The sequence below is a fragment of the Sander vitreus genome, chromosome 6 (genome assembly GCF_031162955.1).
Source record: "Sander vitreus isolate 19-12246 chromosome 6, sanVit1, whole genome shotgun sequence".
NCBI lineage: Eukaryota > Metazoa > Chordata > Actinopteri > Perciformes > Percidae > Sander > Sander vitreus.
In genome coordinates this window covers 22,911,186-22,983,274 of record NC_135860.1, presented here as the reverse complement: position 1 = coordinate 22,983,274, position 72,089 = coordinate 22,911,186, and the positions used below count along the sequence as shown (strand labels likewise).

At 39.3% G+C, this 72,089-nt stretch overlaps 2 protein-coding genes across 5 annotated transcripts in view; one reads left to right on the top strand and one right to left on the bottom strand.

The window, feature by feature from the left end:
• ulk4 (unc-51 like kinase 4) overlaps positions 1-14,038 on the top strand; it is a 97,617-nt gene extending 83,579 nt beyond the window's left edge. For 3 of the 4 annotated variants that reach the window (XM_078253485.1, XM_078253484.1, XM_078253483.1), the window contains exons 36-37: positions 3,682-3,770; positions 12,975-14,037. In XM_078253485.1, coding sequence (XP_078109611.1) covers positions 3,682-3,770; positions 12,975-13,035 — 150 coding nt within the window. In that variant the 3' untranslated portion in view covers positions 13,036-14,037. Of the gene's footprint in view, positions 1-3,681; positions 3,771-12,974 lie in introns of all 4 variants that reach the window. The other variant, XM_078253482.1, reaches the window with a different exon arrangement.
• Positions 14,039-19,206: 5,168 nt separating this feature from the next.
• Positions 19,207-33,061, bottom strand: ctnnb1 (catenin (cadherin-associated protein), beta 1). Its single transcript, XM_078253481.1, has 17 exons — positions 32,897-33,061; positions 26,478-26,528; positions 25,646-25,870; positions 25,261-25,514; positions 24,928-25,166; positions 24,324-24,525; positions 24,098-24,242; positions 23,815-23,918; positions 23,464-23,598; positions 23,054-23,257; positions 22,376-22,534; positions 22,043-22,162; positions 21,556-21,706; positions 21,195-21,316; positions 20,943-21,003; positions 20,311-20,561; positions 19,207-19,982 (listed from the first exon to the last, which is right to left on the bottom strand). The coding sequence occupies exons 2-16, from the start codon at positions 26,488-26,490 to the stop codon at positions 20,347-20,349; spliced, it is 2,349 nt and encodes a 782-aa protein (XP_078109607.1). The 5' UTR covers positions 26,491-26,528; positions 32,897-33,061; the 3' UTR covers positions 19,207-19,982; positions 20,311-20,346.
• Between the last annotated feature and the right edge of the window lie 39,028 nt (positions 33,062-72,089).

Genomic DNA, 72,089 nt, shown 5'->3' with positions numbered 1-72,089 from the left:
CATTAGTTAATTTAAAAGATTCTAAAGTTCCCTCAGAATAGTCTTGCAATGCTCATCCCCCACCTTGTACTTTTTTCCCATTGGAGTCCAGTAGCTACGGTTTTAAAGTAAAACTGAAATCAACATCTTAAAACTGTTTGCTAAGTTGAGTTTTCTTGAATCTCATTATCAATCAGCTAATCAGTTGGCGAAGAGCAATGTGCACAGTGACTCACACATTCTCTCTCAAACACACGCACACTCCTACACACTCAGACAAGTGCCTGCCCTTCAACAAAGGCTTTTTAATTATCTTTCATTAATTTTAGGGCTCCGTTAATCTCAATCAAAGATCCCGCTAATAGCTTTGAAACTGCAAAGGAGGAGAGAGGGAGAATAAATCAAGTCTGAATTGGTGAAATTTTCAACTTGTCTTTCTCTTCAACACACACAACTTGGAAGGACTTAAAGGGAAATGCTAATTAAATGAAACAGGATACTGTATATAAAAAGTTGTGAGATAAAAAAACATTTATTATTTTGTTGAAACTGTTTTAGCAGTTTGATTTGTCATTTTTTTTCTAATTTAGTAGTCTGTCTCTGGCAACACAGAATTCGTGTTTAGTGATTAGTCCTTTAATATTTATGCACAATTCATGTCTTTTTCAAGCCACTTTCACACATAAAACTGTGATGTTAACATTTCAGGCAGAAATAATGTTTGTATTTAGTATATGTAGTATTTTTTGTTACATGTCAAACTTGGATCTGTGAGGCCAGGCGGGATGTTGATGTTGCCCTGTGTTTCTCTTTACACTGTTAATCTTGTGTTTAGAAGCGTCCTCCTCTCTCATCTCCGGAGGCCGAAATGTTTCAGCGCAGTCTCCAAAATGTCAAAGCATATTATGTCCAATTATTGTAACCTTTTAAATGTTAGAGCCGGAAACATGGAAATGTATTAATCCATCAATTCCTCAACTGGCCAGAGCCGTGTTTTTTATATATGTGTGTGTGTGTGTGTGTGTGTGTGTGTGTGTGTGTGTGTGTGTGTGTGTGTGTGTGTGTGTGTGTGTATATATATAATTTATTTTGGTAAATGTACAACTCTCTCCTTTTTCTACTTTCAGGTACACTGTCACTTGTTTGTATTTAATATCTATTATGACAGCTCTGTGCTGTCTTTCTGAGAGGCAACATATCTGAATTTATCTGCCTGTCGAAACAGGGTTCTCCACGTGTCTTCCAAGCAGTATGCAGCTGAATCATGTGCCTCTTAGTTCGAGGACAGCAAACTTCAAAGGAAGAAAAAAAAGGACAGGAGCACACTGAATGACTCACAGCTTTTAATTGTGCAAAATTGTGTTTGCACAAGTCAATCAGTGTGCTCCTGTCCATTTTTTCCCTTGGAAGTCTGTATGTCAAGGTCAGGGTGTTGGTCAGGTAGAGATGGGGAGAGAGGACTGTTAAGGGGGAGGAGAGGGCGAAGACGTGATGGAGAGCAGGGATGGAAAAGAGATAATAAGTAGGTGTGTGTGTGTGTGTGTGTGTGTGTGTGTGTGTGTGTGTGTGTGTGTGTTTAGTGGTTGGTTGGCAGTCACACATAAATGTTCCCTCACCCTGATGGAGAAAGTGAAGTGTGTGTTTGTGAGAAAAGTAAGCAAGTGAAGGGAGCGTCTTTGTCTCCTTCTAACCCCGTTGCCTAGCAACACCCATACTGTGTCGCCACAGAGATGGGGGTGATGATGTCACCAGAGATCAGAGAGAACACGCTCACCAAACACGCGGACACACATGCACACACACTCAAACACGCACACACACACACACACCCTCTTTCTCCAGGAACTTTGCATTGCAGTGCAAAAACACTTTAGGAAACATAGGCAACAGTTTTCATTACTTATTGGAATACATTTGAAACAAGCTGTCACCATATTGATAAACTTAACTTAACAGTTTAAACACTGTAAATGCCCCTTTTTTAAGTGATACACACGCATGCACGCACATGTGCAGTCTGTGGACCAGGTGTTCCTGGGTGGGTGTGGAGCCTAGACATCAAGGTGTGGTGAGACATGTCGGGACAGGAATAAAAACACAGGGATGACAAAGAGAAGGAACAAATGATGTAGGAAGGAAATTTGGTGAGGAAAGACTCTAGAGTCTTGAGGAATACTCTATAGCTGAATAGCTTTAGCCAGTCTAATCCAGAGTGGTGTACAAGTTTAGCAGTAGAATCATAAAGTAAACTGATGGAGCAACAACATTATGACCGCTAGTAAGGCAAACTCAGAAACAAAAGAAGAAACAAAATGACTTATGTGAAAAAGCCCTCATGTAACATGAGTGTGTGAGCGCATGCATGTGTGCGTGCATGCATATATTCAACCAGACTTTGGGCAAATTAGCTCTTTGATCAATTTACTTTAAAATGGCATTGACAAATGAGTGTGATGTCACTCAGCAGTTGGTCTTGGTAACTTGCAAATTGATTCTGTGATGATAACACAGACTATAATGTAGTTTTCTATGGATGGTTTTGAGTGTCACTGTGAAAAGATAACAATTAATGTGAAAATTACATTTCTTTTGTACAAATGTATCATTGGTTTCTTATTATTAGTGAAGCAATGGTTATAGCTGCTTGTCTTCCTCCTCTGATTAATCTCTCCAATAGCCTGAAAAAGAGGACAGAAAAAAAGCATGTTCGCAAAGCATCACGACTGGTTTTGCTTTGTTGAGATGACAATAATTAACACACTGATAGACAGTTATGTTATCATATATAAATCCTGTCTATAGGGCTTGGAAACGTGCACTAATCCATAAGTTCACTTTTGTTCAAGTTTGACTGAGAATTTGCACAGTTGGAGAGTTGCACAGAAATGGTGATGCATTGTGTCATTACTAACTGTGTCATCTCCATGTTTTAAAATAAAATATTACACTGCCAGACTACAAAGAGCAGCTATGCTCTTGTATGCTGCTCAGTGTTTTATTACCTATGTCAAACCCATATCATCACATCCTTTGTTGAATGTGGACGAGTGTGTGCCATTTGACTGAAGACTAATCTAACCGGCTGCACACTGTCCGTTTTTATTTCGGCTCCCACGTTAACAGGTTAGAGCTTGCACACTGCCTGCGTGACACGCACGTCTCAGGCGCGGCTCGGGCTGCTCCGAAAACGCGTGCATGCTAGAAATAGAACCAATGGCTATTTTTCACGCGACACGCAAGCGTGTTGGAAGCCTTTCCAGGCAAAATAGAATAGGAAAATATGTCATGTATTCGTGTCATTTTGACACGAATACATATTAATAAATGACATTTTCATGTTTGAAAGTCTCTAGGTTTTGACATAAATGCAGATATAAATGTAATTAAAAAAAAAAAAAAATTATCGATTTTCAAATATTTGCACCTGTCAATACAGAATGAAATATTCTGTAGCCTATTTTGCTGTCAATACTGCCGACGTTGTCTTTGTTGTAATCAAATCAGTATATATTTACTGTATGTTTAACATGAAGTATACTACTGCTTGAGTGCAGTAATCAATGGGAAACATACATGTGTACAGACAAGGCTAGCAGCAACTGACTCGCAACAGAAACGCCACGCTCACGCCATGCAGCCAGTGTGCAGCCAGCCTAAGTCTTTCTCACTCACTTTGTTCTTCCTCTCTCCCTCTTTATCCAGGTGCAGACTACAGAGCAATCTGATTGGTTAGAATGTCCTGAAGGGGCGGAGCTAATTGGTTTACTGCAGGACATAACTACATCCAACAGGTGCGTGTTTCTACTGCTTAAATGAGCTTGTGTGCGTCATGTAAAATATGAATCTTATGAAATATTCCTTCTATTATACCATTCTAATATAACAATTTGCATAAATCTAAGATTGACAAAATTATCATATTTTTCTTTAATAACTGTCCATATAAGGCGCTCATTTCTGTCAGTAGTGCATGTACATCAGTGTTGAAACCATAGCTCAGAGGGCACCAATAACAACTCATTCTGGATTTAGATACATCTCCTCCAGCCCTTTCCTTCATCTTATTATTTGTATATGTCTGAACATGCATTACAAGTGTCAAAACTGACCTTATCCCAGTTGTTAATTGAAATGATGCAAGCTTCTGGCAAGGCAGTGTCATCTTATTGGCTCACAAAGAGCTAAGAGATTAAATATACACATGTAATAAAAACAAAACTTGTTCTTTGTTTGGGAGTCTCTTGAGATCTCATATCAATGGCAGGAAACATGACCTGCACTACCTCACATACCTGACAAAGTAACAGCTTCCTTCTAAGATTTAGGAGTATGGGCACTGCAAGCTTTGTGTGGTGACGGTAAAGATAATGGAAACTCAGAACCAAGATCAATACAATCTGAACCACAAGAAATGTACACTGCTTCAACTGTGATTCTGTCTGATGTCTTACCGCATGTCATGCTCACTTTTAACCATACAGCAAATAACACAAGCTTAATAAAATGAGGAACAAATACACCTGCACATACTCAGACTGTAACTGCTGTATTTAATAGTTTTACTTTACATTGCAACTTTGTGAAAATTTGTTTTAAAAGGATTCTTTATTATGTAAACATAAAACGTCATATTTGGAAGAAGTAAATAGCTTTACATTTCTACATATATTTTAAATGAAAAAGCAAAATCAATCTTAAAGCTGAAAGATTGTACTCCCTCATTTGATGGCATGACTGTGTTGCCACTCTACACCTAAAACGTGAAGGTGAAGCGTGTTAGCTGCACACAATGTAAAACCGATGACGCTGGCACGGGAGCACCACGGTAATAAAAGAAAAATGTTGGAGCCATGGATGAAGAGGACACAACAGCAGGGTAAGTTACTACAAAATCTAAATTAAACAAGTTTAGACCCATGGCATGTGTTGTGTTTTGAAGTGAGGAAACGTTTGTCTCACAGCAGGTAGTTCTTGTTTATCTAATAGCTGATGTTTGCTTGCGTTCCAGCTTGGTCTATTAAGTCAAATTTCAATGTTGCATTACAACGTGGTAAGTGATAGAGCAGAGGCGGTATAGCTAACTAAGTCTAGCAAGCTAATTAACACTACCCGGTAGAGCTAATCACTTATTACAATTATGGAAAATTAATGATTTCAGCTATAGTGTGTAGTTTCTGTCACCCCCATGAGGAATTCTAAGTAATGACAACAAAACTGTCGGCACGTCCACGTGACACAAGCCTTACGTGATTGTAAACGCGCCCCAAAAAAAACATACTGGACTCTTCAGAAGAGGAAATTATTTTCACTTGAGCTTCTGTGTGGGAAAGTTACCAGACGACACAATCTTCTGAACATAGTCATACTGAGAAATACAGAGAGTTTTGTGGAGCTGATAGTCTTAATTAGCTTTGTATCAACTCATTTGGCAATGGCTTGAATGTAACAGACATTTATTAATATCCAAAAGTTACACACTAAAGCTTTAAGCTATTTCAGGTCAGAGTGAGACACTGCACTGTATGTAAGGAATAAGCTAGGACAAATTGCATTGTTTGGAGCATATCTGTTATTTATTTAAAAAATGGTATTGTCTTGTCTGTACTTGGCCTTTGGTTTACTTGCCTTTACATTAGCAATTATTGATTAAAACAACATGGCATGTATTGTTTTATGTAAATTGCGCTATTATGCATTGTGCATGTCTATCTCATTTCAGAAAAAAACAACTCACCATGAGTGGCTACTTGATGGGGAATAAAGCGCTGTGCACACCACAGCAAGCAGCTGTTTTGACAGTTAGTGTCCTAAACATGAGGCCGCTATCAGTGGTTGAAGATGATGGCTTCAGAGCATTGCTCAACGCTCTCTACCTGGTTACACTCTTCCTTCAAAGACCCATTTTACTACGCTGATGGAGAAGAAATATCAAGAGACATTCCAGGTAGTGAAGATTAATATAAAAGCCAACATCAACATTTCTCTCACGACTGATGGATGGATGTGTAGCTGCTGAAGCCTACCTTGGCATTACATGCCATTACATCAAAGATAATTGGGAAATGGAGTCAATTTGCCTTACCGCCATTCCTCCTAGCAAAATTATCGCCATTGCGCATGACAATGATGCCAATATTATGGCAGCGGCAATCATACTGGAGGAGAGACATGGTTGGTCCTGCAATGGCCATACCTTGCAACTCATGATCAATTCTGCATTAAAGCACTCAAGTATTGAAAAAGCTAAGCAACTTTTGTTTATCTTTTTTTTTTCTTTTTTTTTTTTTAAACGTGAGCTAGCCGCCCACAAGATAACACAAGATAAGAGAGAAACAGCAACAAATGGCCACATGTGAGCACAGGCTTGTTCATGACATAAGCACAAGGTGGAACAGCATGTTCCACATGAGAATGTTGTGTGACTCCTCTAAAGCTGTGCCGTTGTCTTCATGAGTAGGGAGAAATACATAAGAATCTCTGCAGTCCCTCAACTTGTGAAGGGGCTATTGAAGTTCACCCAGAGTGCTGCCTTCGAGTCAGCTCCGGTGCTGGCTTTCTAACTCAATGCTACGGAGCAGCTGGCAACAGCGACGGAAGAGGGAACCTTCTTTCTTAGGCACCAAACATGTGATCCTCTCCACAGCCGTTGACCCAACGTTCAAAAGACTTAGACCTGACAAAGTCCTGAATATGCAAACACTGGCTCTTGGAGTGAGAAGCGAGATGGATGAGCAGCAGAATGGCAGTCTCGTTGACCAAATCAGTGCCACCACCATTATCACTTCAGCTGCTGAACTGCTGTCTCTTTACTTGACTCACTCCACGATTCTGAAACCAGCAGTGAAGAAGAGAATATATAGCTGGAGGCTTAGGCTTAACAGCATCTGAGCGGCTGGGGCCCGTTTCAGGAAAGAGGTTTAACAAACTCTGAGTCTAACCCTGAACTCTGAGTTGATTTACCCTGAGATGGGAAACTTTGAGTTTTCGGTTCCAGTACAGCTGATTTGAGTTGGTTTAATCAACTCAGAGTAGGTTGACTCAGAGTTAAGCGCTTGCACCACCACTAAGGCAGAATGAATGGAGCCACGATACTGCGATTCACCATGGCAACAACCACAAACAAATCGGTCGGCATACTTTACCCCTCTGGAACTGGAACTGCTTATGCGCACATACAGCGAGTTTGAACATATACTCCGTTAAAAAACGTAACACGGCTGCTGCTGCAACAGAGAGAGAATTGGTTTGGGAGAAAATTGCTGCTCGAGTAAATGCGTAAGTTCTAATATAGTGTATTCATTTCATATTTAATCACAGGTATAATATTACTGGTGAAAACTGGAATGGTGTTACACCTATAATTTCATTTAGGTGCATCATGCAGGCGAAAAGGTAAGCTAATCCCATTCTGAGGTTGCAGCACCATGTCATTAACAGAATTATAATTTAAAATAATTTATTTCTTTTTAATGGCTCTCACTGGTTTGTGTCCAGGGAATACTACAAAAACATTTAAAAAACGCTTCAGAGCGAGGCACACTTTTCTGACGGCTCTGCATACAGTGGCTTTACTAATATGCTCCGCATCACCAATGTTGTGAAGAAAACTGTTGTTTGCAAAAAACATAATGCGACACAAAGAATGTGCTGGGATGTAAAAGCATGTCCACGATGGGTGACGTTGGTGATATGAGGACGGATAAGGTATCTATATCTGATCGACTGTGAAGAAAAACTATACCGCTCAAATAGGTAGTTATCTGGAAATGAAAATACATCTAGTCTGGCCTCACTATCATCTCCTGACGTATGTTTAACTCTCTGTGAAGTAATACAGCTTCTTCATCAACGGGATCGTCGATAAATGGACATGCCATGTTTGATTAAAAAAAAACATTTCATAGTCTGCCTAACATAATTAATAAACCAACACTGTTTTTTATTCATGCAGATAACAAACTGCGCTAAAATGTGCCTGATACAGACTGAATGAATGAGTGAATGAGGAAATGAAAGAGCGCTGTGTCAGAGGGAGGAGACTGAGAGAAACTTGAGGTTTATTGAAGAAAACCTGCTCCCGACCAGGTTAGGTTCACAGACTCAGTTACCATAGTAACTGACTCTGAGGTTAAGTTACCTCTCTTTCTGAAATGGGCTGGAGTTTCCCTCATCTTAGGGTTAACAAACTCAAGAGTTTTCACTAAACCTGCTATCTGAAACAGGCCTCTGTTCTCTGCAGCATAAAACATAGCTTCCAAGAAGTGCCTAGCCTTAGCCAGGAGCACGTGGACATGTTAATATTTTAACATTTTTGCACTGCAATGCAAAGTTCCTGGAGACAGAAGGGGTGTGTGTGTGTGTGTGTGTGTGTGTGTGTGTGTGTGTGTGTGTCTGTGTCTTGCATCTGGCTGCCTTTTATGAGTATGTGGGCCAAATGTGTATTCCCTCTTTGAGCCAAGGGTTTTGTCGCCGTAGTGACCATGCTTCCTTTGATCTCTTGCTGTATGAGACCAGGGGTCCGTTTCAGAAAGCAGGTTTAGTGAAAACTCTGAGTTTGTTAACCCTGAGATGAGGGAAACTCTGGGTTTTCCGTTTCAGAAAGAGAGGTAACTTAACCTCAGAGTTAGTTACTATGGTAACTGAGTCTGTGAACCTAACCTGGTCGGGAGCAGGTTTTCTTCATTAAACCTCGAGTTTCTCTCAGTCTCCTCCCTCTCATACAGTGTCAGAGGGAGGAGACTGAGGGATTTCCTCATTCATTCATTCTGTATCAGGCGCATTTTAATGCAGTTTGTTATCTGCATGAATAAAAACTTAATAAATAAAACTTATTGTTAGGCAGATTATAAAACGTTTTTTTCTCAAACATGTCATGTCCTTTTGTCGATGATCCCGTTGATGAAAAAGCTGTATTACTTCACAGAGAGTTTACGTCGGGAGATGATATTGAGTCCCGACTAAATGTATTTTCATTTCCACATTTTTTCACAGTCCATCAGATATGTAGATAGGCCTAACTTATCCGTCCTAATATCACTAACATCCACCATCGTGGACATGCTTTAACATCCCAGCAGATTCTTTGTGTCACATTACGTTTTTCGCAAACGGCATTTTTCTTTATTGGTGATGCGGATCATACTGTAATAGTAAAGCAACTGTAGCCGTCAGAAAAGTGTGACTCGCTCTGAAACGTTTTTTGTAGTTGTTCCCTGGACACAAACCAGTGAGAGCCATTAAAAAGAAATAAATTATTATACATTATAGTTCTGTTAATGATCATGGTGCTGCAGCCTCAGAATGGGATATAGTAGTAGGCCTAGCTTACTTTTTCGCCCGCAGGATTGCACCCAAATGAAATTATAGGTGTAATACAATTCCAGTTTTCACCAGTAATATTATAAGTTAACTGTGATTAAATATGAAATTAATACACTGTTAATGCTTACGCATTGACTCGAGCAGCAATTTTCTCCCACACCAATTCTCTCTCTTTTGCAGCAGCAGCAGCCGCTGTCTTGCTTTTTTAACGAAATGCATGTTCAAACTCGCTGTTTGTGCGCACAAGTATTTCCGCCGACCCGTTTGTTTGTGGTTGTTACCATGGTGAATCTTAATATCATGGCTTCATTCATACTGCCTTTTTATTGTGGTGGTGCACACGCGTGAACATACTCTGAGTTGATTGAACCAACTCATATCAGCTGTTCTGAAACCGAAAACTCTGAGTTTCCCATCTCAGGGTAAATCAACTCAGACATCAAGGTTAGACTCAGTTTGTTAAACCTCCTTCCTGAAACAGGGCCCCAGCGATGTGTCTTACAAGCAATAAATAATAAACTTAACTGAAAATACACACACACACACACACACACACACACACACACACACACATATACAGATGTAGTAAGTGCATACACAAACACACAATGGATACATACAAATAAAAAGTGTATACAAAAGTCACTTTCACCTCCTGTATACAAACTCTCTGTCTCTTAATCACACAAACACACCCTGTCCGATCAATAATAAAGGTGTATTATTGTCCTGCTATAGAGGCCTCTCCTACTCTCCCCTCCCTCTCCCCCTCTTTTCTCCTCTGTCACCCCTTTTCTTCCCTTTTGGTCGCCTTCTATACCCTTTTCTCCTTCATTTTCTTTCTTTTTCACCTCTTTCTCTCTTTCTCTTCTCTTGTGCTTTTTCTCTCCCACTTCTCGTCTCCTCTCTATCCTCTCCCTCTCTGGCAGATGAAAGCAGAGATCAGCTCCAGCCTTTGAAGTGGCTGAGACTGGCACACTCCCACTGGTTTAGTGGTAGGAGGAGGGGAGCAGAGGTTTTAGGAGAAAGGGCAGGAGATGAAAGGAGTTATGAGGAGAGAGAAGAGGAGGGGGGGTTAATTGAGAGGATGAGAGGAGTTGGGGCAGAGAGAGTAGACGGAAGGAGAGTGGGAAGGAGAGAGGTCTGGGCTGAGATCTGAACCCAAATGATGTCATTCAGTCTTTACCATGGCAACCTGAGGAATGCCTTTTCAAAACCTCAAGCGAGAGCGAGTGTAGAGGGAGGGGAGGAGCGTCACTCATAGTTCTCCATCCTAAAGAAAAACATTGAGGCCCAAAACCTGATCTTTAGTTTATTGCTGCGTTCAATCAAACATGAAGCCGGCAGTAGTGTTGCTCACTAATATCTGCTAAAATACTGAAAAAAGACTAAATATGACAACTTTGTGAATAAACTATTTTAACATTATCCACTTTTATACAAATTATTAAATAAAATCCATTCAATAAAACTCATTTTTCGCTCTGTTACATGGTCAGGCATTTGTTTCTCTTCATTTTAATGTGGGCAAATATGTTAGGGGTGTGTTTATGTCTTCAGTCAGTCACAACTGAGAGCAGATTTTAAACTGTCCAGTTGTTGAGGACTATGTTGTAAAGAGATGGTGAAATTAACTAGTTTTTATGTGTTTTATGTTTTTTTTTTCTTCTTTTCTTTTTCTGTGAAGAATCCATTGAGATGAAGAAAGCAGAATGAGGAAGTGTCAGGCTAATGCGGTTCTGTAACAGCCATTCACTGTAATCTAAAACCAATTATTTCATTTTTCCGCTGTCCTCTGAGCAGCTGCTGAGTGTCCATTTAGGACTGTGATTTAATGAGTAACCCAACTCTAAAGTTTGTCCTGAAACTTTTATCGATCCTTTTTATGTTATTTTATATTCACAAACTTTCAAGGATTTCCAATGCCTCGGGGAGCTGTGTTAATTAGGTTAATTATGGAGGTTTTAATCAACTAAGGGGTGGGCTTCTGCTGGCCTGGCTGTCAGGCTGCCCTGAAAGACACCTGGGAGGAGGGTGAGGGAGGGAGAGGGGAGATAGGAGAGTTAGACTACAGACAGCCTGTAGGGTCTGAGCAAATTGGATGTTTTCACCAAGCCACAATATTTTAAATGTACTGTATGTATGTTTGTATATAATATTTATTTATTTTGGTTACGGTTCTCAAGTGTTACGATTTATTTTGAAATTTAAGGAAAGTAATACATATATTAGTTTATATATAGTTATATTACAAGTATTAGTACTGCACATTGTAATACGTATGTTTTTTTCATGCCTAAAAAACTATTTCATGGCAACAACATGAATAGGAACACAAAAAGGAACAAACTGGACTGAGTACCCTTTATTCATTCAGTCCACTCAGGACCAAGCTACTGTACATGAACACACCTGCTGCGATGCTCTCGGCTTCCATACTTAGAAATTACCTTGATTACTTTTATTTTCATCAACATACAAGGTTCCCCTAACAATATACCTTTGGCAGTTTGCACTCGTCATCACCCCTAACCATTCCCCATCCCAGTGCCTGCTCCCTAGTATCAATCTCATTTACAGGGCAGTCACGTTCATGAAGCCACAAGGCTTATTTTAAGTGCTAGTGCTGACAGAAGAAGGTGAGGTCTTTGGTAGATTAATGATTTTCGAGAAGAAATAAAAGCCCCCCTTGGTCTTGGAATGTTATGACAACAGCTACATCTTAGCTGGTATGACAAGAGGCCTAAACACTCAGCCACCTAATTTAATGAAACATGGAGTTAATGATGAAATCAGATAAAGTGGATCAATTCTGCATCTACTGTTTGCCTCAAGTTTATAATTTAGAACTGAGACATTACAAGTTTTACACATGAAGGCCAGCACTTATGATAGAGACTCCGGTTCTGGGTCACTGAGACCTTTGAACTGTGGGTTTCGGTGAAGTTTGCAACTACTTTATGTACAGTAGGTCAGGCATAGTGAAAACAATTTACAACAAATAACTATAATACAACTGCACATCTACCAGTGTACCAGTGCTCAGAATATGCCAAAGGCCTGAAATGGTCAGGACATCCAGTTGTCACCGTGGATGTTCAGAATAACTGAGTTAGAAGCCAGAGATGGCTTTTGTGCTCAGATTTCCAGTTCATGATCACAGAACTTTTCAGTCTGCCCAGAGTTGAACCCCTTCTTGATGTAAAAGTAGGTGGTTTGTCAGGCTTAATACTGAAATGAATTCCATATTTATTTTAGTCTGTAATTTTACTAGAGAAAATGAGTCAAAAGTAGATGAGAGAAATATGGAGTCCCATCAGAGGTGTAGAAAGACTTATTTTGTAGAATTATGTAAGCCATAAAAACTGTTTTTGAAGATTGTAAACTATATGTACAGTATGTGACATTGTTATCATTTGTTTGGACTATGTTTTTGACATTTTTGCCTTTTATTATATTGAACAGTATAGTTAGATACAGACTGTAAACAAGGAAAGAGAGACAGGGCTATGACATACAACACAGGTCAATGGCTGGAATCAAACAATGGACGTGTAGTAATCAGGACGCCCTTTCATTTGCACCTTTTTAAGGAAAATTTGTTTAGATTTAATGTCACTAGGTTAACAACACAATTGTGATACAGTGAATAACTCATTTTTTCTCTGTTCCAGGTGTCATGTCGATGTGGTTCCACTGGCTGTTGAAATCCTCCAGGTGATCTCTGGATCCTAAAAGCTTTAAATCATCAAACCTGAGGGCAAACCAGAATCATCCAATATTTCACCATTTCAGAACTTTAAAGATACTTATGATTGGTAGTCTGCTTTTTAGAATGTCTCTCTTTCTTCGGGTAACCTTTTTATGCATAATCAGCTAGAGGATTGTTCTTTTAAAATGTTGTCAGTTTTGGAATAAAATGTCTTTCGACATTAATTATTTGTTTCTTGGTTCATCATTAGATATTGGACTATAGATGTTTTGCTTTGTTTTGAATAAGTGCTGAGACAGGCTCCTAAAGCTTTGAGACCTGAGTGAATTTGACCATGTGGTATCTGAGCACTCAGTCAGTGTGCATGACTGAGTGAATCTCTTCAAATGTACAAATTGGATCAATGACAGTAATAACTAGAAAATGCATTTCCTCCAGAAAATGCTTATCAATGCTGAAAAGCTAAATTGCTAATGATAAACTGGGTTGCTGACATAATTGCGTAAGAAGAAGTAGTGAGAATAGTTAGAAAAGGGGGCGGCCTCTAGCTCACCCAGTAAGAGCAGTTGCCCCATGTTGGCTGAGTCCTGCAGCGGTGCAGGTTCAAATCCGACCTGCTGCCTTTGCTGCTTGTCGTCCCCCATCTCTCTCCCCCTTTCCTGTCTATCCACTGTCGCTGTACAATAAATGGAAAAGCCCCAAAAGAATAATCTCAAAAAAAAAAAAAATAGTTGGAAAAGTGAGAATGGTATGAATTACATTGAAATGTTGAATAACACCAATAATGCATCAAACAAAAGTGGAATATTTTACGGTTTTTTTTTTTAAAGCTGTCGCTACACTGAACTGCTTGTTAAAATGTGTAAGAAGGTGAAGTAGGAAACTGTGGAAAAGTGGAAATGGTTCTAATTAATAAGAATGTCTTAAACAAGCCGAATAATACCAGTATTGTATGAAAGTTTTTGTAAAAGCTTATGCTAAACTCCGGTTTTAATTTGGATAAAGAAGTAACTAAAAGAGTTACTGACTGAGTTGGTAAAATGGGAAAGGGGTGGGTCATATTAGGGAATCTCAATCAGCTGTGTTCAATATTTAAGTACAAAACTATTTACAAGTTGTATAAAACTAATGAATAAAAGATTTTAAGGTTTGAATGGAGTATGAATCCCTAAATAAGACTTGATTAAGCATGGAAAGCAGCTGAAGCAGTATAAATAACTGAAAAGGGATGAAAAATAAAGTTAGAAATGATAGGAGTTCAAATGTTTTGCCTGTCTGCACCACTATTTCTTTACAGCAGACAAAGACATATAAACATATAGATATGCAACGCATTCTCATGAACGGGTCCATATGATATCATACGAAAAGTTATGCACACCAAAACGTAACCTATCTTACGAAACTAGGAGACGGCCAGCTGGTCGTGTGACTCCATCTGGCTACGAGCAACATGACGCTGAGCGGCAGTTGCTAGTTGTTTAAGCCGCAACAGGGCTTTGTGACGCTGGCTACAATGCTCCACATGGTGCTCTGTTGTGTTAGCGGTAGTTGATGGTTCAGTTACCCGAGAATAGGTTCCCTTTGAGCCGGGTTCAGAGCACCGCAAGCTGCCGGTAGTTTCGGCGGACATTAAAGTTAAGTTTAGGCCACAAAATGTGAGCATTATGCAGCGATGAAAATTAAGTTTAGGGACCAAAACGAAAGTTTAGCAAAAAGATCGTGGTTAAAAGGCATTGTATAGTATGTCGAAAAAATGTGGTTAAAAACTCATGGTATAGTATGTCGAAAAACTTACTTGCTGATGCTACTTGGAGCAGTGCTAACCACTAAGCTATCGTGCCACCACATAACCTGTGTTGAAAACAGTCATAGCATAATATGTCGAAAAAAACATTAAAAAGTCATGTTGTAGTATTTTGGAAAAAGTGATTAAAAAAGTCGGAATAAAGCATCTTATTGTACTATGTTGAAAAAAGTGATAAAAAAAAAGTCATAGTATAGTATGTTGGAAAAAAAGTCAAGAAAAAGTCATAGTATAGTATGTTGCAATAAGTCATTAGAGGTCGACTGATATGGGTTTTTCTCTGGCTGATGCCGATCTTTAGAAATCAGGGTCAGCCGATTTATTTTGGCCGATGTGTGCTCGTTTTAAACCTATATTTGAAAGATAAAATGTAACACTAATAATTACTTAAGATACACAAAATGTCTCAACAAAAACATTTATTGAACACGTCACCAATCTGCACTTGTACAGTATACTTAAATTAAAAATGAATAATGTAAAAACATATATTGTATACATAAAAAATATATTAAATAAACGAAACAGGTAAAATGAAAATAAACTTTTCAATGAAAAAATAGTTTTGTGCACTTAGCAGCATTTATCAAACTTCTGAGAACACAAATCTGCAAACTTTCATAAATAAAATAAATTAACAATTTTACCATTTAAATTAATTAAATCCATTTAAATTAATTAAATCCATACAGAAAGTGACATTAATCTCAACACTGTTTCCTCCTAACTCCTGTTGAGTCACATAAGACTAGGGCTATCTAAAGTCAATTCATGTTCACTTTGTTTGTTAGATCATTGTTCATTTGTTGAAGTGTTTTATTTGTGTTTTGGGGATCCTAAACATAGCCTACTGTTACTACATGTCCTGTTGCCCTCATTAAGATCTCATCTGAGCAGATTTCTGTCATTCAAACAACTGAGTTGTAATTTAAAACTCGTCCAGCCAGTTTAATAAAATGAAGGGTTTTATTTGTGCTCAAGTCCATACATGCAGTTAATGGATACAGGCACGGAGAACTGAAGGCTCTATTAGCAACGATTAGCTCCGGTTAGCGGTTAGCTCCAGTCAGTTCCGGTAAGCTCCGTTATAAAGATATGGAGTGGAGGAGACTGCCACGTATAGGGGTAACAACCAGACTCTGATAAATGATGTTCGGGGAGCTTTCACAGCGGTGTGGCCGCAGTGTTTCTACGGTTTTATTAGTACAGTTAATCCCACGGCAACATTCTACTACTAACGATAGCGTCTGAGCCTAAAGGCCCAGACACATAGAGCCGACGGCCAAACGTCGGCAGAAAAGGCAGTTGGGCTGGTCAGTCTCCCCAAATTGTTCAAAAAAGTTCCTATGAACACACCAAAGCGACGAGACGTAATACGTCTCCATGACAGCAGGCGGCGCTAATCTGTATTGTCGCCCAAAAATGAAAACCGGCAGCTGACTGGACGAACGCGTCACGTGGGTCTGGTTTCTCCGGAAATTCAAAGCCAGACTGTCGTGGCGGCTTGTTCAGAATACAATCTCATATTGTACTAAAATAGATCACCGAAACGTGTTTCTGAAAACATTTTAAGCGAGAAATAGGCCATTCAGTTGCTGAATCTGTCTTCATTTCAGATCAACAAAGGTCAGTTTAAAAGATTTTCGTCAGATTTTGAGAGACTCTAGTCACGCTCATTCCGCTCCCCGTTTCCGGGTTAGCACTCTACCAATCAGATGGGTCATTTGAGTCTGACTGCCGGCAGTGCCCGCCCAGCCGATTATACATGTCAAATCGGCCAAAATGAAGGACGACGGCTCCTCGGACGGACGACGGCACGGAACACACCGAACAGACTCGAGTCACTGACCTCGCCAGACTGTCCAACGGCCGATTATCAGGTCTGTGTGTCCGGGCCTAAAGTGCAACGTTGACTGCACGCGGCACAAGACTTCACGAGGGGAGGGGCTGGAGGCAGCTGGTGTGGGTGCGCTATAAAAAATGTTACCTATTCATGTTTTTTCTCGAAGTTGGCAGTAACATGCCATAGTTAACTAATTAGATATATAGGACTTATAAGAATTTAATCCTTACTGTTTTCTCCAAGGAACTTAGCTCCTCCAAAGGCACTGGATGAGGTCTGCTCACTCTGCTGGTAATTTACTCTAGGGGCAGCGTGCGTCGAAAACATGTTCCACAACAACAACACTAGGCTGCCCGCATATGCGCCTGCCTATTAATTGGCTTGATATACTCGGATATCGGCCGATGCTGATTATGTAAAAAATGCCAAAAATCGGCCGATTAATCGGCCGGTCGACCTCTAAAAGTCATAGTATAGTATGTAGAAAAAGTCACAGTATAGTAAGTCAAAAAAGTGATAAAAAAGAGTCATAGTATAGTATGTCGAAAAAAGTGATAAAAGTAATATATCATGCCGAAAGAAGTCATAAAAATAGGATGTAGTAAAAATTATAGTATGTCTAAAAAAAAGTCATAGTAGAGTATGTCGAAAAAAGTTATAGTACTGCGAAAAAAGTCATAAAAATGACATAGTATAGTATGATTAAAAAGTCATAGTATAGTTTGCAGAAAAAAGTAATAGTAATAGTATAGTATGTCGAAAAAAGGTCATAAATAAGTCATGGTAGAGTCTGTCGAAAAAGTCATAGTATAGTGTGTCGAAAAAAGTGATAAAGTCATAGTATAGTATGTCAAACAAGTAATGCTATAGTATGTCTAAAAAAGTCAAAGTAGAGTATGTCGTAAAAGTCATAGTATAGTATGCAGAAAAAGTCAAAGTAGAGTATGTCGTAAAAGTCATAGTATAGTATGCAGAAAAAGTCAAAGTAGAGTATGTCGAAAAAGTCATAGTATGTTGAAAAAAGTGATAGTCATAGTATAGTACATATGTCGAAAAAGTGATTAAAAAGTCATAGTGTAGTTATAGTATGTCGAAAAAAGTGATAAAAGTAATATATCATGTCGAAAGAAGTCATAAAAATAGTATGTAGTAAAAATTATAGTATGTCTAAAAAAAAGTCATAGTAGAGTATGTCGAAAAAAGTTATAGTACTGCGAAAAAAGTCATAAAAATGGCATAGTATAGAATGATTAAAAAGTCATAGTATAGTTTGCAGAAAAAAGTCATAGTATAGTATGTCGAAAAAAGGTCATAAATAAGTCATGGTAGAGTATGTCGAAAAAGTCATAGTATAGTGTGTCGAAAAAAGTGATAAAGTCATAGTATAGTATGTCTAAAAAAGTCACAGTATAGTATGTTGAAAAAAGTGATAAAATAGTCATAGTATGGTATGTTGAAAAGAGTGACAGAAAGGTCAGAGTTGCTGGCTGAGTGGTTAAGGTGATTGCCAGCTGATCCATTGTGCTTTGCATGCATGGTTTCAAATCCCATCCTCATCTATTCAGTTATTCTGTTACACTTCCATGTTAACAAGATAACTGGCTGCATTCAGTTCACTCTAACTCTACACAAAAAGTCTAAGTCACACAATACCCACCCATCAGAAATGCAGAAAAAGCCAGAAGAAGCACTAAACTTAAACGGTGATAAAAACTGTGAAAGATATTTTTCCTTAATCCGCAATCACGTCTCTTTATCAGGAATTATGCCACATAAATGACCAGTGCCACGAACATAGTTTAAGACTGGGCTGATGTTAAAGTTGCCCAGAAATCACATCTTTGTCTGTTATAGGTTATAGTACTTGTATTTCAGTCATCTTGCTGATCCCAGGTATATCAGGTGTCTACCATTAGTACCATTGGTTTAACTGTTTAAATTGGATGCACACACGGCCACCAGTTGCAGGCATTTAGTTCTTCACTCCAGGTTCTCATTTTATATGCCAATCTTACTAGGCTCACTAAAGATGCAGCAAACACAGCGGCCATTCAGTTGTGTAATATCATCCACCAAGTTATACCAACTGCAATTTGACAAATTCTCATGAGGAAGATAGTGAACTGAAATCTTGCCAAACTGCATGGCCTCTGTAGGTGGATGTGGACATTTGTTTTCACAGTTAGTTTCTCACCTTGCTACCTAGCCATCATTTGAGGTGTTAAACTGAAGGTCACATGTGTGCTCTGTCATCAGTTACCTTTGCTGTCTGATAACTGTTAAGCACAACCACTGCTGTCCTAATTCTGCATTCTTAGAGAATTGGTCTAGTTTAACACACCTGCCTTGACCTTGTTTGTGGTTTACTTGGTCCGGCAACCAGACGACCCAGTAATCGTAATTTTATTTCTACCATGTCATATAGTCTTATTTAGAAGGCTTTGGGATACAGTGAAAGCTTAGACTAACATTTTTTACCACTTGCTGTGTAACTCTTGGCCTCGTTTAAAAGTTTTGATGAAATGAGACATGGAGCCATCCAGGTGAAATGACAGTCCATTTTATTGTTTCAGAACACAGCAGGCTACAGCAACCAGCTCCTCCCACTACCCACCCATTAGTAACAGACCAATTAAAGCCCTCCTCCACCCCTGTTCTTCCACAGCCACACCCATCCAGCTAGGTCAGCTACACCCCCTTTGGAACAGCAGAGACACATCAGTGTCCACCTTAAAGCAAGAAAATAGCTTGATATTTGGACCATGATTTCCAATTCATGTTTTTTTTTATACAAAAGCTACACAATGTTACACTTTATCATCAGAATACAATTCAACTGATTAAATTTAGTGTTTGGACACCATTTAAAATGTGATCAGAGTCTTTACTTGGATGAAGCATTACCACTAAAAAACTCAACACTACCAGAGACTTAAAATACAAGGGACTGCAAAAACAAGAGATGAATATCATAATGGGGGAAAAAAGCAAGCTAGAATCAGTTTGTACCATTACAGACTTGAGGGGGAAAAAAAGAATAAAAAAAGTAAAACAATCAAATGAGTAAAAATGAAAAAGTACATAAAAAGGGTTTTTCAAAAATCAACTGAGATCAAAATCTGTGTCATGTCAGGATTTGAAGTCAGCCCTCCGTCAGGCTGAGACCAGAACCGCACTTAAATCTAGTTTGTCCCAATGGAGTTCCCATAGACAGGAAACTCTGCTTGCTGTTGTTGAGTCTTCTTCAGGCACTTTCTGAAACCCCGCCTCCTCCATATGGGCGAATCACGATGCAGGTTCATCCAGATCATATGATACAGCTGCAAAGGGAGGATAGAGGGTGAAAAAAAAAAAGAAAGTCGGAATGAGGGGAAAAACAAGAGGTGAGAAGGAGACAGGGCACTGTTGTTGGTAAAGACCACACACACAGATCAAACGCCAAGTAACATCACACACACACCACAGCTTTGCAATTAGGAAACAGTCTAAACATGCAGCAGCCTCAGTGAGTGAATCCACTCTCCTCTCCCCCTCAGCCGTAACAGAAGACTGAAAACCTCCCTACTGTGTTTCTACTTTTACATCTTGCCCCAAAAATGCCTCACTTATTTTGGCCAACACAATGCTACTGTGAACATGTATTCTTACCTAGTAGAAAGTGTAGTGTAATGTTGGTCTTGGTATTTACAGGTCGGTATCAAACCAGGCCAGTTGGTTGGAGTCGCCAGGGGGCAGGCCCTCTATCAGTTCCTGGGCATGTCCCAGGTCAGGCAGCCCCTCTACAGGGGGGTAGTCCTGGACAGGGTGGTGGACCCCACCCAAATCATGGTCCATCATGGGCTCCATACCCATTGAGTCCCCTCCGTAACCCCCCGAATGGAAGGAACGGTAGCTTGGGTCTGGGGGAGGAAGTAGTGGATGGACGAGAGGCAGGGGAAGCAGAGCAGCTGTTAGAAGCATGTTAACAAACCAAGCTTTTCACACAGTAGTATGATCATTCAAACACAACACTACACACTGTCCATCCTCCAGCAGACAAAACTAATGGGTGGACTCAGTTCAAACTACAGCTGTGAAAGACTTTGAACTGACGCTAAACTTGTGGCTTAGTTTACTTTGGTTCCACCAACAGAAATCCATCTGCAGTGGCCAGTGTGATCTCCAATACAGCTACCACCTTCAAGGTTTTGTTTTCATTTGGCTGGCCCAGAGCCAATTAAAGCGGTTAGTGCAGGAGGAATGGAGAGCTGAGCAAATTAAAATAAGGTGAGGTGACTTACCTTCCTGTCTGTAGCCCAGAGGCTCTCCCTGAGCTCCAATGTCCAAACCCAGGTCTCCAGTCTGCAGAGCAACACACAGACAAGGATGAGCAGGGTGGCAGCAGTTTCAATAAGACCACAATGAGTTATTACACCAGTTATGCAGACATTCATTTACATTTTGAAGTAAACTTTGGTGCACCAGCATCTGGGTGTTGTGTACAAATGTACTGCTGGGCAATTTGAAAACCGCTGATTTTGAGTGCTTCATACCTCGTTCCAGGCCATTGGTTCTGTCCTGAAGAGCGAGCTGGTGAGTTCTACAGAGAGGCGTTTCTTGTAGTCTTGGGGTTTGTCCTCTGACATACGGAACAAAACTGCTGCAGCGTATGTGGCTGAGAGAAGATGGAGGGTTGACAGTCAAAAAGCAACTTACTCCAAAAAGCAATGCCACAGCTATCACAGAAGAGACAAATCAAGAGGCCAGGTAATGACATGAATACAGTTACAACAAATGTTGCTTCACTTGTCTACATCAATAAAGTCCATGGAAGACTACAAACATTTCTAAGACTGCTTCTGAACATTTCATGGCTAAGGAGTAGCCCTTGTAAATGAGTTTTTGTGAACATACCGACTCCTTCGTTGCGGCTGTGCAACAGCTCTGTGAGTGGGGCGGTTGCTCCCTCAGCCTCGATGGCCTCTGCAGCCTCCTTATCCTGGGCCAGCTCACACAGGACACCTGCTGCTACACGCTGGATGTTCTCAATGGGAGAATACAACAGCTGCACACACACACACACACAAATGTAGAGAAAGAAATCTCAGCCTTCACAGTACTCACACATGATCTGAAAGGATGCAACACGCAGAGATTCATGGAGTGTAAGGACACACACCAGGTGGTTAAATAAACGCAACTTCTGAGCATCCTGGAACAACCATGGCAGGGAGTTGTTCATAAAAAAACTAATGTGACTAAAAATGACTGACATTTTTAATATCTATGGTCCCTAATCAATCTAAAATGATGCCTAAAAGCATTTAACCACACTACTCAAAGTTTAAATGATTGCAACATGATGACACAAGCGCAAGAACAGAGCCTAACTAACTTTTACCTGTACAAAGAGTGGAATGGTGTTGAGTCCTCTGATGACTATTCTGTTGTGGACATCTCTGGCAAGGATGTGAAGTGCTCCTGTGCAGCCCTCCACAATCTCCTCCATACGAACTCCCTCCTGATGAACAAACACTTATAGTCAGGTTATAACTGTAGGGACACCATTAGGATTAGGAAAAAAGTACCAAATCTGGCATCAGTTCTAGGTTTACATTTGTGTGTGAGATGGTGAGTTCTGCTAGGTGAAAAGATGGCTTGGCACCACTGAGCTGCATGTCCCATAACTTATGCCATGCTAGTGTTTGTTGTGAAGGTGTGTGCGTGCTCTCACCACAAACTGCTGCTGTGTGCCTCCCATGCTGGTGCGTCTCTGTGTGTCTTGGTGTGCTCTGACCAGCAGCTGAACCAGTCTGGGGATGGCTCCCTGCTCCCTCAGAGGAGCGTGGTTTGCAGGGCACAGAGCCAGGTTACGGATCAGACCAACTGTAGCCTATCAGACAAAGATATTTACATGTCAATTAAGCCAGTTTAAAAAAAAAAAAAAAAAAAAAGTATAAATTTGTATTCACAAAATTTTAGAATACCATCCTCCTGTAAGACCCTTAAATGATTGGGTTTGCAATTTGGGACTAATTTTGACTCAATCTAGCGACGAGAACAAAACTGTACAAATGCTTGTTTTCTGTGTCCATCAGTCCAAAACACTTGGGTGTGTTTTGCAGCTTCTACGCTGGACTGGGGCTAAAACAAGATGATTTTCAGATGTGCTACCGGTTTAAGCAATTTCCAGCAGTAACCTGTTGCATTCTCAAAGCACATCAAAACATTCAGTCTTGAGAGACCCGACGCTGCCTACATGGATTAATAGCCAACTCAACTTTAATATTATTGTGATCGCACATTTTAGATTCAAGGACTCGTCCAGGGTAAACTGATTTAACCGGAAACACCACAGTATGAAGCGCTGCTTATGTGGAGGACTGCTGCTGTCAAGTCCATGTGTGCATACCTTAATGAGTGGCCAGTGTGATGGCGGATGCAGTAATTTGACGACCACGGGCAGGCCGTAGTGCAGTCTGACAGCATTCTGTGCCATCTCTGCGTCCTGGTGCCGAGATGTGAGGTGACGCAGGGCACAAATAGCTGGTTCTGTGATGTCTTCTCTGTCTCCAGCCCGAAGCACTGTGCGAACTAATGCCTCAATACCTCCAACCTAAAGAGGAACAGATGGCATAACAGATAAATGGATACATCAGAGATTCCCTTTTACTGGGTGTATAAGATTTATAAACATAAGTGAGGAAAAAAAAAAAAATGTAAGTTTGAAAAATATTGACTTATAAAATTCACACAGGACACAAAGTGGTCAAAATATTTAGATGAGAGTATGTGAAAACAGTAACTAAAGTGTGTGCTCACCTGGCAGACCATCATCTTGTTCTTGTAGTTGTTACAGGTCAGGTTAGACAGGATGCCAGCAGCACAGGTCACCACATTAATGTCATCACTGCCAAGCAGCTGGACCAGAGTTCCTAGGAGACCCTCCATTCCCTCCTAGAGAGAAAGGCAAATGTGAAGTTAGCGTGAAAGGTACCGTATCAAAGGCATGGAGAATGCTTGGTGCTATGATGAATTTCAACAACAAAAGAAAATCTATCAAACTATTAGAGGGAGATGGGCTCTGGGGTTTATTAAGTTGATGTCTCACTGACCCCAAAAAAAAAAGAAATTATAGATTTTAATGTTGGTACACAGGGCGGTTCTCATCACCTGTTTGGTGGCAGCATCTGATAAGTTCCTGAGTGTCCAGAGACAGTTCTGGACCAGTCTCTGGCTCGGGTCTGTCAGGTGGAGTCCTAGAGCTTGCATGCCTCCTGGACAGAAGGACAATGATGCTTTTATTTGATTATGCTGTTTGCATTACAGTATTTGCTGTTATAAATGCATTTTAAAATAAGCTGAAAAAAAAATAACCTCACCCATTTACAATATAATAATGATATTCAAGCTCATATTACACTGCACACTTTAATGTTTAGGAGGCCAAACATACCAGCTTCTACAATGGCAGGCTTGTTACTGGAGCAGACTGACAGAACTTTGAGAACACGGCTTGTGGTCCACAACAGCTTCTCGTAAGTGTAAGTCCTCATGATGTTGACCAATGCCTGGGGTCCACCACTGGCCAAGATTATCAACTACACAAGAAGAGAAAGCACAACAAGTGTGTGTTACCAAGTCACACACACACACACACACACACACTCACACACACTCACCTTGCTTTCTTGGTTTCCATAAGCCAGTATCTGGAGACAGTCAGTGGTGATGGCCAAGAACTTGACATTGGTCTTGTTGAGCAGAGCCACCATTTTCTGTAGACCCCCAGCTAAACGGACAGCCATCTTGGCTCCTTCCTGGTGCAGAAGGAGGTTGTGGAGGGTGGTAATGGCATAGAACAGGACGGAGTCCACTGGTGAACTGCAGAACAAACAAAAGGTTTATTAGATTACTGTCCCATTGGGAAATAACTAGAAATGAATTAGATTCTCAAAAGGACCTTCCTCTCCAAATCCTCTGTCTTTGATGAGTTAACAGCCAGTTAAAATCTTTCATGTTTCTCTTATCACAATTGATGGGCCACTGTGTCAAAACGTAGCCATTTACCAATAACAAAATTGTGCCATGTTGTTGAACAACTGATTGGAACAAATCTGGTTTTGGCCAAAACAAGGCAATGTTTTTTTTCCCCCTTTACCACAGTGGAAACATCCCACCACACAGCTTCCTGCCTTCCTGTACTGATGAGTTACAGTACATCAAGACAATGGAAACCCAAGAAAAAAAAAACTTCCAAATCAAGTCCACCCTCCTTTCACATACCCAAGCATTTTAACTAGAGCTGGTATTCCTCCAGACTTGAAAATGGCCAGCAAACCCTCTCTGTGATGGGACAGGTTGTGGAGTGTTCCTGCGGTGCAGCGAGCTGTCTCCACATCGTTTGTGTTCTGCATGGTCCTGACAATAGCAGACACCATCTGAGGAGAGCGCATAATGGCGTGGCGAGAAGCTTCTTTCTTTGAAAGCTGGTGGACCATTACTGCTGCTTTGTTTACTACAACCTGGGAAGAGACGGGCACAAGTGTTAGGGAATGACTGTAGGGAAAACTCAAAGTTCAGAGCCAATACTGAGCCACAGTTTTCATGGATAACTACCTGGTCCTCATCATTGAGCAGTTTGGTGAGTTCTGGTATGGCTCTGGTTGCCAGCTCAGCGTCATCTTGATAGTTGATCAGATTGACCACAGCATGTTTGAGCATTTGCGAGGGCTCTGCCAGCCTCTGAACGTTGGTGGGGTTTGCTGCATCATACTGTGTGGAGGGGATCTGCATGCCCTCCTCAAGAGTCTCTGGGAACATCGCTGCACGCACCCGCTGGGCACGCGTCATGGCATACTGACCATCTATGTCTAGAAGAGATAGAAGAACAGTCACTTTGTTTTATCTTGGGATTCAAGCTGCTATTTGAACCATACACAATTCGATGTGCAGAAAACAGTTCTTCCTTAAAAGATCACAAATTGTAGACACCATGACCTACCTTGTACTTGTTCCTGGGCGAAGTTCTGGTTGAAGCCCTGCTCCCACTCATACATGACCTGGTTGTCGACATCGTCTTCCTCAGGGTTGCCCTTCCCACTAAGGGAGGGAGCAGTTGTGGTGGCCCCTGAATGGATGCCTGAGTCCAGGTAAGACTGTTGCTGCCAGTGACTCACTGCTGCCTTACGGTCCGGCTCCATGGCCATGTCGAGCTCCATCAGATCAGCTAGAAAGAATTAGAAATCCGCATTAAGAAAAGAAAAAAAAATTTGAACAAGTCAGTCTAACTACCTTTCTAATCACCATATGCAACTTGTAAATCCACATTATATTCTTTTGTCAAGTGACATTATAATGCAGACAAACCGGTTTGGTCCGCTTTGTCATTTCTAAGCAACAGTGTGGCTCTTAAAAGCATCTAAAAACAATGTCTGAACAATTATTGCCAAGAAGTAAAATCACAATTATTAATCCAGTTTCAGATTAATTTCAAACTCATTTAGTTTAGAGCCACTACAATACAATTCATTTATAACCTGCTTCTCATGCTATTGGTTTCCCAAAGTTTCATACTTGATGTTTGATTTACCGTAAAGGTCTCTTCAAGCATAAAATGTGCTCCGTATTTCAAATTGAAATCAATAACTAATTCACTTTGCTCTAATGAGAACATTAATCTGCCAGGAGAAGAGGCAGGTTTGAAATGCTGCAAAGTTGCAAACACATTGCGTACTAGTCAGTGTGTGTGAGTGAGTGAGTGAGTGGATAAAACAAAACCTGGAGAGAGCAAGAAGGTGAATGTTTGAGTGTATGTCTGAAAACTATTAACTCACCCTGGGAAGCCATGTTTCTTTCTCAAACCTCGACCGACACAGCTTCCTGATCTGAAACAGAAGAAAAGCAGTCAGTCAAACTGCCTCAGTGGCATCTCGCCTTCCATCATTCCTACCGTCTACCTTGCTCACTGCCAGTCCTCTTTCCTTACAGACAAACATCAGCCATTTAACTTTAACTAAAAGGCAATGGCAAAAACAGGACGTTAGAAATTAATGGCAGTGTTGTTTTAAAAGAAAATCATCCAAACAAGTGACGTTCTAATGCAGTCTCTCCTTTCCTGCCTCCTCTCTTTCTTGGATTTCCTCTTCTGCTAAAGCCAGACATGCAAACAGCAGCAGCTCACACACACAAAGCCACCATTAAGTGTAGCAGCTAGCAACTATTTAGTTGAGGAAGGACAGGGGAAGTGGAGCATTGGGGGGGGGGGGGTAAGAAAAGAGGCAGGAGGAGGGCATACGCATTCTTGAGCTGGCTTTGAAGCTGAAACCACACGCTGCAGGAAAGTAAACATCGGCAATGGCAGGGGAGAGGTAGAGCGAGCGAGGATTATTGAAACGGAGGTATTTCCAATTCATACTAAAAGATAAATGTTATGACAGTAACACACAAAAACAGGAAATGGGAAAATGCAGAAGAAAATCCAGGCTAAAATGAGACAGAAATAGGAGCAGTATATCCATAGAAAAATCCTTTTGTCAAGCCCTTTCAAAAGTACATCTATGGTTATTCCAACACTAATCTGACTGGGAAATATACCCCCCCCAATTGAATATAACAATAATGACAAAGTGTACATTTCTATTATAACATACAAGCATAAATTGCATCAGCATGATGTTTTTGCCTGACAGAGCAACTGCAGTACTAAAGGCTAAAAAGTGTTGAGACTAGCAGACTCCACTCCAACCTTGTGTCTGCAAGCTATGAACCAATATTACTAATAACACCAACCAAAAATGTGCCTCTCTCAAGAAAAGGCCTATTTGGAGGGTTGTTTTTAATCTGTCCCCATTTAAAATAAATGTGTTGAATCCAAATTCTAAGCAGCCACTTCTTGCGGCAAGTCTTGATGCAACAGGTGTGCGACTGTTACTGTTGTGAGGTCAGATGTACAGACTGCAGCAACTTTAGATGTTGGTGTCTGAAAGAAATGTAAATAGAAATGGCCAAGTTTCTGTGTGATCATTCAGAGAGGGGGAAAGTAGGGACATTATTTCTGATTTTAGATGTTCAATAGAATAAAATTACTTTATTTTTATTACTTTGGAAAAGACTTGTACTGTGCATGAAATACAGGTTTCTACTAGAGATGTTCCGATACCAGTATCGTCTCCGAAACTGCCTAAAACACTGGTATCAGGAAGTACTGGAGTTTATGAACCTATCCGATATCACATAATAAAGCCCTAAAGAAAATCTACGTTAAAAGTAGTTTATGTTCTTTTTCAGTTATAACTGACTGTCAAACTGCAAAATAAAAGAAAGTTCTGGGGCGTTCATTGTTTGCGTTTGTTCATGTTTCACAAAGAGTTTAACCTGAGCCAGACCAACAACAAAGATAGAAATCATATCACATCCATACAGGGATAGTAGTATACGGTTGTTAAAACAAACTATATGACACACTGGTATCGGATCAGTACTCTGTATCGGCCGATACGCAAGTTCAGGTATCGGAATTGGTAAGCAAAAAAAATGGTATCGGGCCATCTCTAGTTTCTACGAAAGCGATCATCAAGTCAGCCAGAGACAGTGCATTAACATTAGTCAATAATGTTCGAGTAATGACATTCAAGTGTGAGCCAACTTTAATTTTACATACCGACAGGAAATGCTACAACCCCAACCCTGAAGCTTGGGGAGGTCCCGTTTCAGAAATATCAATCTCAGCTGATAGCTGTCAACAGGCTGTCTAAATATGATGTGATCACTTTGATTGTTTCTGTAGGGACTAACCTCTCTGAGCAGCAAAAACCGTCCACTTCACATATCGAAACGATACAGAGTGCCGTTTATTTGTTCCCGCCAAACCTTTTTGGCCAAAAGGTTAATATGATTGAATCAAATGAAACTAAATGGCCTACAAGCAGAAGTGGACATACAGAAATACACATCAGCCAGGCATACAGTGTAGTGGTAAAAATTGAGTCTGGCATGAGTGCCAGTGAATGTGTAGGAGTTTGTGGAGGTAAATGGCTGCCAATATGTAAATACACTCAAGGATAACTAAACTACTGCCCTGCATTACTTGCCTCCTTTCACACCCACACCACCCCAGCTCAGCTGTGTCATTAAAACACAATCTTGAGTCAGGCTCCAAGACTGCTGCTTCTAACCACAAACGCACCAACTCAAATTCACTGTTCACACACACACACCATCGTCCCAAGCTTTGCATGCCTGCCCTCATATAACCTAGCCCTGCCCTAATGGGAGCCATATGTCCCATACAAGTCTGCATACAAATCAAACATACAATCAAAGTGCACAGTGGAACCATTTATCATTCACACTGGTGGAAAATATGGGTCTTGACATCTGGCTTTAGAACCTGAGCCAGTGATCGTTTTTTTGATGGCCAAACAAGCAAAGTCTGGTCTCCAATTGGGAGACACAAATGGCAACTTTACCCTAAAGTCAGGCTCTGACCGAACTCCAAAAGTAATTGCAGTAAGAGTTCCTTGATATCAGGCTGGCAGCTCAGCCACAAAAATGTGAATGAGAGGTTTCTTTGAAGTTGTGCATGGTCCAGTTAAAAGCCATACAATTGAAGCCAGATGACTAATGCGTGACACGCCAGTTGCCAGAGACAAATGGCTGTCTTAAGCAGTATGTGGAATGAAATGAGGTATAGAAGGTCACATGTAGCTATGCTTAGAGAAATCCATCAAACAGGTAGTTTATCTTCTTGCACTACACACATGCCCTATGCCCTAAGCCCTATGAAGTGTAGTGTAATCACAGCACTACTGTTCCAGGTCAACACTCAAATGACCGGCTTACTGTTCCAGCATAGAACTGGACGGCCAGGAATGTGTACTTCGGTCGGTTTCACTGCCCTGAATATAGGAATGAAAAACACGCCATTCATATAAAGAGCCAGAGTTCATTAATGTGAACGACAAACCTGAAGCAACAGAACATAACCAGCATAACTATTTCTGAAAAATATATAAATATCAACCATAAAAAAAAATGTCCTGCAAGCAACTTGATTTGTCTCACATACAGTGTAGGAACTTTAGAACCATCAGGATTTCCCACATGTGGATCCTGCTACATTGCACAGAGGGCAACTAAATCAGAATTAGGCATAAAGCCAGATGACCCCCAACTATCATAATTTCATTCCAACCCCCCAAAACAATACAAGATGTGACCAATAGGTTATTACACGTCCATGGCGACACCTACATAGTCCAATATGCCCAAGTATAACCAATTAACTCTGCACACCAGAAGCTAGCCAAGCAAGCATGAAAGAAATTTGTAAGCTATGGGAAATCTTGCCTTTCTAAACACCACAAATCTAAATTACAAATGCAGTAACACCAAAACAAATCCTCAGTTACATCGCTAAGTAAACCGATCACAGGTTTGAAAATCACATTTATTCATAGCTGGAATTCAAAGCAGATTAGGCACATCTAAACTCTACAATCCAATTTCCTCTCCATAAAAAAAGCCATTATGTCAGAATATTTGAGCCATGCCGCCACCAAGTGAGTTCAGGTGAGCCTCAAGGTTTATCTTGTGTAAAGAAGGCAGGACTGATTACCATTTTTTTTTTTTTTTTTAAATACAGTTTATGAAACACACTTCCTCTAAAATTGCATTTCACTCTTTTGGCCTGCAGACATTTGAGACTCAATTTTACAGCCTCTTCCTAGCATACTGTGGCATTTAAATAACATATACAAAATTAGTTAGTGGAAATACACTGTACTTGGGTTAAAGAAAAAAAATTTTTTTATTGAGAACAGGACGTCAAAGAGCTAAATCCATCTAAACTTCTGCACAGTCCATTTCCTCTCAAGTGAAAAAACAAACACTGAGTTCAATACATCCATATGAGTTAATGACCCAAACAAGCTATATTATTGGCACAAGCAGAGACAGGAGCTGCCACGGGCTTCAGTGTTAGCCATGTAATGTGCAGGGTCAGCAGCACTCCTTGCTGGCTGCCAACAATACAATGAGCTCAATGCCTGCTCATTGTAGGCCGTGCAGTATTTGGTCCATTTTAACTGCAAAATGATGAATGCCAATGGAGAAACAGGAGCTCCAGAAAACATCCAAGCAACTTCCACATGATGACTTTTCCTTTGTTCTGCTTAATAATTATTCATTTATATAAAAAAAATAATAATAAAAAAAAGGGGGGGGGGTATAGGTTGAGTAGTGCTAAAACAAAAGCATAAAAATGAAATTGTTTAGAATAATTTATCACCACTAAATAAACTGAATAGTCATTAAAGTAAATAATCCTTAATTTGCCTCTTCATGAGGGACAGGCAGGTCATTTCTGGAGGTGATTTTATCAGAAATACATTTCTTAATAAAAAAAATAAATAAACACCCCTATTGTCATACAAGTCCCTACATTTAAAAATCTGCATCAGACCTACAAGTTGCATACACATTGCCATGTGAATGCGGGCACATAGGTGGGTCATTAGAAAGAGAAAAAGTACAGTATTAGGTAATGGCACCGCCACTGCGAAGGTTCATGGTAACAGTCTTCTTGCAAGTGGATTACCTCAAAACATAGGCTACCACTACAGGTCTCGGATGTAGCCTACACTCACGCTTCCGTTGTACAAATGTTAACGCACCGTTAGAAGAAATTTGTGCTGACGAGATGACGGGTTTGCCAGTTTTTTGTTCCATTGTGTAATCAAAGAACAAAGACAAACTAAATATTTAACCCATGTAAAAGCAAACCAAGAGACAATGCAGTAATTCGGGGGTATGATACCCCCGGAGACTAATGGTATTAGTTTAGTAACCGTGTTATTTTATATAAACCAGTTAGTTGCAGAGACTAAAACTATTTTGGGGCCGCTGGATGAGATGTCAACATCCTCCACCCACCGTTTAATCTCTTCATCTTTACTCGTTCTTTCCAAATAAACATAATCAATGACGTGTATAAACACCACCACTACGCCGTTTTGTGCCTCTGAACCACATACAGCTTTTTCAACCGAAGCCATCATATCGTTTTTTAATTTTTTTTATATATAAATAGTATCGGCAGAATGGCATCCAACTTTTTCAAGAAGGCTAACGTTAGTGATCCGCCTGTCCCTCTCCAGCAGCCAAACACATCTGGCTGTGCAAAGGGACGCTGCGGGAAACACCCAATGTGACATTTAATATAACAGATCAACATTTGCCAACTATCCAAATAATAGTGTGCGGCACCCCCTCACCCCCACAGCTGCTCTCGACTTCCCAACACCACTGACTCAAATTTCACACTCTGGCTCCTCCTCGTCTTCCTCCCAAAAGCACAACGGCTGGAAGGAATTTGTCGGTCTTTGTTTAAAAGGACGAGTGAAAAACCCACTCTCACGGGCCTTTGACCTAAAATTAACTTAAATATAAACCATGAATACGAGTTTGTATCGATTCTGTTAGCAATGAGCTCGATGTAACATTAAAGCTTCGAATGGTTCTCAGTTTTACGAAGTTCCAACTAAACTTTTGGCGAAATGTTTGCGTTAACACACTTCACCAGTTTTCGTGACTTTGCTAACGTTAATTAAGTTTACCAACTTAGTTTTCACAAGTGAAATTATACACATATATACACACACATATAACGAATTTCACGCGCGTATCTCCAGCCCACATTAAGTGCCTGTTCAGCTTAACGTTAGCTCAGCTGCAGAAACAACCGACCAAAAGACGAAACTAAAGTCGAGCAAACATGAGTCACAATAGTGCAATGTGGCCAGCAGTGAGCTAATAGTAACGTTAGTTTAAGTTAGCTAACTAACCTTAGCTATCGTACTCTAACGTTAACTATTCAAACAAGCGAGGGCATAGCATCGGCGTTCAACGTTAATGTTGCTCCCAAATCCCGAATAACGTTTCATTGGAAGGCAATAAAATCCATCTGAAACATCGAGCTTAATGCCAACTACTGTCTATGCAGCTCAACACCAGCCCTGTGCTACCATAACGTCAATGAGTATCGTCTGTAAAATATGTATGTTTCCATTAGGCGGTGGCTGACATATCCCAAATATCTGCTGTGAAAGCAGCTGGCTGGCTCGCTAGCAGCGGCAACAGCATCCCGGCCGGACCGCACACAACAACCGTCTCCATTCCTGCTGGCATTGAGGGAGAGCCCGGTAAGAAGAGGGATAAACTGAGTGGAGCCGATAGTTTAAATGATGAAGCATACCCTTGTCAACACAGCAAGCCCGTCCACTCGGATCCTGGAGAGTAAAAACCACTAAGAAATGGAAAAAGTCGAGGAAATTGAGAAGGCGAGCGTCAACGGGGAGCCCTCGTCCACTCCCTCCGTAGTCAGTCAATAATGACTTGGCTGTAACAGTGACTGGAAAATGTAAGATGGCGGCGTATATATATAGACCAGAGAACACCTCCAGTGGTTACATATCCTGCCGTGCGCTCGAATAAAATAGAAACAAAAATTTGATAAATCTTTAATTCATGCAACTCTTACGCATTACCGCGTATATTTACCTACCATAATAACTACATGCCTTTGTTGTGAGTTTAAGTTTATGTAATAAAGTAAAGCACGTCAAAATCAATGTCTACAGCACGAGTATGAATACACAATTGAATGAAGTTCCGGCAGACTACAAAAGGGAAATCCGATTTCCTTTCCCAAGTTAATTTCCTACACCTATAGTGAGACAGTGAGAGTTTCAATGCAAAGAGCATCATTCGTTCATATTACCAGTTGTCCAATTGTCCCAGATAGAACAAACAAACAAAAAAACACAGAATTAAAAACAAGTTAAAATCACCACCCAATCATTCATAAGCACAGTAATGAGAAGTCACTTCCAAGGGACAATATATTGGTTTCCTTTGAGCTACCATGCATTTATTTATTTACTTACTCAAAAAGCTAGGTGATGCCAAGGGTCAAATTATGGAAAATAAAATACTAATAAACATTGCAAACAACAAAAACTCAACAAGGTGATAGATTTGTTTTATTAAACTGGCAGTCAATTAATAGACACTGGATGTATGTCAAATATCAGTGGTCTCAAGAGCGGGCTTGTTTTGTTTACCATGCTATTGGCCATTCAAATTGTTTTGTAACCCATGTGTAAATTCAGCAAGCAGTTTATTGGCCATGAGCTCCCTTAACAAAACTGTGTGATTAGGCCTCCAGAAGAGTCACTCAGCAGGTTGGATCATATTGTGTAAGTGATGAATTTGTGAGTCAGTGATTGTCTTCATGGAGAGTTGTTGATTACTGAAATAGACTCAGCTGCTGTGAATTCGATCAAATCTCACATACTAAGGAAATATTTCAAGGTAGTGATTCATCACTATTATAGACTTAATTGATCAAACAATGCATGCATCTCTAAAAGTATTATTTCTTCAAAATAAATCTGGAGTTAGATTAACCATTTTTCTTGACCTCATTAAAAAGCAGATTCAGTCATTAAAACTTTTAGTGATCTATGGGCATAGCCGAGGTCCTTCAAGTGAACAGTGTGATCTCCCCTTTATTCTGAGGTCACAGAGTTGTGGCTAATACTTTTCAGATGATTTCTGTTTGGCTCAACAATAAGTAAGTTAGTGGATAAGAAATTTAAATATGCATTACAGGTCTGGTCCCTTAATCTCTGTGTTATGAAAGGTGGAGAGCAGGTAATGTCCTACCTTCTGTCTCTTCATTTTACAGCTAACAATGGCAACTTTCCTCTGCCTAGCAGGCTATTTCATTAACCGTTATTTACACTATGAAAGTGGAATAGGTTACCAAAAGCCAAATTTCAAAACAGTGAATGCAGCAGTCCCTGGATAGGATATATGGGAATTATGTCAACCCAGCCAGTTTCACACAGTAAGTAACACATCACCTAGAATGAGTCTACCCTATGTCATTAGATTGAAACATTGCAAAATTACGGGAACTGAGAGTGATTGATTTTATTTTGAATGGCTTTCAAACCACAGTGGGAATTACTGCTGTCAGTCAGTTTAATATATAGCCATGATTTGTGAAATCAAATTGCTCGGTTCATGTAGTCACGTGATTTCCCAAGAGCATGCTGATGTGACCAAACGGGTACAGAATCATGGCACAGTGAGTGACTTCAAGAAAACAAGACGACATAACACTCTGGGTTGCAGATAATTATTATATTCCAAAACACATATCAGTGGAAAGCTAGTATAGAGACCGTCTGAGTCTTGTGACCAGAAGTATGTATTTCAAATATGACTGGATAAAGCTAAGATATGTATAGTGTTCTCCTCTCAATAATAACTATTGTCCTTGAGCAAGGCACTTTGATTCCAACATTTCCAATATATATTCGTAATATAAAACCCTAAAGAAAAGTTTGTGGGTGTGAAAAATAGTATTATGAAAACTGCATCTCTGAAGAGAGAACATGCAGTGTCTGACATAATCATGCTTGTTAGATGGTAATCCTTCACTAGATCATAAGTGCACTCTCTTGTAAGATAGTGTTCTTGTGAGTTTCTTCATAAAATACATTTCTATCTGTGAAATAGAGCTTACCCAACCTTAACAATTTCTAGAAATATAACACTTCTAAAACTATTCTGAAAACGTAGTTGTTTACATTACTGGTTATTATGATTATATATCGAGATCATTGTTTCCCACCTTATACTGTATGTACCAGTGCAAAAATCAGAAGAGCATATTTATTGTGGGTTAGATTCAATCCTCTCAATCCTGGTTTATCACAAGAGACCTCTCAGCTTGTGAGGTTAAACATTCAATTTTGTTTGATCCTGAAGGGATGCTGCCAAAGATTAATCCATAATGCCTGTGAAATGGCCCTTCATCCAACAGGCTGTGCTGAAATAACACAGACTGTTTTGTTCCCAAACACGTTGTGGCTCTCCAATGACCCAGTGTAGCAGCACTTCAGGGAGCCCACGCAGCACTTGTTCTTCCAGCTGGATTCATGTTGCACCATGGCAGCGGGAGGGGTTCACTGGTCGAGTATTTACACCTGCAATTTATTGATAAATGCAGATTGGTATGGACATCAAAACAGCATATTTCAGAAAAAAACATACTGTAATGACACATTTGTTGTGATGTCTTCATTTAGTTTACAATACAATAAATCATAAGTAATAATTTTTTTGTCAAATGCTAATTTGCAATGCAGGACATGTTAAGATTGATTTATAGATGTATTTTCCATACTGAATGAATTATTGTGTATCTTTGCTGTTAATATTTGGCTGCTATCTAACATCATGCAGCGAGCAGGTCAATTCACTTTGGAAGTAATCAGCTAATAGCATAAATCTGTTCATTGGGTAAAGATGAGGCCTTCAACTTTTAAAATATGTCCATGGAGCTGGTCTGACAACATCATAATAAAACATTGCCAGGGTTTTAATATTGACTGAATAAATAGTCCAACACAGTGTGTCTTACAGTTTTAAAATATAAATGTGCTAAAGCAGATTAAAAATTATAATACAGACCAGCACACACAAGCAAACCATTGGGGATTGCATAAATTGTTGCTTGCGCACACACACACACACACACACACACACACACACACACACACACACACACACACACACACACACACACACACACACACACACACACACACACACACACTTTGACAGAACCAACAATTATCCTGACTTGTGTGCACTCATCCGGCTTAATGCATGGTTGTGAGGAAACTGCATGTATGTGTAGGTGCCTTCTGCTCTCACTACACAGAGGAGGAGCCCATGATAACACAAAACCCAGGAGAGCAGAAATAACACACACAAACACATAACAACAGGGAGGTTTTGCTCTTCCTGGGGTTTAATATTCACAAGGGAAGCACAGGTCACATTTAAGCTCTATTCTTTTTGGCTAAAGCCAACTCTGTGTGTTTACATACGCACATAATCATGTGTCTGTGTGTATGCCTGTGTGCAATGTTCTTTAATATATGTGTAAGTGTACTGTATGTAGGTGTGCACTCACATGCCTCTATCTTTGAATGCCTTTCCTTAAACCTTCTATATGGATGTGTATGCTGTGTGTAGAAAGAACAGTAAAGGATAAAGTATTGTGTGTGCCCAAATGTGGGTATTTTTGTACATATACTGTGTATGTGTGTATGCCTGTGTACCTTTATGTAAATAATAATATACCTTTTATAGAATGTGTACTTTATTATGCAGAGGTAAATGTATTTGGTGTTGCGTATATTACTAAAGAACAGAGACCGCAGTAGAAATCCCGAAATCCCAAAATCCCAAGAGAGTGAAACGCCATACACACGCATACACTAGGCCAAGGCCTGAGGGGTGTGGTTCCTTTCTTTAACTGTGAAAGAAAGGGGCAGGACAGAGCTATAGATAGGGGCAGACAAAACAAACACCCCCCCAACACACAGGGACACACGTGCACAGCAACAGCAGCGCAGGTCAGGGAAGCGCTTAAAGAAAGGGTCACATAGAAGGAATGTTTGTTTTGGACTGACACTGTCGTGTAGAGGGTTGTGACTTATGGCCTTCTTGAAAAGTGGCTCTCACACAGCAGGGCAAACCACACATATTTCTTTTAAAGAAACTGAAGAGTCATGGACGTCTCAATCTGTGAATGTATATACTGTATTTATTTCTCAAGGAAATGAGACAAATAAGGCCTATAGCGTACTTCATGTATACAAATATAAATATGATACTTCATCATAAAAATAGGATGCATCAATAATCCAAAAAAATAAGATTAATTAGCTTTGAATGAACTATCAAGCAGCACCACCTCTGTATCTGTGATTTTGTTTAGTGTTCTACACTGCACGTTTCAGAACACGGTGAATTTCTTTTACACATGCAAACATTGCATCATCTACAACACCGTTATTAAAATTTGGCAGCCCTATCTAGATTATGTGGACAATGTGATGTTCGAATGTGACTGACCTCGAAACATTGTATACCTACTTTAAAATATTGAAGCATCCTTTTGGGGAGGGGGGCATGGGGGGTTGTTTGTTTGTGTTTGTTCTTGTTCTTGTAAACTGGAAAATGAAAATAAAGTATTCCAAAAAAAACGAAACATTGCATCATCTAAACATTACCTTATTCCCCACCAAATATACAGTGGGGAAACTGTTACAAAAATTTAGCGGCAGAAACATGACAAGTTATCAACCAGCAAGTTACTTTAATCAAAACTCTATGCTAACCTGTTCGGTGTCACTTTGTAATCCAGTGTGAGAAAAGGAGAATGAGAAGAAGGATACAGAAATCAATTCCTAGAAGAAGGTGAGAGGACACTGCAGGAACCAGATATTTGACTCAGACTACAGTGGGATTATAAGGATTGGGCAGTATAAGCCGATATAGGAAACAATGTGAAGGAGACACTTCAGCAGAGCTGATATAAAAAAATAAAGTGGTGGTGCTATATTGCAATATGGGAAACCATGTTGTGGAGAGCTTCTTTTGTCATTTACAAACTGCTGAAAGGAAAGTAAACAGAAAAGATGCTGTGGTGCTGAACATATACAGGGGATCTCATTTCCACAGCAGAGCCAAGTAGGATTTAGTGTTGACCACACAAGACATCAAAAGCACTACTTGCTCATTTAAAACAACAACCCGGATAACATTTCACCTGCCTTCCATGAATCCTGTATTAGTACAACCGTAGCCAAGGCTCAGTCCCTGCATCCATACTGCATTAGTGGTTGCCATGGTAAAAGTCCTCCATCCCGCACTCTATCCTGCGCAGACAGAGAGGCAACACACAGCAACTGAGGATCTGGAAGACAGAAACAGCTGAAAGCCATTGACAGCTATTCACAGCTACCCAGTAAACCCGTGTGATGTGTTAGCATTGAGATCTACATGTAAAAATCATGCTGAGATTTCTCACCGTGTATCCATAACACCATTACTGCAAAGCAACGGCATGGCAACCAGCACAGCAAGCCTATGGACAAAGAAAAACACAGATTGTGTTTCCAGCTGTTTTAAAGATAATGTCATTTTTCTGTTTTATTAAATACAAGATCGGCAGAGGGAGAGGAAGGCCATGCCCTGGATTTCAATCAACATGACACTGTGAATATGTGGCTGGTACACTAAGCTACCACACCGCTCCCTGATATTTCATTACATCTCATGATGCCATGTTCAAATTAAACTCCACATGCAGAGATACTGGAGCTGAAGGGTTTAAAGCTTCTAAAAGTCCTTTATCAACTGGATTATCTTCAACAGCTGCTCATTACAGCCAGTCACATCTGGATTTATATGCCATTTGTGTCACATAGCAGGTCACAAATTACTATTATTATTGTCATACCATTATGAACTAAGAAATATTTTTTAACAAGCCAGAGTGCAAATGTTAGTGTGATGGCAAATAGCAGGGGGAGTGCAATTTCAAATGAGTGATTTTTAGTCATGATATAGCAGATGTGGTTTAGTTTGGATAGATTACATTGATGCAATGATGAAATGATGCATGTTACAGCAGCTGTTGATGTCTTGAAAAGAGGGGGGGGGAGGGGAGTGAGAAATAAACAATAATCAGTAAGTGTCTTGTTTATGTATGTGTTAAAGAAAACAATCACTAATTAATATTATACGACCACTTTAATCTGACAACCCAAGCAATATTATATATCTTGAAATCTTTTTTTTGTTTTCAACAAAAGAAAAAGAATATGAACTGAGAATAAAAATTCCCTTAAAAAATACTATCACACACTACTTTAGAATAATAATCCAATAATGAAAAAATATAAAAAATAATACAATATGATTTAAATTATACATTGTATCAAAAGATGACACTGATATTGGCAGTCTAAGCCAGGCATCCTCCACTGAGATGTGGGAGCGTCTCCCGAGAGCACTGATTACATTCAGATTAATTTAATAAGTGATTGAGCATACATTTCAACTCACTCAATAATCACAATTTGGTTAACCTCAACTATTTCAAGCAACGAAACTGACATAAATAGCTGTATCACATTTATCTCAAATCATCTTTCCGCAGCATAAAACATCCTGCACGGCTGGCTCCAGTTCATCTTCAGTTTAATCTATTTAGGAAGCCAATTTTCCTCCAAACATTACAATATTGCGAAGGACAGGGTTGTTGTATCCATCTTATTAAGAGTGAATACTCTATCATTAGCAAATCAATTGCAGTCTCTATTCACATTCGGAAAGGGTCGAACCGAGAATGAATTGACGCCCTCCCCCTTCCATACAAAGCCTGGTTCACTGACACTGAGCTATATGTGAGAAAGCCTGTGAGAATGCCTTTTCTTGTATAACTATTTGAAATTGTCATTTAAACTTCTCCTCTTGCTCCAAAGCAGCTTATAAACAACAATGTCAAGTCGGCCCATAGACGACCTCTAGCATGACTGATCCGCCAAAGGTCTAAGTGACTGTGTGTGTGTGTGTGTGTGTTCACTATACGTAGAATGTATGACATGGACTAAAAAAGAAAGAGTGAAAAATAGACAACAGAAAAAGGAGTATTGTGGATGCTAAACCTCCGTTTAAAAGGCTGCTGCACACGCACATGCACACACACACAGACACACACACACACACACACACACACACACACACACACACACACACACACACACACACACACACACACACACACACACACAGTCATGACAACACTCTTCTGCTTACATTGACGGTTGGACATGAATAGCGGCTCATAGCACAGGCCTCAATCAAAGCTAACAGGACTGAATGGAGTAGATGGATTCAATGGTGAGGAGAAGACGCTCCTTTTAAATGTTAAAAGGTAATTTGGCTTAACAAACAGTCCCTTTTAATGCTGTCATTGACTTTGTGCACCTCACCTTCACCCTAATCTCCTATTCTACAACTCATTCAGTGCTTTTGCAAAACAAACAAAAGCTGGGTGCTGTTTATATTCCTTAATTATATTCCTTGATAACACAAGAAAAACAGAAGGCAAGAAAGCCACCAGTGTTGAGGTGGATGATATTATATATCTTCTGACTTAGGCAGGCACCATTGATCTAAATTGATTCAAAAATCTAATGAGCCTCAACACAAAATTGCATGCAAGGACAAAATATAAAGGGTATTAATAATCAGTGAAACGCCCCTTTAAATCTGTCTCCTGAGTGTGACACTGAAATACACAATGAAGCTTGAATTTTCATAACATAACTACAGAAAACCATCACCCATTTAATTATTTTGTTAATGATAGAACAGACCTATTGTAATTTAAAACACTGCACATAATCTTTCCTAACAATAATATAATACTACCATAATACTAAACACACATATATTTGGACAACACACACATTCGACGGATGTACACGCCACCACACGCAGTAACACACAACCTGCAGCAGCTTGTGTCTATTAAAATCATTTTCAAAAGAATTACAGAGAAATAAGAAGAATAAAACATCCTTGTCTGTAATTTCAAGGCCTTGAAGGTAAATCACACCATCAGCACTTAAGAAACTATAGAAATCTTATCATTTTGGTCTATTGTAGGCAAGGTTAAGTGTATACATATAGACGTCTACTACCTGTAGAGATAAGACATATGCAGCATGATAATGTATCTGAAAGATGTGAGTATTTTTTATCTGTAGAGATAAGAAATATGCAGACGATAAATATGAAAGAAGCTTCACTTGACATGATTTTAATTTTGATCGCTATGAATAGTATGATATAAAGCTGAGGAATATATGTATTTTCATTACAATTCGCGTCAAAATATGTCTTTCTGGCTCTTGATATCTACAGTAGTACACAAAATGAAAATCATGTTAGAGGTAAAACTATCAGATAATGTTTTAGATGATTGCTCAGTGCTTGACTTTCGAGGAAATAATGTGATTATGTCAAGAACAAAATGTACTTGAGGAAAGAGCAACATACTATATTAAATAAATAAATACTAATTATATGCTGTGCTGCTGAAATAAGACTCTTCTGCATTACATTCTAAAAGCAAGACTGGAGCCCAAATTGAAAAAAAGGATGAACCACACACTTTACCATCCCAACATTCATCCATCAAATAAGGTGTATTAAAGATGTTAAGCCACCTAAAAGCCAGAGGGGGAGCTATGCTGTTCAAACACATAATGTCTACTTAATTAGTTACAATTTATTTATTTTTTATTCTCTCTATTCTTGTAAGCATCATAATTACTATATAATAATAATAATAATAATAATAATAATAATAATAATAATCATCATTATTATTTAACAAAATAAGGTTGTATATGGTTCAAACATACACTGTAAGTACTTCACTTAATGCTAATAGTCTATTATCTAGAACATTTTGGTGTATATACCAAATAAAGCTAATAATTATGATCAACCATATGTTTGTTAGTATCTTCTGAGGTATTTACATTACACACATTTCAATGTTGCAACAGATTTGAATATTATGGTCTGCTGTTTTTAACAAATTGTGTAAAATATTAATCATGTTCTGAAAAGATTTTTGTAGTGGCATATTTATTTGTTAATATAAATGATAAATTTGTTCATGACATTTAGTTATATTTTAATCTATATTAAACTATGTTGATATCAATTAACTGTTGTTATCGCAGAGTTTATTTCTAAGAACTAATAGTTTTATGTCTGTGATGGATGACTAAATGACTTTGCTTTGAACATTATGACTAATATCTATGTGTTTACATACCTTCCTATAAAATGAAAAAATAATGCTAAAATGACACATTCGAGCAATATTGTACATAGAACTGGAAATGTGTTTATTAAATAGAGATAGTGAAGTATTATGGTATGTGAATATTCAAAATATAACAAAACAAACATTGCAAAGTGAGATTTCACTGTGACATTTTACAATAATAATTTCATTTCAAAATGTAAAATGCAGAGAGGTACAGAGGCTTTCAGTCCTTTTTATTGCATGTTGCATGGCATGTAGAGACCAGAATCAGAAATCCTGAATTTTACATTATGCATTGGCATTGTATCTGTTATAAAACTATGTTTAAATAATAGTAGATTACAATAAAATCTATAGAATCCCATCTGACCACATGCAGCAACATTAAGGAAGCTACAAATGTAAACAATGTCTGTAAATTTGTGAGATGTGACTGTGTCAACTTTCATGCTTTTATCAAAAAAAGTATACAACAATTTTGCACTAACTCCACCCCCGTGTGGGAAAGTCTAAGAAATTAAAATTGAAAATTTGAAGCGACAGAGGAGACACAAGCTTGTAAACAATAGTTATGGTTGCCACTTTGGCTGTCTGTCTCACTGACCGCTCTGTTAATCCACTTAAGACACAATAGACAACAGGCCTACACAACACCTCACTATCAATTTATCATTAAAATTGTTTATTTCATGTGTTTCCCTGCTATTATAAAATCAAGACTTTTGAGGTGAAATTGTACGATTCCGATGTGCAGACGTTAAAGGAAAAAAGCATCGCTGGGTCATCGGAAATCGGCTGTGGTCTGTGTAATTTTTCACGGTGTCTTCTCCCTCACTCATTCTCTCTCTCCTCTGCATTACCTTAACAAAAGCCTCGCGCGCGCGCGCGCACACACACACACACACACACACACACACACACACACACACACACACACACACACAACACACACACCACCAGTGTGACAGACAGGGATACAAAATGGCTGAATAGTGATGGAGGGGCTGCGTGTTCCTTTATGTGTCGACTAATCAGCCAGCACTAACATGTGTCAACACTACACTCACACTCTCCTCATTGTCCAAAGACAGAGGGAAAAACTAACACTCTTTCCATATCCTGACAACAAATGAGGAACAAAATAAATAAAGCTTCAGTTGTTAGAATATCTGTTACGAAATGAATGACTCTCACAAGCAAATGTGTTTTCGATTTTTTCTTTTTTTAAATTTGTCCAAAATTATTCCTTGCATGCTGTATTTTTTTAATCTGAGCTACTGGTGGAGGTTTTATAACAACAGCTCCTCTGTGACAGTGGAGGACTGGCCGACAGCTACCTTTTGAAGCCTGCTGCAGCAGCACTGATATCCTCCACCATACTTGTCATCAGTAGTTTACAAAACCCGCCTTCTCCAGTTCTGCTGTGTTTTTATTAAGATACTTGACAACTGACATCGATCCTCAAATGCATTAATAATATTCTGTGGATCTGGAGCCAACCCAGACCATTGATAACATAAAGTAAAATATACAAATGTGTCTTAGATAGATAAATAGATAGATATACATGTTTTAATTATTTTAATATTAAAATAATTCTCTTCCTCCTCAATTGAATTCCCTAATTATTACATCAAAAGGGTGATTAAGCGTTTAGGCATGGAAATTCAATTCCAATGGAAAATAAGGTAAGGTTGCAGAAATAGAAACACAATACAGATAATTGAAATTTGTATTGACAAAGAGCTCTATTTTAGCTTGAACTGTAAAATGAAAAATGCAAAGAAGATTTGACACGTAGCATTTCAGCCACACTGTGTTTCAGTGGATCTTTTGTGAGCCTGTAAATTTAGTTTTTGCTCGAGTCAAGCCCTTTCACTCAATCATCGTGCATTAACATACTGCAAGAAAGACACAGAGAGAGAGGGAGAGGAAAAGAGGTGGAGAGATAATGAACCTGTGTCTGCTACTGCTATAGGCAAGAAACTAACCTTGTGAATAATCAAGGCTTGGCAGAGAGAGGGGGTGAGAGAGGAAGAAAAAGAGAAAGAGAGAGTGACTATAGCGCCAGTTTCTAATCCTATCAGTCCGGTCCATGGTGTGTGTGTGTGTGTGTGTGTGTGTGTGTGTGTGTGTGTGTGTGTGAGAGAGTGTGTGTGTGTGAGAGAGAGAGAGTGTGTGAAGGTTGTTTCTTTAGGACAGCTCCCACTGCGAGCAGTGAAAAGCAACCTGAAATCAAAGCCTAAATGCATCTGTGTTTGTGTTTATCACACAATGGCAAACCTTCTCTCACTGAGGCCTTCTATACATCTGAATCATTATCTATGGATCTGTGTCATTCTCTGCTGGGCCATGCATTTCTGGGGTTTTATTTTGTGCCCATGTGTGTTACATATCGATGCATTTCCCTTGTAGTGGCTTTCTCTTTAGGCAGTGCATGCAAAAAAATGACTGTCGGGCTGCTGGGTAAAAATGCATGTATTACCCACTTTTACTGCTGTGCTGGTTTAAGAGTGGGGTTTGTGGGGAAAGTACTTATTGTATTTGCATCTTACAGTGCTGTGACATTGCTGATGTGGGTCAAGTAGTGGAGGCTATCTTTAAAATGAAAATGACAGAGCGCAACTGATAACACAAACTAATGACAGCTTTGAATAAAAGTTGACTTTTATATGCTCAATTATAAACAAGCACCCCACAGTGATGATGGATAGCTGCTATGACACCTCACTGTACAATATATATACAAAAATATACAAAATTAGCAAAGAGCTGAATCAAACAGTCCCAAACAAAATTTCACATCATACTGTAAGCTTTACAAAGGTGGCATGTGTTGCTACAGGGCTGTGGCACTGGGATGCATTATATTGTAATCTTGTGTTGTTAGTATGTGTGTGTGTGTGTGTGTGTGTGTGTGTGTGTCTCTCTCTCTGTGTGTGCTTCCTACATAGCAACTGCCAGGCTCTTGCAGTTCTCCTTTGCAACAAGGACTGAATTGGAACAATTTACCCCTGCTCTCTCTCTCTCTTTCTCTCTCTCTCTGTGTGTGTGTGTGTGTGTGTGTGTGTGTGTGTGTGGCTACACAAACAACAGCTGATGCCGTGGACAGGTGGACAGAAGGTCGCCATCCCCCACTCATGTACACACAAATAATTTAACACACACCAGGTACGTGTTAGCATGTTTGCGTGGACTAATATGGACAGGCAGCACACATACTAAGCATACATAACTGTGAAATGCAGAACTAGTAAATGTATGCATTGTTCGACATGCACACACATACATACACCCTCCTAACTGGTGTACAAATGATCAGACATACACACACAACACCAAATGCCAAACTAAAATAATGGTGTGACAGAACACAAATACTTCAACAATGCCGTATAGAAACAAAAATGACAAAGCCGTGTCTTCTGTCTTACGAAGCCGTCCACTAAAAGCATATTTCTCGCCCTCCATCTTACAGCAGGCTGGCCGACAGGCAGACAAAGAGACACTACCGCAGTGTGAAAATATACTGACGTAGCTGGCTTCTCTGTGGCTGAGATTTAGTCTGTGTGTGTATGTGTGTTTCCTTGCTTTATGGATCAAAGTAAATATGCATGCTATGTTTTGGAGCATGTGTCTGTGAGAACATGTACAGATGTTTCATGCACTTTTACTTTTGCGCATGCAGCAAGTTTGTCTAGATAAATGTTCACTTTATTGTATTTGCATGTATGTCTTCATGCATTTTCCTGATATGCTCATGTGTGTTTATGTGTGTGTTTCAGGTGTACAGTGGGAATGTGCAGGTTCTAGCTGTATCCTCTGCTCTCCTCTCCTCAAACTATTCAACAATGCCGGTTGAATATTAAATTGCAGTGCTAGAATTTTAATGACAATCTTTTTCTTCCCTACTGTCTGGTTACTGCCTAGACAGACACACAGAGGAAACTAAAACACTGGCATCTTTGTAGAGAAACAACACACATTCAGGCAGAATACATTTAGACATGTCCATAAAACCTTTCTTCACCCAACTAGTAATAGTAATACTACTAATCAAACATACTGTACCTATACCATTACAATAAAAGGCATAAGCTGGCTGGGTGCAGTTGTTTCTATAAGACATAGTGATACCATTATTTCATTGGTTAGCTTGGTGTTAGCAATGCTAACAAGCTGTTTCATGATAAAGTACTGATACGTTTCTCATCCAGCAGCATTGTATTTGACACACATCAAATCAAATATACCAAATGATTGTCCTATAATGTACCAATTATTGCATTAAAAAACCTGAATCCTAAGAGAAATATACAAAACACAAGTCACAGTGGTGTTTTAAATGTGTGTGATGCAGATGCTCACCTGTTTGAGGCCAATGCTAGCACTTTGCCAGACACTGTGTCTGTATGATGGAGGCCTGCAGAGGGCCAAGCCTTCATTTCTGTTTTACACAAACAAAACACAAAGAATGGATCATCAGCTAATCCTTAAAATTCCATCCAAGTCAACTTTGAGTGAAATATAGAAACAAAAACCTAAATGCAGAGAAAAATGATAAAAAAAATAGTTAGTAGTAATACAAATTAGACAGAGAGAGAGAGAGGAGGTGATGAGGAAAGAGAACAAAATCTAAAAAAGAGAGAGCAGAGCCATGCTAGCACTTCACTGATCAACTTTGAGAACAGGAGCAACAGATGCAGTGGTGGTGTATTGTGGAGGGTATTAGGGTGAGGGACATCCCAATATCTCCCCCACTGCGTGTATGCGTTTGTTTTTGTGTGTGAGTGTGACAGCAGGGAGCAGCTCAGCGCAGGACGCTGCACACAGCAAGGGGCCATTAGACATGGTGGGGTGACCCACATAAAAGACACACACACACATGCACACGCACGCACGCACGCACGCACACACACACACACGCACGCACACACACACACACACACACACACACACACACACACACACACACACACACACAAAGCATGAAACTTTCCTTTTTGCGGCCAATGTGCCATGATAACCATAAAGTCGGGATTCTTTAGCATTGGGTTTAGCACAGCCATTGTCAGATAGTTCTCACAGTGAAGGATTTGTTGGACTGCTGGTCCAATAAGCCTCAATATATTCAGCACAAATTCAACAAACTCTTTTTTGATGAGACACATTCTTTCTGAGTGAAAGTGAAAACTTTTTACTGCATATGTCTTCTGCTGTACTTGTAGTTTGTGTTGCCATTCTGTGTATTAAGTCTCAACACAATGAATTAATTGGCAACAAACTGCCAACAAAAATCACTAATTAAGGCCTCTCTGACACAGCCTCAACAGAAAATAATTTCATAATATTTACAGGCTAGGGTTTTTTTTGCAATGCATTGGATTAAATTATGGAAGATTGTACAGGTGTCCCTGTTATTGTGATCACCCCTGTACATGTTAGTACAAAGTTAAGTAAAAATGTTGAAAAGTAAGTTTTCTTTGTGTAGTTTGACTCTGATTGTCACAGGCACTTGGTATTTGTGATGACATTGAATAGTAATTCATTAGGGTATGTTTATATTATATACAATAACTTTTTAAACTAACATCTCTCATGTAATCTTTCAATTTCCCCTCTAAATTTGACAGCTGGCACTGCAAGCTGACTTCAAATGTGTATTTCCTGTAGCATTACTTACTACAGACAGTTCAGCATATTTTGTACAAAAACATACAAGACACAACAGAACTCTATGTAAAAAGAAAAACACTATTGTGTAAATCAATACAGCCATTCTACAAGAGCCATGGTGGGTCACAGTGAGCCCATAACAGGCCCCTCTGCTAGAAGAAAATCTGGAATTGTCTAATCACAAAAATCATCAATTGAGATCAATAAACAGTAATATGATCACTTGATGGAACGTTGACTTATTAATATGTATAACTGCAGCACTTTAGATTAAAAAAAAACTGGAGTGTAAAAGGGACTACTTGTCTATATCCACAAGAATATTTTTAGCCTCATGTCCACTAAGGCTAAAAGTGTAAACTTGAACTGACTTGTAAGTGCTCCAATGTTGAAAGTTTTACTTGGTGCAAATAAACTAATAGGACACACTCTGTCTGCCCTCAGTAAACTATTTATCTGGATCTGCTCACAAGTCAAGTCAAGTCTCTTATAGTTGTAATGAGCATTATATATGCTGCATGCCATTCGGTCTGCTTAGAACACTGCATAACTAAGTAATTCAAAGCATGTACTGTATTATCATCACTCATGAATCTATTAGCATACAGTATCAGCATTGATTAGTTGTTTGGTATATGAACATTTTAGACAGGCTATTACAATGCAATATGAAAAGAACAGACAATGAAAGCTTTCCTTTATTCAACAATGGCCTTTAGTCTAGGATTTCCCTGGCTGTATACCTGAACACCTCTTGTCTGAGTTAGGAAGAAAGAACCAATGCTGCTCTGTCCCTCTGCTTTGTTGAGTTCAGTAAACTTGTAGATGAACAACATGGAAAATTGATTCGGTTGCTAATTATGGTACTAAGATCTGGATGATATAGCTAACATATCAAACCCCATCTGGAACCATAGGGTTCTGAGAGAATATAGAGAGGGTGGCTAAAAATGGATATACAGACAATACTCAGGGTAACAGGAAAATATTGCTAATATTATTAGGCATGCAATGATAACTGTAACCTATAACAGTTAGGTTACAGGCAGTAGCTCAGTCTGTAGGGACTTGGCTTGGTTTGGCCAGTTTACCTTCTGGGCAGTGTGACTGCCAAGGTGCCCTTGAGCAAGACACTGAACTCTGATAAGTGCATGTGCAGTACTGTGCAAAAGTCTTAGGCAGGTGTGGAAAAAATGCTGTAAACTAAGAATGCTTTCAAAAATATAAATAATGATTGTTTATTTTTTATCAATTTACAAAATGCAAAGTGAGCAACCAAAAAAACATCTAAATCACATCAATATTTGATGTTACTACCCTTTGCCTTCAAACCAGCATAAATTCTTATAGGTACACAAAGTGCAAAAAGTCAGGGTAAGTTGAGGATCGTAGACGCAGTGGTCGGCTAAGGAAACTTAGTGCAGCAGATGAAAAACACATCAAGCTTATTTCCCTTTGAAATCGGAAGATGTCCAGCAGTGCCATCAGCTCAGAACTGACAGAAACCAGTGGGACCCAGGTACACCCATCTACTGTCCGGAGAAGTCTGGCTAGAAGTGGTCTTCATGGAAGAGTTACAGCCAAAAAGCCATACCGCTGACATAGAAACAAGGCCAAGTGACTCAACTATGCATGAAAACATAAGAACTGGGGTGCAGATAAATGGCAGCAGGTGCTCTGGACTGATGAGTCAAAATTTGAAATACTTGGCTGTAGCAGAAGGCAGGTTGTTCGCCGAAAGGCTGGAGAGCGGTACAATAATGAGTGTCTGCAGGCCACAGTGAAGCATGGTGGAGGTTCCTTGCAAGTTTGGGGCTGCATTTCTGCAAATGGAGTTGGAGATTTGGTCAGTATTAATGGTGTCCTCAATGCTGAGAAATACAGGCAGATACTTCATCATGCAATACCATCAGGAAGGCGTATGATTGGCCCCAAATTTATTCTGCAGCAAGACAATGACCCCAAACATACAGCCAAAGTCATTAAGAACTATCTTCAGCGTAAAGAAGAACAAGAAGTCTTGGAAGTGATGGCATGGCCCCCACAGAGCCCTGACTTCAGCATCATGGAGTCTGTTTGGGATAACATGAAGAGACTGAAGGATTTGAGGGAGCCTACATCCACAGAAGATCTGTGGTTAGTTCTCCAAGATGTTTGGAACAACCTACCAGCCGAGTTCCTTCATAAACTTTGTGCGAGTGTACCTAGAAGAATTGATGCTGTCTGTGTCTGTGGTCAGACCAAATATTGATTTGATTTAGATTCCTCTTCTGTTCATTCACTGCATTTTGTTAATTGATGAAAACAAACTATTAACACTTCCATTTTTGAAAGCATTCTTAGTTTACAGCATTTTTTCATACCTGCCTAAAACTTTTGCACAGTACTGTATATCCCTTGCGGGATCAATAAATGTGTTATGTTAGGTGGTCAGCAATAAACCTGTAAACTGCCTGTAGTCAATAATAATTAACGTGGTCTTTCTCTTGGTTTTAACGTTAGCCAGCAGATAGTGACAAAGGAACGTGAATGCTTAAGTTACCCAATTTTTTATAGACATGGCAAAGCCTAGCCTAGAAATCTAGATGCACCCTATAGCGGCAGCAAATGTAATTTGCAGCCAGGGTCAGTCTAGCAACTCTCCGTTGGCTTGCGAGCTGGAAAAACCAAACTCTAGTCACACCAATCACATCGTGTATAGAGTCGGTGGGCGGGCTTAACATAATGACGGCAGAGTTGCAACGGTTCCGCGTGAATTCCCTGCTACTTGAAAACAAAGAAGATGGCTGCTGCTGCTGGCGAACAGCGGCCTTTTGAATTGGCTTTGACTGCGACTCTGGAAGACTTGGAGTGAAGCTTTTCTTAGAGAAAAGAACAAAGAACGGCACTGAAGTCATTCTTAAAAAAGGAAGATGTGTTCGGAGTTTTGCCGACCGGATACGAGAAAAGTTGAATCTATCAACTAGCGTTGCTCTGGTTGGTTGTAGTGCTTTCCTATCGCGTGCAGAGGGAATTTGAAAGACAACTGTTTATCCCGCCCCTCGGATTGAGCCCTGCCAATGGTGAGTTCCCAGATCCAACATCTTGATGTGGGTCTGGCTTGTCAGGCTAGGCAAAGCCTGTACTCTATGTGAACAAGTGTGGCAAGCAAACAAACACTTATTCATCCTTTCAAAATATTCAGCGAACGCCACTCTAATCAAGTTAACCTCCCTTAGCCAAAGCTAGTAGCAAGCTTACGTTAAATAGCTGATGCTGAGCTAAACATTTTCATAACGGTATATAGGCGCTAATGTTAACTTTCTATTTACCAAGTGACTGACCTATCCAGATGCGTTTTTAGGGGACCAATAAAGTTTGATGTGGTCGATACAGCATCCATTTTTTTTTTATACCGCAGACGTTGCATTTAGCGATTCTCTTGTTCAGGCCTTGTATAAAGTTATTATAGCCAAAGGGCACAGCAGCTGCAGGTGTGCTCCAAGTCGCAAATTCGAGTCCAAGCTTTGCAATCTGTACAGCATCCGACATCCTCTTTCATTAGCCCCTCAAGCATATGTTCCTATATAAACAGTATGTGGCATATTTTCAGTATGAAAAGGCTAATTATTATTTTGACTGAGCTGAGGCAGCATCAGGTTCTCCAGTAACTCCAACACAATGTTTTGTTCTGTAATAAATCTTGAGCCATGTCTTTTTTGTCTCAGATAATTACAATTTGGCTGCACAGCTCCACTTCCTCACAGTGTTCACAGCAGACAGATTGTTGAGTTGGTGAGTTGGCCTGCAGTTCTGAAACTCTCCTTCTTTCATTATCCTTATCTCTCCATATCGCTCTCTTCTGCCCCCACAACACACACACATATACATTGCCAGAGGGATTTGCAGCAGCTAGGCAGAGCATATGTGTGTGTGTGTGTGTGTGTGTGTGTGTGTGTGTGTGTGTGTGTGTGTGTGTGCTCATGCACAGCAGGGAGTTGCCAATTACAGCAGTGATTAAAACCCAGTAGTGTGGAAAGAGAGATGGAGAGAGAGGTAGAAAGAAAGGGATATGGACAGACAGACAGAGATACAATGAACGACACAAACATGTTCCTACACATGCAGCCTTTTCCATAAATGCTACAGAATTGAACTTGTGATATTTCTGAACAGCCTGAGTCACAAATCCAGTAGAATCCAAAAAGTAGAAATCCAAGTATAATCACTGTAGTGCATTAGTGCATTTTTGTAAACCCCCCCCCCCCCATAACCCATCATCATTATTGTAAGTAAGATAATCATAAACAAAGTTAAAAAAAAAACGTCCATCGAAGGCCACTTTGACAAAACCAGCCACCAGCTATATCTGCTGAACAACATTCTACATTGTGTGGAAATTTATTAGAGATATACAGAGAGAAAGACATGACATGGGATTAATGTACAGTATGCATATTAAAACTCCTTTCCATATTCCACAGAATCAGACACTGGGTCTGAGCTCAGCCCCAAAATCCAATAGGAGAAATTGCAACCTCTTGTCATTTGCATCCCCCCCCTCACCTGCCTCAACCATGGAAAATGAGCTTCACATGGCTCATGTGTCGCAAAGAGAAAGGGAGAAATCCCTTGCAATGAATCAGTAGAAAGAGGGAATGGAGAGAAAGGACAGCGAGAGGGGCAGAATGACAATTTGCATGAAGGAGCAGAGGCATCAATGAGTCGATGGACTGTATGCCTTTAGCACATAAACTAGTGCATGTGGCTGTGAGGAGAGGTATGTAAGAGCATATGTGAAGAGGGTGTTTGAGGACAGAAACCTGAAGAGGAAAAGAAAGCAAATGAGTGAGGTAAAGATAGGATGTAGGGCAGGAGACAGAGGACAGAGCTAGAGGAGGTTTATGTGCATACAGCAATAATGCTTAGATGATCAAATTCTGATTGGCTATTAACATCACAATTATAACATGGTTATAACATGTTAATCACAGTAAGTGGAATAGAATTTATGTAACATGTGAGTGTTTCACTTTTTATCCACCCCTTTATGTGTGCATAAGCTATGGCTGAACTGGTCCTAGCAGTAGCAGTGTCACTTCTGTGGATGACACAAACATGATGCCTCATTCATTATCAATGGTAAGGGTAAAGATGTTTTTCCATGACATCACAGGTTAGAGTATATGGTCTCGTTCTTCCAGCTTTAAGAGACCTGGTTCACACATAGTAATATAACTGCAAATCCATTGATTATTTCTCTAACCGAGTGATTCCTACGACCTACCTAGCCCAATAAACTTAACATGATGAAGTCACAGTGATGTCACACTTAAAGAGGCTGGTGGCTAAAACACTTAAAGGGAACAAATCAATCACAAGTTTGCTCTGTGCAGGGGTGGACATATATAACCACCATGTTTCCTCAACTCATCACATGAAGTCACGTGCTGCGTTTGTGTCATGTCAGATTTACCATAAATACAAGCTCCCTAGTGAGAGGAACCATTTACGTCAGCCTCCTGGTGTACTTACAAGTAAGAGATGTGGTATTTTTGTGGGCTTAAAATCCCTTTGCATCACAAATGGAAAACATGTGTTGACATGGGATGCAAACACTGAAATAAATCCACTAATGTTGACTGTCAAGTGATTAAAAGTACTACCTACATTCACTGTAACAGAATACAGTTACCAAAAGTGAGAAAATATGCTGCAGTTTTTTTTTTTTATCTTCCATTCTGTTTGTGATGGATTTTAAATTGCCAAATTTAAATTTAATTAATTTAAGTTTAACGTGTTATGCTGAGGGTAATTCTTTATATGAAAACATCAAATCATAAACCTAAATCAACAAACACAATGGATGTGTTTAGATGCTAAATGTTAACATATCCTTCTTGGACACATACATTTCACAATGTTTTAAAACATAGTCATATTGTCACATTTATTTTAAAGGTCGAGCTAGGTGGCCAGCTAATTCATCCAATGAATAGCAAGAGATAACAACAAAGAGAACACTGCAGCAAAAATCAATACACAATTACTTGTGGTTCTTCTTGCCTCTGCTTGGTTGGCTGCTGTTAAATTTGGGTGAGGTTACAGGTTAGTGCACTGTTGCTGTTGGGTAAAAGCCCTTTCTTATCTTCAGCATGTTCACTGTTCAAACACAAAAAGTCTTAATTTTACCTGTGTGTATTCATAAGCTTCAGAGGATGGGGGCGTTTCTCAGCCCCAAAATTGACCTTGTAATCCTTTCAAATTAAAATCAAAATCATCAAAGGTAAAGGTACACCTTTTCTTTCTGAGCATTCAATTACAGTAATGCCTTGCTCATGGACCCTTTAACAGATCACTGATAGCCAAATTGGCTGTTTTGGGTATTGATTGTCTGAAGGGAAACTTGCTCTGTGTCAATGTTTAACTGTCAAACACGACAGTATTTCCCATCAGAAGGACAGAGAATGGTTCGTAAACACATTTTCAATACAAATTTGATATTTTGTACCTCAAAGCTGAATCAGAATTCATTGATTTATTTTATTCGTCATATCGAAAGCCAGGCGGCTCTTTTTAATGAAGCCAGTGGACAGTTTGATGTTGTGTTTGCGTGTGTTTGGTGTGTGTGTGTCTGCAGAGTGGCAGGTGAGTGAGCTATCTGCAGTGCTCACACTCTCACCCCCTGCTGTGTTTAATCAATACCACTCTGAATTCCAGCCTACACAAACACACACACACAAACACACACACACACACACACACACACACACACACACACACACACACACACACACACACACACACACACACACACACACACACACACACACAGGCCTTGCAATATCTTTCTGTAAGACACCAAGGGAATACTAAGTATGAGCAACTTCACACTCCTCCTTGGTGTATAAACAGTGTGCACACATACTTTCACACACAAAGGGTGAATGTGTGTATTTACTTGTGCTTTTTGTGTGTGTGTGTGTGTGTGTGTGTGTCCATAACGGGTGGGGCTAATTAATTCTAGTCCATCTTGTCCACTGGGGAAGTATATCAAGATTGAGCATGAGTGTGTGTGTGTGTGTGTGTGTGTGTGTGTTTCTGTGAGAGTGTGTGTGTTTGTTTATGTATGTGTATAGGGAAGCTTCTCAAGAGGATTCAGAGCAGTAATCAGATCGATTCAAGTTCATGCAGGATGGGGTGTTGGGGTGCATGTTTTCTTCATGATGTTGATGATATCTAATGATAAACACTTTACTGTTTATTTACAACAGATTTATTTATCAAGCAGAAGCATCTAGCACAGTAGTGTACCCTTGGCTACTGAACAGCTTTGGTGGAATAGTTGAAGGTTAAACGCATTGCTCAAAGACACTTGGCCAGTAGTTGTTGAGGGAAGGAGGACTTGTTCATTCACTTTTCCTTCCCACATTGGCCCATCAACTGTTGGGACTGACATCACAGCTGTTTCCTTACACTCCACCTGAGAACCTTTTGAACCTCAAGGACCAAAAAAACCTTTAAACTCGAAAACTTGATTGAACATTTAATTACGTTGCTAAAGGTTTACATATTTGGAAATAAAAAGAAAGAATATCTTTTGGTGTATTTAAGCTGGCTCAGGAGGTCAATGTGAAGGTGGCTGAACGCTTTAAGTTGTTTTCTGTGTCATTCGTACAGTATTTCTGCATTTTTGTACAGCGTCGGGAAGCAAGAATCATGAGAATTTTAGGGGTGTGTTGTGCAACAAAGGTCATGAGCTGGTTTTCAATGGGAAACACCACAAACTAAATAGGAAGTCAAGCCTCACCACTATTTATGCTTCTTTTGTTCTTTTTTGCCTTTTAACACTTTAATGCTGTTGTTTAGTTGTTAATTAACATTTGTCTTAGACTGCAGCATTCCTATTTTTCATCATGTTTGTAGGAGTGTATTTAGCGATGCAACAGCCTGTGATTGTGATATTACAAAATGTTTTTTCGAGTAATAACCAAGAACATTTTTATTATTAATGTATTTTTATGTAATATTATAAAAGAGGTTTTATAATAGAAGGATTCTATTGTCACAATACTTAAAACAGCTAATGCTTTACAAGCTAAAATTTGCTCAAAATGGAGTTATAATAATTATATGATTTTTTCGGATATAATTAGAAAGCAGTGGGTTGCAATCGATTAATATGCAGACAAAAAATCCTGGGAGATCACAGGGCAGAGGTGTGAAGCTTTGCGAGTATAAATCTGATTCACAAGCTATTTACGAGCTGTTTCGAAGCCCCCACCCCTCCTGTCTATCTCCACTGTGTAAAAATAACTAGTTAGAAAATCTGGAAATGGGCCGCTTTGAGACGGAGGATAATTAAGGCGAATACGGAGCCAGTGTTTTTACCAGTCACACTTTTCCTCTCCTTTCCTCACTCCTTTTCTGTCCCTCCTGACACCTTGCTCCCCCCACATACTCTTCCTGCAGCCCACACACACACACACACACACACGTGCGTGTTACCACCACCACCAACCAGCTCCCCGCTGTGAGAGCAAACACTCATCGCACATGATCACCATGACGATATGGAAATATGAATTATGCATAAAGGCAGCCTCGCCTAGGCTGTGGGTACAAAGCTGTGTGGGTGATATTCTCCTTTCAAATGATGGGAAATATCCCCTTAGTATTAATAATATAATAATCTATTCTACCACATTTTCTCTGCTGTATTACTGTCTCGTAGATTTGTGATTTGTTAGGTGTTCCAAACATTGTATACCCCCATATGCACTGAACATTGAACCATTAACAAATTGAATTCAAAAAAACATTTGTGCATTGTGTGCTTACAGTAATGTTAAAATGAGCATACACAATGAAACATTGTATTTACACTCCAAGCCTAATCACAGAAACACAGAACAAATTCCAGTACTGCCCTTTAATTAACTGTTACGGCAGTGGGGCTGAATGTAATTACATTTTGCTGACTTTGCTTTTCTTAGTGTTCTTCATTGTGTCACTCCAAGGTCACAGGGCAATTAAACATCCTTCACAAAGAGAATGCATAATAGGCATGCAAAAATGTAACACAGTGTTAATATGTTGTCTATTGTTTATTAAATTGAGTCGAAAATTTTATTATAGGCAGCCATTTCATCAGTTCCGTATTCAAGGGATCCTGACAGTGTGACAGTATGAAACAGTTCTCTGCGTCTAAACCCTGGCAACAGCCATTTTTCTAACACACTGGCTATTATTAGATATTTGTCTAAGACAAATTTGACATTGAGATTATTGAAGTAGCAACAGATCCAGTTTTGACATGCAGACAAAAAAATGTCTGGGTATATTTGCCAAGAAAAAAAGCAGTTCCTGGAAGTGAAAATAAAACAGAAAGAGGCCAGGGGAGGCTCTGAAACATGGGGGATCTGTATTGTACGACAGGATCAGTTAAACATGGCTGACTGGAAGGTTACATTATGGCTACATGCAGTTTCTATATAGAAGGTATTAGGTGAGCCAATGGGCAGAACAGACTGTGATACATAATGGTATGAATAAATGGCTGACAATAACTCTAACACATTAACAAAAGCGGTTCTATTTTATTTGGCAGCATCCAGCCATATTATAATTGTATAATATAAATCACATTAAATTTTGGCTGATATTAACATTTTTATCCCAGTCCCCCTGCAGGCAAAGAAAAAAATGACCATATTACTCTTGAGTTCATCTTTGTTAATCAAACAAAAGCATATATGTAATCATATCTGTTTCCTGCAATTCACCCCTCTCGTCACACATTATCTAATATTATTAATGATTATGATATATGATACTGTCTTAAAATATCTTGTCACTGTGGTCATGATTCCTGCAAGTAGGAACAAAAATATTGTGCAGCCTGTAATACAGTACATATCTCATTGACATAAATGGCTGGTGAAATTAGTTAGTCATTTTCATTCAATCAATTCTCCTCAGGTTGGATGAGAGTAACTTTCCATGTCAAAAGGCTTTTGTATCTCTTGAATCAGGTAAATACTACTTTACTTACAGTGAATACTGTAAGCTGTTACAGTTTATTATATTTTGATATTTACAGACTGGATCACTGCTCCATCTATGTTGCATCAGGACATGGGAAACTCAAGGAAAGGTGTAAGGCTATGTGGTTGATAGGTATAGGTGTAGGTATTAGTTTATGCCATTCTTATGTATTCTGACTGTCAAATGCTTATTCTATGAAATATTAAATACCAATAAAAACAGAAAACCTTTATTTTGAAGTGTGAAATAAAACAATGCAGATTGGAAACGGATTTATGGTAAACTATTAACGTTATCCTGTATCTGCAAAGACAATTATACAGTCCCTACCCAATAAAAATAAGCAGTTTATGTTTTGTAATACTATATTATATATTTATAATAATAGTTTTACTATGATATTTAGTGGTGTTAAATGCTCACCATATTAAAAAAAAAAAGCATATACTTCACACTATAGGGTATTCAAGATGTCAGCCCGTCAGCTTTATTACCTTGTGTATTTTCTAAGTTGAAATATTTTAATTTCTTGTTATGGTACATTAATGTCACTGATCCGTGGCAAGAACTAAAATTCATTTTAACAGTAAATATTTGATTTTTGTCGAATAATGCAAACATGTTACTGTAATAGCCTTGTTTTTAATGCAAAACATTTGAATTAATTTGGCATTTCCAGTACGTTTTTCAGCATTACCACTTATTTGATGTTCTTGTGCCTTAATGCTATACGTTAAGAGTATAAGCCCATCTAATTATTAACTCAGTTTGCAGAGTTTAGCTACACACTAAACAGAGATGACAGGAGTGTGTATGTGCCCATGTGTATGTGTCATTTGGGAAGGTGCAATGGTGCTGACATTCCTATAACTGTCTGCTGACACCTCCTTAGTATGTAAGAACCATCTCTCCCACTGCATTATTTAAAGGTAGCGAGGGAGACGCAGACAGGAGGGTTAGGGAGATGGGACAAGAAGAGAGAAGGGCAGGGAGAGAGAGAGATTCAGCTATCCTTTAACAACATATCTCTACTATGTGTCTAAGTTATAAACAACTGCAAAACTTGACTAATTGCGACGCTCTCCATCCTCCCTCTCTTCCTTTCTTCTTTACCCTCTATTGTTTCTATTAGTTTCTCTGCCACATCTTTTCTCCTCTCACCCCTCCCTCCCTCCTGCAAGAGCTAACAACTTGCCAGAAGAAATATGATTAGCACAGCGGAGAGCTGAGAACGGAGCTTGCTGGAGAAGTGACACATACTGGCAATATTCCCCAACTGCACAGTGCTAAGAGGAAAGGTGTAACAGAGAGACAGGGTGTGTGACTCAGTGGTTAGCTAGTTTAGTAAGTCTGAGTGTGGAGTTTGCATGATCCCCCCTTGTGTTCGCCTGGATTTCCTCCCATAGCCCAAACATACACTGGTCAGGGGGATCGGAGAGTCTAAATTGCCCCTGAGTGCGACTGTTTGTCTATCCATATTCACCATATGATGCACTGGTGACTAGTGAATAGGAATAAGTTGGACCAATAGCGCCAGTAATGGCAATAATTGTATCATCCCATAAAGTGAAAATTTTATGTAAATCGGTTGAGCAACAAACCCTGAAATTGGGAGATTATACAGGTGACAAAATACAATTTTTTGCTCTACAGTAGATACTGAATGATTACATTAAATGCTGCAATCATATTTCATCAGAATGTCATCGTTATGGTTTTTATGACTCCACTTAAAATACTGTGAATGTAGTTCTGGGCATCGTTCATTGGTTAGCATTCATGCAATGCACACTACCACAGTTCTCCTCACATAACCCTGTCCATATTTAAATTTGAACAGGGGAACACATTGTGAGCACAGCTGCATCTCACAGTGTTTAACAAAGCTACACACTGCAGTAAAAAAAATAAAAGAAGCAACACAAACAACATTCAAATATGTTTAAGGAAAGATTTATAAAGCTGGATCCTTCAAGAGGAAGAAGCAACAAACTAATACTGTAAAAATAATGATAGAAAAAGTGACCACTAACAATGATGTTAAATTAAACAACGACTAACTGATCAGGACTGATCATGATACTGCTGAATCTTTAAAAATACACCACAAGTCATAACTTCAAAGAACTTCAATGTAACTTTCGAAAAGTCCGTCTTTAGAAGAGGATTGAGTATTTCTAAATGAGATACAAAAAAGAAAGACAGACAAAGAAAGGCAGGGACTGAGGGAGAGAAACAGACTTTGAGAGAATGAGGGAATGCAGGAAAAGACGAGAGGGAGGGAGAGCGGAGTGGTTTTAGGTTGATCTGAAAGCCAGCAGGTCACAGGGGTTCCCTTTGAATTTAGAACAAACCAAAAACAGTGAATGTCTACTCCAAAAGGCTGAATGACTGATTATAATGGCTGCCTGTTTCGATCTCGTCCCGTCAGCCTCTCAGCATTGCTTTCTTAAGAGTGCTGTGACTAGTGAGCTAACATGTGGGCAGGCCTACCATTTACAATTACAATTTAGGCATTTAGCTGTCGCCCTTATCCAAAGCGACTAACAATAAGAGCCGCAATAGAGAAGGCTTGAGTGTCTGTGAATCCTGTGATCCTCAGCAGTCTGGTAAACACAATGTGAAGAACTTCAGGACAGGTGCAGTGCCAAACAAGAGAAAGGAGTACAGAGAAGACAACAAGACCATAGTACAATACAGAAGTATGTATCAACATGTCCCATGAAAAGAACTCATACTGTGTTTACACGATGTGTTAATGCAGCTACTTTATTTTATTCTAAATTAACTGACCTTATAATCACCCCAGCCAGGCTAGAGCCATCTAACAGCTCCGACTGACAGTACAGGTTGTCCTCTATTTGCATGATGATATTGTAAATAGTAACTTTCATTTCTATTTTTTAGCTATAGTCAGTGATTCATTCTTGACGAATTATTTGAAATGCTAAGAGAGACAGCGAAGTCTGGGCCTCCTGCTGCTCCTGTCCATGATTATGGTGTGGTTTACACTCATAAACTGGTTTTGTTTATATTTTATATGCAAAGTATCAGTGGTAGATGCATTAATAGTAAAACATTCTAGTCAGATTTCAGTTAATTACAGAATACTATTGGTCTAAGAAATAAGGTAACATGAGAGACAGGTCAAAAGACACCAGCCTATTCTATTAGGTTAGCAATTAGAAAATAATGACACTTATGTTGAAGGTTATATCAAGCTATACTAACACTGAGTGCTCACCACAGTCTGCACATCATTATGAGTCTGGACTCATACATTAAAGAACACTACCAGTAAAAAAGTCATTCATAATAGTATTTGAGGTTGACAATCCCTAAGATCTTTTCTCCTGTTGGTCTTGCTAATATTCTGCGCTGCTGCAGTGTGACAGTACAAACGTACAGGTTTTTGCAGTAACTGTATCACTCATTACACTTTCTGCCAGTCCACAATATCATATTCTCATTTTGATAAAGAAAAGTGGTGATCCTTGTGTATCTGTTTTACTTTCAAGTGTTTAATTGTGCTGTGTCAATGACTGCTTGTCATAATATGTACAGTACATTTATGCTAACATGGAGGGATGCAATCTCATGTCATTATTAAACCCTACAGTATGGTGCACGGTACACTAATACAGATATGAGACCCCTAACACACTGCAATAACCCCATTAAAACTTGACTGCATCACACACACACACACACACACACACACACACACACACACACACACACACACACACACACACACACACACACACACACACACACACAAATCCCTGCCAATGTTAGCTGCGAAAACCCCACGCAAACTTTTACACACTGTATAAGAATAATGTACAAATCCTGCAAAGTAATAAAAAAACTATTTTAAAAAAACAGATTAACCGACTAAATGCCAATGCACCACGATAATACTTACTGTACATTATAACTGCAAAGAAATTTCTAGGCAAAATTAGTCCAGCATACATAGAGTTAACATCAATACATATATTGTCTCTTACTTCTTTTCTGTATAAATGTCAACAGTTAGATTAACCCATTTGCCTGGCAGAAAAACATCCTGTTAAAAATAATGTTCTTAACCAAACTTGAATCTGTCAATGATTGGCCAGAGGAAGTCTGTGTCTCCTCCCTTCTTCATGGTATATAGCTCAGAAACCTGTTGTTTTGTTTGTGTGTAAGTTCCCATTAAACCGAGACTCGAAGCATGAAATGAATGATAAAAAGATAGAAGATAGAAACACTCGGATCCATGGCTTATTAAGGTGTCAATGTATCATTTCAGTAATATGATTTCAAAAATCAAATATCAGCTACCATCACAGTGCTACACAAGTATCAATTAAGGAGTATAGAGTGTAAAAAATAAAACCATAATGTTATGTCATCAGGAAAAGGTCTCAGAAGCATTAAAATTACTTTGAGATTGATTTTAAACCCTCATATCTAACAAACTATCAAACCAAACAAGCACTGCTCTCAAAATTAAAATGCCGGCCCATGCTAATACACTGCACACATTACATATTTCAAATTAAAATGTGACAACATAATATTGATTATTATTATACCTCAAAGATAGTTTTGTTAATACATTCATTAACAGCTAGTTGTATTGCAGATTTCATTTTTTTTTTACACGTTTTATTGATAACATGAAATAATAATGCAATAAGAAAATTACATCTTGAAATTAGAAACTTATTTTAGATGTATTTCTTGAGTCTCAAGCAAAAATCTTCTACAGCTACTGTAGACATTCACAAGAAGATTTTCTTGTAAGCACACAAAACCTTTCTAAGAAGAGGACAGCATAGAAAACATCACAACAGAGCAGACTAAAACCAAACAGAGCAGGTACTCACTCAGATAGATGCAGGAATAGCCCCCAAAACACATCACTAAAATGCAGAAGAAATGTCTACTTTCCTGTCAGGGTGCAAGCTAGTTGCCTTGGACCTGGCTGGGCGTTTTTTGTAAGCCAAATCCTTAAAGAACAAGAAGCTTTCTCTGTGCTTAAACCTGCCGACAGACAGGGGGCTTTGAAGGCCCCCAACTGAGCTCGGCAAAGAGCTTTGAAGCCAACTGAAAACTCTGCTTTATGGGACTAAATGAAAGCGAGGAAGACGGGAAAGTTATTAAAAAAAAAGCAGAGAAACATTGAGCACTGTTGCTATTCTCTCTCTGCTGGTTCATGGTTTTGTAGTTTGATGACTAATTGCGTGCTGTGTTTCTCACTTTTGTAAATATATGTGAGGTCCTTGGTACCATTTCAGTAAGTACTGTGACACTGCAGTTTGTCTGTTTGTGTTGTGGTTTATTGTCTTTTAAATCTAAGACACAATTAAAATGTTATTATGTTCCAGTTACTAGTTAATAGCATTAATTTTAAAAAAAGTATTTTTAAAATGACCATAACAAATTGAGATGAATTGAGATTTACAAATCACTGCAGCTCTACTGTCAAAAGTACTTTTTTTGACAATCAATTTACTATTACAGCTCATTTGTAAGATATTTTAGGGTTTATTCACTAGGTAGAAAAGCCTAGCTACTATTTTTCTTTCAATTGTTTTCTGATGATCCAGGGTAGAAAATGTGTGCAGTATGAATTATGTCTTTTCTCACTCACTGATGACCATAATAGACGTGTGTATAATTTGTATAATTTTATGATGATCTAAATGGCTGATATTAGGGTTAGGGTTAGAGTTGTGCATCACAACCTGTATACAGGTCGAACAAGGAACTAAAAGACGCTGTTGCACATAATATTAGAGCCATAATTCTATTTCTGTTATTTATGGTATAGTTCTGAAAGTGTTATTGCTGTAACATGATGTGGAGATATCAACTTTACTGAAACTCTTCTTTCTGCCCCAAGTTTAACCTGGGGGATTTAGCCTTTTTAATATAAAACATGTTGGCGACTAACTCCTGGACTCAGAGGGCCACATATGTTTCTATGTAAGGCCTCCATCATTTGTTACTGAAAATATAGTAAAAATAGGATTATAAAATCGTTCATTGTAAAAAAAATGTTGTTCCTTTATTCATTTCCAGATATAGCTCTAATATGGTGGCATACAGTATTATCTAGTATTCAGTCTTATTGGCATCATTTTATAATTATTATTTTGTATAAATAATACACATATCTTAATTGGCCACAGAGTATGCTGGTGATAGGATTTCTGTTTTTCCAATCATAAAAACACATTTTATAGGTCAGTTTTTTATCACAGCATGTTGAATTCAATTGAATTCATCAACTATTCGCTTTATGATCTCTCTTTTTTTAATTCAAAGACAGCTATTTCGCACAACTTTTACCGAATATATCATCACATTTATTATTATCAAACTTGAAGCTAGAATGTTATGGTTTAAAAGCTACTGCCTTAAATTGTAAAGTGAATAGTTTCATGGTAATAAAGATGTGCATGTGTGGCAGATTGAGTAAACAGTGGCTTTGTTAGGTGAATAGCTCAGTTCTGTTTATCAGTTCTGTCACCTTGATGATGTCTGAACTTCAGCTCTGAAAAACAACTCTGGTGCCAAGAACCATCCATGAAACATCATTGTCGTGGTGCTTTTTATGTTACTCAAGACTAATTAATTATCAGAAAAACAGACAACACCTATCTGAAGTTAAGCCTGCACATTTTCAGGATGTTGCAGCTGATGTTTTGGTCTCACATCTGCAACCAGATCACTAGCTCTGTTCTCTCAGAAAAAAAAACACTTTCTCCCTTTCTCTTTCTCTCTCTCTCTTTTCAATACGTCCTTTAGAGGCACACAAACCATCTCCAGCAGACAAAACACTGGACAAGCCTCTGTGATGTCCTGACTCATTCTGCTCCTCTCCTCTCCAAAGCTTTGGGGCCGACGCAATGGGACCCAAAACCAACACGCACATAATGGGGCCTTGTTGGAGCCGCCTTAATGTTTCTAATGTTATGTAAATGAGGAGGGAAGAGGGCAGGAAAGGAGAAGAGAGGAGCAGAGTGGAGGAGGAGGCAGTGGGAGTGTTGGTGTGTCCGAGGAGGCTGCTAAGCTGCCATTACCAGGGGATTAGGCAAATGCTGCCGTTGTATCGATGCTGGTTCGACAGCGAACCGCCAACCCTAATCCCCTCCTCTCTTCTCCTTCCGACAACGCCTCCTTTACGCCTCCCCTCTATATATCCCCTCCCACCCAACACCACCACCACCACCACACAATCGTTTGTTAAAAATCTTCACAGAACTTTCTGGCTTCAACTTTTCAACTTTCTCCTCTTTTCTCAGTCATGCATATACACTCACACAAACTCAAAAACACAAATATTGCTAGAAATACTTGGTGCACAGCCAGCGTAAATTTGTCTGTTCATTGATTTCTCTGACATGTGATGTGTGTGTGTGAATGTGTGAGAAGTGATCAATATTAAAAGCCAGATAGTGCCTTTCTGGTTTGTCTGTGAAGTGTTTGCCTGAAGCCTCAGCATAGAGCTATGACCTACTGGCTTCTGAACGCATCAGCTCTTCAGTTCACTGCTCCTCAGACTCCGGGCAGGGGACGAGTGCTGGTCTCTGGATGCTGCTCACCTGTCCCTGGGCAGACTGGTGGCTCCTTTAAAGGGATTCTTGAGACATCTTTCTGCTTTATCTTCCTGCAGGGAGAAAGTGCATGAAGATGGGAGAAAGAGAGGGAGAGAGCAGATTATGATCTATTTAGGCAAGCAGTCTCCTTTAAACTTTCTCTGTTACGCGCTGTCATGTCTTTCCTGTTTTTCTAGACTTAATAATTGCATTTAACAATGCAGAAGTCACATTAAAAAAAACATTACAATTTTTAATTTCCACTGTTAACATACATTCAGAGAAGCATGATCAAAATAAAAAATAATCTATTAGCATGTTTTGGCTATAAGGTTTTTATACATGTTCTAAGAAACGCAATAAATAAAAAAAAAAACACTTAGCAACAAATAAAAAACAGATTCATCTCTGCATATGTTACCACTAACTATTCAACACTCAGGCTGAAGAGTGTCATCAAGAAGTGAGAAAGCTATTCTAAGACAAACTAGCTGTGTGATGTGTGTGTGTGTGTGTGTGTGTGTGTGTGTGTGTGTGTGTGTTTGTGTGAATGGTGACACAGTTGCAGGCAGAACTTGGAATAGTCAATTATCACATTAGCACATCCAGGGCGAAGCCGAAAGGCTACACACACACACACACACACACACACACACACACACACACACACACACACACACACACATGCACGTATATGGACTCACACACACACACACACACACACTCACACGCGCACACATACACGCCACCCCCACATATCTTTGGAACTGCAGGCCCCCTGCCGAGAAGCTCAAACACACCAACTGAGGGTGGGGGCTGGTGCTAGTGGTGTTGTGGGCTGGAGGAAGAGGGGAGGGCTGTTGGGTTGTGGAGAAGCATGAGGCTGGTGAGTGACATTGAGACCAAGGTTAAACACAAACCAGCCGTTCTGTTCTGCTATAGGCCATGTTCAGACCGGCAGCAGCAGCGCTGCGTCACAGATAGCAGCCTCCTCATTCATTGCTTTAGCACAGCACGGGTGATGCTTCTCAAGTAAAATAGTTGATCTTGGTTAAACCTTTGAAGCATCGCAATGCAACATTTTCTAGCAACACACTGCGTTAGCCATTTAAAATACAAGCATTCTAGTTGAATTATGGTGGAGTGTGTCGCTTGTAGCATTGTGCTAAATTTACCGTTTACCCTGCAAATAAGCAACTTTCCAGAGCCAAAAGCATAAGCTTTCAGTAAGCACAAGGAAGCACTGACACAGTGTGTGAAGGCGTGTCAGCCGAACCTGATGAAACTTTTGCAGTCTTGTACAACACCCTCCAATACATCACTTGCAATTGTTATTAATGATATATAGTTTGTGGGACTGCATGGTTACACTTTAGAATCCTACTTGGTAGGTACGTGGTCCATACATGCAGTGGCTCTGCAGGTATGCGGGGTCCTGCCATAGCTGACATGCACATCCTCAAAAATAACTAGTGCATAGCAAGTGGGGCCTATGTGGAAACTGCAAGAGCATTAATCAGTCTGTTTGGGGCTGCTTTTGTCCAACAATAGCAGTTGTGTTTAGTAATGTTAGGAACATTTTACAGTATTTTTTATGATCTTGCAAAGTCAGTGCAAAGCTTCTGGCCAATTGATGCTCTACATTACAAAGTAAATGGGCATATAATGAATGCACAACACTGCCTGATAATGCATAACACATAAATATATTGCAGAGGTGGAATGAATAGATTAATTTCCTCACTGAACGATGAATAAATGCATAAACTGTAAGAAACTATCGCATCAGACTGACAGATATATTTGACCACATACGCACTCGAGAACCACTGATGATTAACAAATGCAGTTTAAAGGGGGGTCTAAATCCAAGTATGATTAAGTTAGTAGAGTAGTAGTCAGTTCAGCACCTTTTAGATTTAACACTGATTTGCCATTTACTATTTGAGTTCTTGTTCTCCACAATGTCTGTGTTCTGAAGTTTCACTTCGATTTAGGATTTGTGTGGTCTTTTGCATGCTACTGAAATACCACAATCATGGCAATCACATTTCTCTATTCAGTGCTTGAAATTCTTCCGAGTGTGGAAATGATAGTTGATAAATTATTTCGACAAACACAGCCAGGAGTGTTCACGAAACGTTAGAAATGGTTTTGTAATTCACACAAGGTTCACCACCAGACAAAAAAAGCAGAGACAGATTACTGTATTCAGCACTAGAAACACAAGACTAAGATGTTTAACTGCTGCACAGAGATGAAAAAAATCAGCTCCTTTAGTGTCGGAAAAAAATCGGATAAATGGGCAATTACATATATCTACATACAGTATAATTAAATGACTCTACAGGTAATTTTGTATTATAAGCCTCAGTATGGAACAATTTGGTTTCCTGCCAGAGAGTAGGACTGAGAGATTAGTCATAATCCAGAAATATCTCAGATAATATTGTTATTTTTTTAATTTCTGCAGCCCACATTATTTAAAACGTTGTACTGATACAGTATCTTCTAACAGAGGGGCCCTGTCTTATCCACACAATTACAAGAGAGAAAACCCAGAAAAACAAACAGGTGTCTAATGCTGTTAATTATTTTGCATAGCATGTGGAAACACTGAGGAAAAGGGATGTGGAGCAACAATGGCCGTAATTCTGGATAGATAGAAACACCTGGAAAGTGCAGCAGTAGGTATATAGCAAAAAGCAAACAGCTAATAGAAACAAAGCAGTTTGCAGTATGTATTCGTGAGCATGAGTTTCTTTGTTAAACAGTGCATCTCTTCTATTGTACTTTTCCTGATAATAAGTGATTTTTGAGCAAAAAAGTATCAAAATTAAAATATCTGAGGCTAGTGTCCCCTTAGAACAAAGTATAGCATATTTCAAGCTTTATTGTTGACATCCCATACAGATTTCACTACACAGTAAAGTAAACAGAGGTTTAAATTGACAACTTACAAAGTATTGCCAGCTTCTCCTTACTGCTTCTAGAGCTGTAAGAAGGCCAAAAAGCATTAAGTCTTGGTTTAGTGATGGTGAATTACTGCTCAGTGTCAGCTTGGCTCGCTGTCAGCTGATATGCTGTAAGAGGTGTGTCTATTTTAAGTCTAGTGGTTGGACCCATAACTTGAAAGAAAGTGTTGTGTGTGTGCATGTGTATATGTGTGTGTGTGTGTGTGTGTGTGTGTGTGTGTGTGTGTGTGTGTGTGTGTGTGTGTGTGTGTGTGTGTGTGACTTTAGTGTGTCTCAGCTGAGGTGTTGATACTTTGACTCCACTGGTATGTTGTATAAAAAGAGAGAGGGAAAGGGAGAAGAGAAACGTAACTGTGATGGGAGCAAACAGACATAAACCTAATGAGCAGACAGAAAGGCATGTTGAGAGGGTAATGAGCGCCCTGGAGTGTGAGATATGTGTGAGTAATGAGAACGTCATGATATGTCTGAGCCTTATAGGACACGTTATGCCATTATAAATTCAGAATATGTCCCTGTCATTCTTTAATTGCCTCACAGATTGTCATTGTGATTTTATTTTCTGTGTGTGTGTATTCTTTACTATTTAAATCAGGCTTACTTATCCCTGTGGATAAATTCATCCTCTGCATTTTTCCATAACTATTATGCTGTTGCCAGTAGCCACAATATTCCTAATTCTGTTGCCATTTGATGTGGGAATTGGGAAACAATTAGTTTCAACCAATCAATTAGTCGATTGACTGAAGATTTGATCAATTATAATTTTAATCTCTTTCTGTTTTTGACTGTTCCTATATTACAAGCCATTTGAAGATGTCAATTTGGGCTTTTGAGATGAAAACCGTTGAACCTGGCTCAACATTTGCTGCAATGCAATGTCATCCGTCATGGTGCTGTGCCAGCCAATGTAATACGTGCAACGACACATTCATGGCAGACTACTTTGTAACCTGAATGCCATATTTCTACTGTTTACCTCACAATTGGCACAATGGAGGAAGCAATTATCACCACATAATAACATTCTGGTACCTGAAAGAACACACTCCCACTAACACAGCCCCAGTTGCTGTTTTCTGACTCAGTGTATGGTAAAACAGATACTCGAGATGACATAGCACGAGATGGGCTGCTACTGCCCTGTTACAAGTGAAAAATAAGCATGACAGTTGGTTGATAAAAGGTTACCCAATTACAAACGTCAAATCAAAATTCTCAGGATAGTTATGGTAAAAAGCATGAGGGGAAATGAAGAGAAAAATCAAAACAGTGAGAGAGAGGTAAGAAGGTAATGGGGTTCAGATATTTCCTTCAGTTACTTGGAAAAATTGACTTACTTATTCCATACACATATCTTTGTATTGTTTGTGTCCATGGAAGTTAGCAAGTAATTGACAACAAAACCTGCACTGATCTCAGCATTTTCATGATTCAGCACACTTTTCGAAGTAGAAGTGTAGAATGATTTGTTTGTACCTAAGTCTGTGTAACAGCTTTCTCTCACTTACTTTTATTTTCTTGACAAATGGTGATAAAAAGGGGTGCCCCAACACTTTCCTCCCTTTTTGTGCTTTTGGTCTTCAATCTACTCTTTCTTCCTGGAACTCTCCCTCCTCCTCTACATTGTAAAAACTGACAAAACCATCTCTAAATAAATGTTCGCTGCACAGGAGGGTGACATGCTAGCTGGTGTGAAATACAGTTTTCTGTACAGAGGTCCATTCAGGAACTTGGTGAAATAGACCTCTCTCATGGGAGACATTAAGACTTTCAACCACAAAGAAACTAATTAGAGTAATAAAGGCTGCATTACATTTTGTTGTTTAAAGGTCCAATGTGTAGGAATGTCTCCCATCTAGCGTTGAGATCATATATCGCAACCAACTCTCTCACACCACGCAGTTCAAAGTACGTATTACAGCTACGGTAGCCTTCACGCTTCAAAAAGCCGGTCTCTTGCTCTTTTCAATATCCTTTTTCTTTTTCTGGGCGAAGAAGAAGACTCCTGTTCCTGAAATTTAGATTTTGAATATGTGTGGTCCTCCATGTTTCCTTCTTCAAACTTGCCAGGCCGGGAAGCCACGATACCTATTAGCAGCATTAGCAGCACCTGTGAGTTTATCATGTGACAGCGAAAACACAAAAGGCGGAGCAGTATGTCCTGTATGTCCCTTATTGGCTAACGTATTTCATTCGCTAATGTATTTCATTCGTTCATGCGAACGCAAATGTAAAATTTCAAGCCAAAAGGAATACTTGGAATTGATGGTGGTGGTAAATATTCATGAAAAAGGACAAGTTTGTGAATGGGCAACACAGATTTTGATAATGAACAACTAAACACGTTACACACTGGACCTTTATGTAAGTCCCAGGAACTTTGGTATTGTTAATGCAGGCCCAAAAGTATGGCTTACTGTGTCACCTAAATGACATGAGCCCTCAGTAACATAATTAGCTACACCTGTGTTATTCCTGCCTCTGCTAACGAGCTGTAGCAAGAGAAGAGTCTGTTAGCTATAGCAGTCAGCTAATATCCAGTTCCATATTAACGGCTCTGTGTCACCTCTTGCATTAGCATTAAAATGATAGCTAGTGTAAAGTTAGTGTGTTAACAAAAAAAAAGACAATTACCTGATCAATGCTGGTTCATGCCATTTTGGCAGAATAAGGAAAACTTGGGCTTGGGAATGTCCATGCAGTATTCCAAGATAATTTACCCATGTTGTTAACATTGTAGTCACACTGGAAAAAAGGAAATTAAGATAAAGTTACCTTTAGCATTAGCAGTTTGTGAAACCAGAAACAAACAGTATGCTGCTCATTTAAAATTTTCTCACACTGTTATATACGTTTTAATGTTGGATTGATATTAGATTTTACTTAAATGTAACTTCCAGTGTAATTATTTTCTGTAATTCCCCATATCTCTGACTCAAAATTATAACTAGGATTCTGATATAAACGGCCTTTGCCCCTCAGTTGTGTGTAATTACTGTTTGATGTGAACATGGCATTAAGTACTAGCATTAGCTACCTATAGCTAGCTAACAAGCTAGCCAACACAATGGCTGAGTATTTTTATTAGTTTAAAAATTAAGTAAAAAGAGAAAAGAACTTACCCCTCTTACTTCAGCCTTTTTGACACGTTATTTGTTATTCAGTTATTTTGTAATGCTCCATTTAGCAATGTTTTCTAAATTGACTGCAGTGACTTCCTGTAGTGAGAAGGGGCTGCTAGTACTTTTTTTCAGCTCTCACCATGCCTCCAAAATAAAAGCATGGCTGTGGCAGCTACAGTCTGAGTTGCAGGTCACGTGACACTAGTTTTTTAAATAAAAAAAAAAAAAAAATTGAAAATACTTTTTTACTATACATAATCGTCGCAAA

What these genes read in the sequence shown, in the direction of transcription:
- ctnnb1 (XM_078253481.1), bottom strand. An exon ending in CGCCCAGGAACAAGTACAAG is followed by an intron (nt 25,515 to 25,645) that starts GTAGGTCATGGT and finishes TATCTCTTCTAG; the next exon opens with ACATAGATGGTCAGTATGCC. An exon ending in GCTCTAGTTAAAATGCTTGG is followed by an intron (nt 24,526 to 24,927) that starts GTATGTGAAAGG and finishes TTTGTTCTGCAG; the next exon opens with TTCACCAGTGGACTCCGTCC.